The sequence below is a fragment of the Arachis ipaensis genome, chromosome B10, assembly GCF_059453495.1.
Source record: "Arachis ipaensis isolate K30076 ecotype BB chromosome B10, ASM5945349v1, whole genome shotgun sequence".
Taxonomy (NCBI): Eukaryota; Viridiplantae; Streptophyta; class Magnoliopsida; order Fabales; family Fabaceae; genus Arachis; species Arachis ipaensis.
The window spans coordinates 11,239,715-11,311,803 of record NC_142435.1 but is presented as its reverse complement, the minus strand read 5'-3'; the positions used below and the strand labels follow the sequence as shown (position 1 = coordinate 11,311,803).

Sequence of the window (72,089 nt, the reverse complement as noted above, 5' to 3'; positions counted from 1 at the left end):
CTTAAATCTTAATAGTATAAAAATAAATTGCCAAATAATCTTGATTAAAAATATTAATTTTCCAATGTTTTTCTTTGAAATGATCCGATGTATATTAAAATTAGCTACTAAATTAGTTAAAAATATTTTATAAATAATAAAATAGTAAATAATGAATATTAAAATTTTACATATGTTTTTATACCTTGCCTTTGATAAAAAACTAATTTCTAAATAAACAAAACCAAAATATTCAAATATAAATTTGACATATATAAAATAGTTTGATAAAGTCATACCTGAAAATATGAAATTGGCATTAATAGTTGGACTATGTTGCAAAATAATTGATCCTTGTAAAGAAGAAGAAAAAAGTTTAAATGTAAAATTAAAACCATGGGAAGATAAAAAATGAAACATGTAGATTAACAAATCCCACATACCAATATATTCGAACTCAAATGAAGAGAAACATTAGAAATAGGAAAAACATCAAATAATAAAAAGAACTTAGCTTTTTGTTATTATCTTTTGAACTTCTCTCATGTTATTATATTACATTTTAGTATGTTATCTTAAATTTAGCTTGCTAATCAAGATGATTACCAAAATTGGCTCCTATCCACATCTCACAACTTGGTAACAAAAAGCATAAACAAAAAAACTTAATAAGAATGAGATGCTGCACTCAACCAAGTATGAGACATGCCTTGTTTTGGAAATCAAATGTTTCTTTCTTTCAGTTTAAATTAGGATCTAAGGTTTCACTGAATGATACATGCATGTTCAAATATATGACGATATCTTATTTCACAATAAGATTTAGCATCATGTCAGGCCAACAGAAATACTACTTTTAGGAAGAAAATAATTAGAAACCATATTTAAACTTAGCACATTCACATAAGCTTATTAACTCAATATTTTCAGAACCCAAAACTTTACTTGATGAAATTAACGAAACGAAAGCTACCAAAAGTGAAAAGAAAAGCAAAAGAAAAAAGAGTGAACAAAAGATTGTGTTGGGAGTGCAACGATTAGGGCAAAAGCTAAACTTGTTCTTTGATTTTCAGACGATTTACCTCATCATCACGTCCCTTGTTAGTTGGACGAAGTATATAGTCTCGATCTATCAAGAGCTCAAGAAAAATGACTATCTGCTGAGAAACTGCCGGAGATTTGTCTGTTGGACAAATCGGAGGCGCCAAGAGCCACTGTAGATGACGACAGCTTTGTATGTTGTAGGAGGATATGGGGTTTAACCCTGGAAAAGTTGGGTGGTGGAGTTTCTTGGTTGAGTGAGGTGAGACGTCAGAGAGAGATGACGAAGGGTCACTAGGTTAGCTTTTGTGACGTTTTTTTCTTTTTGTGGGGGGAGAGCAGGGGGAAGTGGGTGATCTTTGATTTTTTATATTTTGTTGGTGATTGCTTCTCATGTTGTTAAAGATGGGGAAAAATTAATAGAAGATAAAAATAAAAATTATTTGGATATTTTTTTTAAGAAAAATTACACTAAAGGACCGTTATGAAAAATTAATTATTAAAAAAGACTTTTAATATCAAAATTGTTAAGAATGACTAAATTTTTTTTAATATTTATGATAGTTAAGAACAAGTTTTTTCAAATAGTTTTGTTGCCGTATTATCAAGGAGAATAAACAAAACAACACACCCGCCATCGTGAATTTTTACCCGAATCCCATATCTAACACAATTAACAACCAAGAATAACAACTAAAACCAAGAAATCTGCTTAACAACACAAAGAGTTGTGCATAATAAAGAACTAACAAAAATCCAAAAGATTGATACTTAATCTATTCCATAATAGAGTTATATATGAACCTTACTTGACCATAACATGTTCAACACATGAACCACAAGCATCACAAAAGTAGAGATCCTCATGCTCAACAACGGCATGACCATATAGACATGAGTAGTACCACCAATCTGGTTCATCTATAACTTCCTTAATTGTCCCAATAACAAAGTAATGACTATCCTGTAAAATTTTAAAAACAATGATATACTATAGAATAATGATTAACAAACCAGATTATGAAAACCGAGACACATGTTTAATAAATTCAAGTTTAAATATTAAATGGAGAGTTTGTCAATCTAAAATAGTACCCCGTTATCTGCATGAAGATCTTGAATACTACTGATCTCTTTGGGATTGAAATAATTACCATCAACTTTAGAAACTAAGTATCCAAGCTCATTGGTCATAAGTCTTGAGAATCCATAACTGGCAACACTAAATCTACATACAAGATACAATAACTAATCTTCATAATACATAACATATACATGAATACCAACAAAATAAGCATAGCAGATTGTAGCTTTACATTTTTTTTTATCACAACTAACCTGCTTAGGAACTCAATAGACTCAGGAATGTCGGGATTAATGAATAACCTAGAGACATTCATCACATTCTGTAGGCTTACCCGACCTGCATGCAAGAATCCTATTCTATTAACCTTAAACCATATTTAAATTAAAAGATAAAAAAACACAAAACTAACTATTAGAGTAAAAATTCACTGAATATGTCTGAAACTAACCTTCAATTGCTTTGATTTTAAAAGACTCAAGAACAATCACCGGAGATCTTGGATATTTTTGTAAGTTATGATATTCTAACAGATCACAAGCATTTCCAAACACATTGCATTGTAATTTTTTGTTGAACAAATAAGTTTCAAAAGAATCTAACTATATATTTATTGTTATAAACATAAAGGCTAGAACAAAAAGAATTTAGAATTAATAGAAGATAACTAATGATATGGGAGAAAGTGAGAGAGATAATACCCTTCAGAAAAAACTTCTAGCACAACTGCTTTGATCATCTTGCCATATGATGCTACATCTTTTTCTTTTCGAACACCAGTAATGATCCCAACAAAGTCTAATAATTAGATTGAAACATATATAAATTTGAATCAGAAACCACACTTTTTATTACATAATACTATGTTTCTAAGAGGGAAGAGCAAGAAACTTGTACGAACCAATAAGGAAATCGTCATCCTTTGTCCTTTGATCAATTTCATCTGTTGAGGTAAAACACAAACCCGAATGAGGTATCCTTATAGATACCACAGAAACAACAGAGGTCTTGTATTGGAACAAAAGTCTGAATCGATGTTTCGTCACTCTGTTCAAACCAGTGTTTGATAGAACTGTAAAATGGGTCATCAAGTACACATCTCCTTCAGTTAGAGACACAGCAAAATTTGGTATAAGCTGATCTCTAATGGTTACTTGGATCTTGTGTAACTGCAATTGAAAAAAAAAAACTGCTTCATATTTTGAGTTATTTAACTTATTTAGGTATCCAAACACCATAAAGACATTTGATTAAAAAAATAAAACAACAAAAAGATATCACTATGCATCAAAATAAAAAATTTTCTTATGGATATTAAAAAAAGAAAAGTTGCCACAACTTAAAGAAATGCTAACATCAAATAAACCTGACCTTCTCATCCATTAACACCATATGCAACAGATTTTGAGACCGATCCAAAGCAGGATTCTTGTGGTACCACAACTTCAAACTTTAACATGCACTTTCCATGATTCTCTCCACGGAGTGATTTTCTCCACCAGATCAACACAGTTATTCATTCCCAATATATATAGAATAAGAACACCAAAAGGAGAAAATATGGAGAGAAAAATTCAGAACTAAGATGAGAAGATAAAAAGATGAGTTGGAGTAATAAACTCTTAAAGTTAACAAACGCTAAAACTTACAATGTAAGCTTCACATATAGGACACTTGTATAGTTTTGGTGTACATGTTATCTCTCATATATAGATAGATAGATAGATAGATAGATAGGCGTATAGATAGAAGTATATATATGAATATACGTATAGATAGATTTACATATAATCACCTATACGTGTAACAGAGATAGACTAATAGGCATATATAGATTGATATGGCTACACACATCATTTAGGAAGATATCATAAGTAACCAAATTCTCATGGGAAAAGAGCAAAAACAATATGGGAAGAGGCCTCTTCCAAATTACTAAATACGTAACACATATAGTTGATTTGACAATTGACAATAAAGCAAAACAAAATTTTATCACTCAACTATACCTACGACTACAGTTAACTTCAGTCCAATAGGTTTGAATATTGGAAGAGAACACGATACAGAGAAAACACATCACACTGTACTCAATACTAGAAAAACCAAATTTCTTAAAAAATATATAACATACATAATACATAATTTATAATCAGCAAGCCCCCAACAGAAAAATTATTTCACACTAACATCAAGAGCACAAAGGTAGGAGAGAACCATTGATTTACAAAAAACAAGTAACAATAACGATGATTAAATTAGAAACCAAACAATTCAAAATTAAAGGATGAATCCAAAAAAAGTTACAATTAACACAAAAAAATGAAACTGGAGAAGGAATCAAGGAAGGGATTGAAAAGCAGCAGAACGGAATGATAGCCCACATATACCTCTTGAACGACGGTGGCAACGTGTTCTATCCAAGACGGAGAAATCGAGATGGAGAATGGGGGTATGATGGAGATAGAGAGAGGCACGTTGAGGAGAAGGAACAGACGCGACGAATAAACAGGACCCTCATGGTGGGATCAAATAGAATCGCAGAGGTACCCATAGCTTCTGTGCATGTGGCCAACGCCAAGGAGAGAAGCGGAAGGCTCAGCTGAGGCTCAAACTGGGGTGGCGCATATTGCACTGGATGGAGATTAGGTTAGGGATGGAGGAGATGGGGGTGAGCTAATAACGTGGTTTACCGATCCCTAATCAAGTGAAACTCATGAGTTTTATAAAAAAATTTAGAATTAGAACCTGGAAATTGTATCTTATATGGGTTTGACACAAACTCATATTATCTCACTTTAATTATATTTATGGTTGAATTGAGATCATTATATTAAAAATAAAAATACTACCACCAAGTATTTTTAGACTGATAGGAGAAAAAATTATCAATACCTTTAGATATTTAATTTTTTAAGTTTATACGAATTCAATGAATTAAAAGAAACAATTTGAATTGATTTTTTAACAAACAAAAATTTTGTTCATCTGTTTAAAGAGATACGTGTTAAGTAAAAAAGGAAAAGAACAAAATCCATTGAGATCTGGATAAATTCACAAAAACTAAATTTAAAATATTAAAAATATATTTTCTTTATGTTTTTTTGGAAAAAACAATGTTAGATTTAAAAAATCAAATAATCAAGTTTTTTAATAAAATTAAAATTTTCCAAAAAGACATATTTAGATAGGTTTTTGATATTGGATAAAATAACTCTGTTTAAAAAATGGCTTTTTAAACGAAAAAAAGCAATCCAACAAACACCAACAATAAAGTTGGATTTCCTTCCCAAGTAGAGCTAGTTCTTAGCGATCTGGTGGCAAAAATCGTGATTTCTCCACACCCTAAACCCTACAATCGGATATTGTTTCTCCTCGCATTGCGAGATAACTGGTTGAACTCAAGCGAAGTGGGTGAGTTACTTGCTGTCCACTCTCTTCCTTTCTATGTTCCCCTTGCCTTCTTACCCTTCATGTAAAGTAGAATCAAATTTTAACTTTAGCTGGTTGGTCGTTAAACGAAAATATGAACCATCAATTCTATCTACTAAAGAAGATGTCCCTCTCTAAATAAAACATAGACCAAAACAAAATTATAAATTACACAGATACGATTGGAAAGTATAAAAAAAAAGTACATTATATCTTATAAAAACTTTCTTAAATACAATGTTTTCAATCCTGGTAGGATCGATTAATCCTTCATCACAAAGCAAAATCTTAAGACCATTTCTATTCTTAACTCAGGAAAGAGCTACATAAAGTTGACCATGACAAAACACAGGACGACACAAGAACAAACTGACTGTTGATAATGTCTGACCCTGGCTTTTATTAATTGTCATCGCAAATGACAAAGAAACCGAGAATTGTCTGCATTGGAATTTAAATGGTATAACCATATCACTGGGAATCAAATTTATTCTGGTGATAAAAACTGTATCCCCAACATTGCTACCAGAAACAACATCTGCACCGATCACATTTGTCCCTAGATCTCGCACAACAAGTCGAGTCCCATTACACAAACCACCAGCTGGATCAATATTCCTCAACAAAATAATAGGCACGCCTATTTTCAACTTCAACGAATGATTAGGTAGACCAGAACACCTAATTTGATTCAAGAATTCAACATTTATCCAATCAACATCAACATTAGAATAGGCATCAGTACCACATATCGAATCAGCATTGAGATAATTTTTCTCCTCACCAGGCAACAAGTCAACTATATAATTGTTTATCTCTTCAACATTCTCGACAGTCGGAGCCAATATTGCCTTATCCTGGAAAAAACTTGGATCACGAAAATTCTGAACCAAATTCGGATAAGTTGTATTTATAATATCTTCAACTGGATTTTCCAAAACAGGAATTATTAGATCAGAAGGAATATCAACAAAAATTTTATCATTGACCACAGTTCCACATTGACCTTCACCGATTTGAAGTATCCAATCTGAAAATGACCTTAACTCCTGTACAGTTGATTGTTCCAATCCACTTGCTAACCTCATATTTTTTGTTAATCGCAAAACTTCGCAATATTTCCAGAGAACAGAAGAATTTATGGAAGCCATCACAATCTCAGCACGAAAACCCTTTGGAATAACTGGTAAGACCTGCTTGAAATCACCACCAAGTACGACCACCTTCCCACCAAAAGGTAAATCTTTGTTCCTATCAGAAACAGAAACCATTATATCATGTAACGTCCTATCAAGCGCTTCAAATACTAATTTGTTAGTCATTGGTGCTTTATCCCAAATAATCAAATCAACCAATCGGATTACCTCAGCTTTCGGACTATCCTTCTTAATTCGACAAATAGTTTCTCAGTTAGTTCAACAGGAATATTGAACATGGAATGTGTTGTCTTACCACCAGGTAATAACAGAGAAGCAATACCACTAGAAGCAATGTTTATAACAATCTTTTTCTTAGATCGCAATCTAGCTGACAAAACTCTGTATAAAAATGTTTTTCCAGTGCCACCAAACCCGTACACAAAAAAGAATCCGTGCCTCTTATTCGAAACACAATCAATAATTTTATCATAGACCACCATCTATTCTTTATTTAACTTTAAGATATTTGCATCAGGCTCATGAGTCAAAGAAACAGTATCATACTTCAACTCACGCAACAGCATCAAATTGCTAAATTGAGAGAATAAAGAGGTATAAGGGACCGGCATACCAGCATAATTTCTCAATGATTTCCCATTATTCTGCAATAATTTCTCAATCTCCAACAAACAAAATGTTTTCAACTCTTTCTGACTCATTGTTAGATCTACGTTTAATGATAATTAATAAATATTAGCACCTGAACATCATATGTGTCCAATGTGTGTGTGTGCATGTGTACATGCATGTCATACAATAAATTCATCATGAAAAGTAAAATCTTACCGGGATATTGCAACTCATGTCTTATGCGATAAAGAATATCATCAAACAAATAAGCCCAAGTTTGTTCCCAGACTGACAAAGGTCTTCCCATGGATCCAGAAAGCAACAACATCATAAAAAGCCTCCCTAGATGTGAAGCTGACGCTAACTCAGTGACTTCCTTAATAGCAGAAACTAACTCGTTATCATTGATCAAGAATCCCATAGTGGAACATGCCTCTTGAAATGTATCATAAGCAACACCATTCACGGTCCTTATACTTCGGAAACTGGTACATCCTCTCTGCACATTCAAAAGCATCCGCATATAGAAAAGTTCACCAGATAAGGGATGAGCGAAACTCAATCTTCCAATTGAGAATCCCCTCTGTCTTCGCTTCCACACCCTACTATTCGAATAATAGACAAATTTTCCTGCATATTCCACATATGTTAAAGCCCGCCCCTCCGGGAATCGCCTGTTGGCTATCATCCAACCCGTAAACATTGTCACCAAATCTTTGTTACGCAGATAAACATGAGTAATGATATCAGCATCATCGAATACCCAAATAGTGAAGAAAATACTATTTAGCACCATGTCAGGCCAACAGAAATACTACTTTTAGGAAGAAAATAATCAGAAAGCATATTTGAACTTAGCACATTCACATAAACTTATTAACTCAATTTTTTCAGAACCCAAAACTTCACTTGATAAAATTAACGATATGAAAGCTACCAAAAGTGAAAAGAAAAGCAAAAGAAAAAAGAGTGAACAAAAGATTGTGTTGGGAGTGCAACGATTAGGGCAAAAGCTAAACTTGTTCTTCGGTTTTCAGACAATTTACCTCATCATCATGTCCCTTGTTAGTTGGACGAAGTATATAGTCCCGATCTGTCAAGAGCCCAAGGAAAAGGACTATCCGCCAAGAAACTGCCGGAGATTTGTCTGTTGGACGAATCGGAGGCGCCGAGAGCCACTGTAGATGACGACAGCTTCATATGTTGTAGGAGGATATGGGGTTTAACCCTGCAAAAGTTGAATGGTGGGTTTCTTGGTTGAGTGAGGTGAGACGTCAGAGAGAGATAACGAAGGGTCACTAGGTTAGCTTTTGTGACTTTTTTTTTGTAGGGGGAGAGGAGGGAGAAGTGGGTGACCTTTGATTTTTTATATTTTGTTGGTGATTGCTTCTCATGTTGTTAAAGATGGGAAAAAATTAAAAGAAAATAAAAATAAAAATTATTTGAATAATTTTTTTTAAGAAAAATTACACTAAAGGACCGTTATGAAAAATTAATTATTAAAAAAGACTTTTAATATCAAAATTGTTAAGAAGGACTAAATTTTTTAATATTTATGATAGTTAAGAACAAGTTTTTTCAAATAGTTTTGTTGCCGTATTATCAAGGAGAATAAACAAAACAACACACCCACCATCGTGAATCTTTACCCGAATCCCATATCTAACACAATTAACAACCAAGAATAACAACTAAAACCAAGAAATCTGCTTAACAACACAAAGAGTTGTGCATAATAAAGAACTAACAAAAATCCAAAAGATTGATACTTAATCTATTCCATAATAGAGTTATATATGAACCTTACTTGACCATAACATGTTCAACACATGAACCACAAGCATCACAAAGGTAGAGATCCTCATGCTCAACAACGGCATGACCATATAGACATGAGTAGTACCACCAATCTGGTTCATCTATAACTTCCTTAATTGTCCCAATAACGAAGTAATGACTATCCTGTAAAATTTTAAAAACAATGATATACTATAGAATAATGATTAACAAACCAGATTATGAAAACCGACACACATGTTTAATAAATTCAAATTTGAATATTAAATGGAGAGTTTGTCAATCTAAAATAGTACCCCGTTATCTGCATGAAGATCTTGAATACTACTGATCTCTTTGGGATTGAAATAATCACCATCAACTTTAGAAACTAAGTATCCAAGCTCATTGGTCATAAGTCTTGAGAATCCATAACTGGCAACACTAAATCTACATACAAGATACAATAACTAATCTTCATAATACAAAACATATACATGAATACCAACAAAATAAGCATAGCAGATTGTAGCTTTATATTTTTTTTTATCACAACTAACCTGCTTAGGAACTCAATAGACTCAGGAATGTCGGGATTAATGAATAACCTAGAGACATTCATCACATTCTGTAGGCTTACCCGACCTGCATGCAAGAATCCTATTCTATTAACCTTAAACCATATTTAAATTAAAAGGTCAAAAAACACAAAACTAACTATTAGAGTAAACATTCACTGAATATGTTTGAAACTAACCTTCAATTGCTTTGATTTTAAAAGACTCAAGAACAATCACCGGAGATCTTGGATATTTTTGTAAGTTATGATATTCCAATAGATCACAAGCATTTCCAAACACATTGCATTGTAATTTTTTGCTGAACAAATAAGTTTCAAAAGAATCTAACTATATATTTATTGTTATAAACATAAAGGCTGGAACAAAAAGAATTTAGAATTAATAGAAGATAACTAATGATATGGGAGAAAGTGAGAGAGATAATACCCATCAGAAAAAACTTATAGCACAACTTCTTTGATCATCTTGCCATATGATGCTACATTTTTTTCTTTTCGAACACCAGTAATGATCCCAACAAAGTCTAATAATTAGATTGAAACATTTATAAATTTGAATCAGAAACCACACGTTTTATTACATAATACTATGTTTCTAAGAGGGAAGATCAAGAAACTTGTACGAACCAATGAGGAAATCGTCATCCTTTGTCCTTTGATCAATTTCATTTATTGAGGTAAAACACAAACCCGAATGAGGTATCCTTACAGATATCACAGAAACAACAGAGGTCTTGTATTGAAACAAAAGTCAGAATCGATGTTTCGTCACTCTGTTCAAACCAGTGTTTGGTAGAACTGTAAAATGGGTCATCAAGTACACATCTCCTTCAGATAAACATGAGTAATGATATCAGCATCATCGAATACAACATGTTGCTGGTTCGGTAAATGAAAAGTCAACCTCTGTACTGATGGCCATCTATGATGAATATCATAAGCAAAAATTTTCCACATGGATTCAGACGGTGATAAATAACGACAATCGTAATATTGTTTGATCTCATCAATTACTTGAGAAGATTGACCAACCTGATACGTTTCTCCAATTGTTGCAATTACCCGATCCGGACCTTTATTGACATACTCAAAAAGATACTTAATGACGTTTGACTTGTTACAGAATTCAAGATTTATGTGAGCTTGATATTTCATCAATAGTAGTGGATTATAGGGCACGACAAATCTGTTGTCAATATCAACATAATTGATTTTTACTGTAACACCCATATTACGACGTTTATAAATTGGATAGCCATCTTCATCAAACCTCGTTTGGTCAACAAATCTTTTCGGATAAAATTTTGAGCACTTACCATCTTTCATGCAAGGAGAACTCGGTCTAAGTCGACTGCAGGGCCCATGGATCATGCACTTGGTGACGACATTATAAAGAGCTGGAAATTTATGGGGATTGGGTAGCTCGGCACAAATCAATTCATCAACAATTTCAATACTTTGTAAGTTGCTTTCCCCGTTAAGCCAAAGTAACATGTGTGCATGTGGTAGACCTCTCTTTTGGAACTCAATACTATACATACATAAAAAATACAAAAATATCCTAAAGAAGCCAAACAAATATATGTCTCAAGACAACAGACAGAAATTGAAATGCTAAGTGAGAAATAACAAACCTGCATTAAGTGGTCTAAAAAACACACCTTCCTTAAGATCACTTAGGAGGCGTTTCAACTTAGCATGAAAGACACGACAAGAGATATTAGGACGATCAGCGATAGAAATTTGCTCTCGCTCTGTGAATCGCTGAAATTCAGGCCAATTTGGATTACACGTAATAGTGAGGAATAAATCTGGATAGCCAAAATGTTTACAAATTGCCATGGCATCCTGACAATGGTTAAACATATAACGTCGACCACCAGTGAAGGAAGACGGCAAAATGACTCGTGTCCCAATTGAAGAAGCTTCGTCATCACCGCGACGTATAGCCTCCTCTATTCCTTGAAGGACTTCTCCTCTAATTGTACTTTGCTTGTTTCTAATCTCATACAACCTTTGGGACTCAATCATTGTGAAACAATCAACAACAAATTGTTGAAATAATCGCATACACTTGTGAATAATTCCATCTTCGTGCTGCTTAATCTGCAGACGAAAACAGATAAATTCCCTGAGAGAAACCCATTGTTCTCCTTCCGGGAACATATCCATGTTGTTAACCTTGATAAGGAATATTCAATTGGTAACCATCCTCGCCATATGGAAACAACAACGGATACTGTAAAGGCCAATACAGAGTATGAGTTTCATAGATACATTGCAACTGACCAGCAGTAGATCGAACAATAATGTCACGACCATGATCCGACGAATCAAAATCTCCAACAACCAAAGCAGCAACTTCATCACAAGAGGGAGCACTGTAAGTTCTTCGATCAACTGTCATTTGCGAATACAACTTCAAAGAGAAAATCTCAGATGGATGACATTCATAGAATTCTCTGACTCTTTGAAATGATTGTGCTATAACATTATGAGTATCGATCATTTGCAACAACTCAGTTATCAATTCTTTATATATCTCAGATGTTTGCCTAAAACAAACATGTATTAAACACAAAAATATATTTAAGAACCACACAGAATACAATTATCATATCATTTGATACATCATCATTAGTTAAAAATGATTAATAACACATTATAAGGGGAATAAAACATGGAATAACTATGCAATGCCAGCTATAAACATTTTCTTCAATACAGAAAATATTAAAATATTAGGAAAAATACAATAAAAAAACTCGACAACAAAATTTCAGACACACATACCCAAAAATTCCCTGCCTATACGTTATCTCATGCTGAGTGTCGTATATATATAATTGCGCAAATTTAGGCTTCTGACCAGCATCTGGGAGCAAACTTCCAATCCGATGATAATTTTGACCAGTTATTATAAACTGCGGTGGACCACTCCCATCATTGATTGAATCCAATACCTTACCACCAAGAGACGTGAAAGCAAACATATTGTTATAAGATTGAATATTCTTTTGGAAGTATAAACTCTTGCTATCATGTCCGTTAATCAAATTATATAACAGATCTGGGGGCTTTCGGAGATAAGGTAAATGAATTTTCCCTTTTGAGCAACAAACAGTAAACACAAGATGGTTAATTGTAGATTCTCTTTCAACACGTTCTAATAACCAGAAACACGCTCCACAGATTGAACATTCATAGTTAGGATCACCAACATCAAGACAACCTGGTAAAAATAAAGGAAAAAAATATGCATAACAATAAAAAAATTTCATCTCAATTATATGACATGAAATAGATTCGACATAAAATGAATAAACCATTAGCATACAAATGTAATATATATAAATACTTTACTCCTTTAAACTGTGTCCAAAAAATATATGCCAAAATAGTACTTCTGTTTTACTCTGACGAAATAATACCTTATCACAGAAGCACAATGAATTTTTTTAGCATTAACTAAATAAGAATTCTATTTGACTATGCTTGAATAATAGATGATTTAAGAAAGAGAGCGTACCTTGTATCTCACTTTGCAAGAAGAGAGGATGATCAATAACGGAACCAACTTGACTGAATGAATTTATTGAAGGATCATATATTTCTGATTGGTCTAGATCATCCATTTTGATTTAAAATAAGACAAATTTATATAAATATATATATTTGACAACCAAAAATAAAAAATGATCAAATAAGAAATCAATTAATGAATTATTTAATAATCAGCATGCAAATTGAACATTAAAAATATAATAAACTATAAAAGCCAATGTGAATTAACTGTTGATTTAAATATAAATAAAGGATAATGCACATTCAGGAACATTTTGATATTTTTTAATGTTAGAATAGGCTTTGTTTCATTATTTTAATCACTCATAGTAATTGTCTAGGTTCGAATTAAATCATCTAAATGACTATTAGAATCATTTTCTATTTTTTTAGGCTTTAACGACTCTATTGGTCCATAGAATTTTACAAAATTTTTAAATACGTGCCTATATATTTTTTTATTTTAATTGAGTCCTTGAACCTTTTTTTTTAATTGGGTCCTGGGCTTTGTTTTTCTTTTAATTAAATCCCTCCACCAAATTTTTTTGTTGTAATTAGCTCCCTATATAGTTAAGCGAATCACTGTCAAGAGGGGCCTAATTGAAAAATAAAAAAAAAAATCGTTCAGGGATAGAATTGAAAGAAAAAAAGATGTGGACCTAATAGAAAATTTTGGAAAATTATAGAGACCGACAGAGTAATTAAATTTTTTTTAATATACAAATATTGATTAGGAAATCAAATTTAAAAAGTTTCAACAAATACCCCTCCTGTATTATTTAGCTAGAAAAGTTAATTAATTAACTAATTACCTGGATCCAACCACATAACTAAGAAACTTTTCATATTCTCCACGACAAGAATAAACGCTAATTAAACAGTTTAATAACCTCTGGTACTTGTGTACGTTTGAAATAAGTATATAAGTTAAACCCGTGTAGTGATCTAAATGATTTTCTAAACAAATTTATCATGGGATTAATTATTTCAGCCACATGCAGCAACTAGTCAGGCCTAAGCTAGCTAATTTAATTACATTTAGTAATTATTTGGGTTGAATTAATTATTAACTATATTAATCACTTTTAGGCATGTAAAAAGCAAGAACTAAACAATTTCAAGATTATGCTAGCTAAGTTAGTAACTTTTTGTCACTATTTAGAATTATTATAATTATTTTAAATGACATTTAGAATTATTATATCATTTTTTGTCTTACAAATATTAATTTAGGTATCAAATTAAAAAGAGACCAAAACAGAAGTCTTGGTGATATGTTTAATTAGGAATTCTCTATGTTAGTAATAGTTAAAGTAAACCTTTTAAGTATATCAATGTAAAAAAATAATAATAAATCAATAAACGAATGTGTTATTAGATATAAATCAAAAGAACTTAAAATATAATATAACAAAAACAAAATTGGACAGGAATAAAAATATACATAAACATTGAAAAAATATAAAATAAACACATAAATTTTCGAAACATAAAGATTAACTACAAAAATATAGCTAGAGGAATAAACTTAATTAAAAGAGAGAGCAAGCATCGAAGAATCGAGGACCTCTAAAACATTACCAAAAAAAATTACAAACACTCCCATAAGTATGAAATTATTGGAAGTTGGAGCAAAAAAACTTAAAATATCACGAAGGTCAATTCAGTACTGACCTCTTGCATTTCGATGGTGACTATGTGTTCGCTTTCTTTTTAAAAAATTCCTCCTATATTCTCTGGCACGAACAGAACTTTGAGACATATTTGTTACACGTGCTAAACAAAACAAGAGCTTGAAACATAAACCCCAAGAACTATCCCTAATTCATTGCCAAAAAGACATCTACATTCTGAAGTTCCTATAAGCAACAAGTAAAAAAAAAGGGGGGGGGGGAGGGGGCTGGGAAAAATAATTGTTAACCACAGCAACAAACACCTTATATAACCATCCACATGTTTGGTAAGGCACAAAAGTGAAAAGATAGGGTTGTACAACAATAAACAAATAATAATAATAACTGCTGCATTTTATTAATATATTGATATTAATATAGACAATTAGATATGGCTATCTCTCCTATGATAAGGAGGATTCTAACATCTGACTACATATCCTAGTATGTAACCTATATAGGCTACAGCATTAAAAATGTGTCCAATCCCTAGCAAAGTCACTATTACAAAAGAAGGGGTTGACAATAGACCTAGTTGACACGTGACCTAAGCCAACACACAAGAAAAATCCCTATATCTGACAATCCTATTTGTTGGACACAATCCAAAAAAGGCAAATTAAAATAGTATCCAGCCAGCATGATTACATTTAGATCCACTTGGAATCATAAGCCTTCTAAACAGTTATAGATATACTATATAAAATACCCACACCTACACACAGCAGCTCAATTCCACAACTTAAATCAAGCTCCATCAACCTTGAAAATCTTGGACCCACGCCTATCTGCATCATTAGCCGCCTCGTCAAATTGGGGATTCAAATTCCTCTTGCCCTTGGAAGTGACAACATGATCTTCATGATTAACCCTTTCTCCATATTCGGAAGATGCATCAAGAACTTGGGAGAACACCTCCTATGACATACAAATTAACAAAAGGTATGAAAATCACTCAACAATGCAAAATACATTTAGAAATAGCACACATACGAAGGAGAAAAAAATATTATATGATAACACCTGAGTTTCTTTCACTGGTGAGCTAAGCAATATATCCAGTTTAGCAGAAAGATCATCACTAAGGATATCATTCTTGGGTGTTTTCTCAGTTTTTCCACTTTCATGATTAATTAAGGCAGCAACCTCAGTCCATTCGAAAACATCAGGCTATTTTTCAGCCAAAAAATCTATAAGAACTGGGGATTTACATAAAATCCTAGAAGACTCAGCATCAACTTTTTCACTTTTGGTAAAAGTCCTTGATGACTCCTTCTTAATACCAATATCCCCATTTCCACAGGGAACAGATTTGATCAATTCAGGCTCCTATTGATATAGCATAAAAGTTAAAAAATAGATAAGAACATAAGAAAAGTTGACCACAGCACAATACAAAAAAAAAAAGGAATTTACACAATATAAAAATACTTATATGTATATGTAACCTTTTTTTGGAGTAGACTCATCATCAACATCATAATCAGGAAGTTCAAACATAGCTATAATGGTGGGAACATCACATACTCTCCTAACTCGGAAAGTGCCATAAAATTTATCAAGTCCAACACCTTTGGTATCAACCTTCAGCAGCAACTTTTTTCCAATAAACCCTTGGAATATGGGAGGATAAGTATTCCCACATATAAGCTATTTTCAAGGTAATAGATAAGAGTTACACAGTTTGAATAACACATATGAACCAAAATAAAGAATATGGGTATAAAAAAAATGAACCACATAAAGTGAACAACACACAAAAGAAAACTAAGCACATACACTTGCATCTTTTTTAACCTCAGTAAACAAGTCAGCGCATGATTTCTTAAACAAATAAGATGCTTCACGATCAAAGAGAATGAAAATACCCTCCCCACTATGATCTTCAAGTGTTATTTTAATTTTAAATTTGCAGAATGAAGAAAAAAAGAACATAATGATTAGAGATAAAAAAAACCTGAAACATTATTCTTATAAACAATCCACAACAAAAAATGAAAAAATATTTTGAACAAAATTTCTGACCTCGGAGTGACATTAGTTATATGCTTCACACAGAAATCACAGTAGTATGCACCATTTTGAGGATAGATACCCTTTCCACATACACAAGTAGAATACCACCAACTTCCATCCTCAACAAATACCTCTGATTGTACCAAAAATGATAAAAGAACCCTCCTACGCAAGGGACATTTTAAAATTTGTTAACAATATGCATGAAAGAACAGATATGAAAATTGTTCCATTTTTTTTCTGTTCATTGGTGTATAAAATAAACACAAATAACTCAAAAAAATGTCAACCTCATTGTTATCCTGGAGCTCTTCAATAGTGCATCTTCTAGTTAAACGCATGAAATCATCTTCCAAGGAGACAACTTTACCCTCATTTGTGATAAACAGTGGCTGGGTACCATTGACACCTTGCTCAATCATACTAACAAAAAAAATGATGCAAGTACATGTACTTGTTACTCCAGATTAATTATAACTAAGGAACAGAAAGAAAAACACCAAAATAAACCATGCTAACCTCTGCCTGAATTCAACAACTTCAGGAATATCAGGATTAAATAACATTTGAGTGGCATACATCACATTTTGGAGACCTACTTGACCTACACAGCAATACCGAAAGAGTCTAGCAAAGTTCATGGGAGACAACTGGTGCAAAATTTATAACCCACAAACTAACCGACAAGTGCACCGGGTCGTACCAAGTAGTACCTCAAGTGAATGAGGGTCGATCCCACGAGGATTGATGGACTAAGCAACAATGGTTGATTAATTTACTTAGTTAGACAAATAGAAAAGAGTGTTTGGTATTCAAAAGCATTAAACAGTAATTCAGAAATTAAAACAGCAAGCAGTAAATTGATGAGAATAATATATGAAGAACAGTTAAGGTTTCAGAGATATCTATTTTCCAGATTAACTTTTCTTACTAACTATTTTAATCATGCAAGATTCAATTCATGGCAAACTATATATGACTAAGCCCTAATTCCTTAGACCTTCTTAGTCTACTCTAACTTTCATCAACTGCCAATTCTTTGGTCACTTAATTCCAATTAGAGGATCAAGTTCAATTCTAGTTTATGTGCCACAAAAATCCTAATTACCCAAATATAAGAGGATTATATGTCACGTATCTCCTTAAGTCCAGATAATTAGAAATTTAGGAGAATTTGTTTTCAAACTGTTGTTCAAGTAAAGAGCTTTTCCAAGTTATAAAAGAACTCAATTAGAAAAAGGGTCATACTTCCGTTTCACCCAAATTCATAAAATAAAGAACGAAAATAATTCTTGAAATATAAATTAGTACATGAATTAAAATAGAAAAATAATAGTATCAATCCATACAATAGACAGAGCTCCTAACCTTAACAATGGAGGTTTAGCTGCTCATGGTTCAGAGAGAAAACTAGGATTCTGTAAAATTGTAAATTGCGGAATAAGGTCCAAGAGAAGAAGAGAAGAGCCCGAAGGGCTGATTCTTTTCCCTTTTATATCTAATCCTAATTAATGTAAAATATATTTTCTAAAATTAAAATAATATATTTTCCTATTTTAAAATAAAATACAAATTTAATCAAAATTACTTAATCATTCGTGCAAGCTCTTGGGCATATCTGGGGACCACTTGAGATGTTGAGGTCCACGCTGAACTTGACTTTCCCCAAGTTCAGCGTGGAGAAGGCAGTGTGGTTTTATGTGCATCCCTTTGAGTCCACGTTGAACTTGGCTTTTCCCAAGTTCAACATGGGATGTGGCGTGTGCTTTCCTAGGAGTTTTCAAGTCCACGCTGAACTTGGCAGGGGCCAAGTTCAACGTGGAGTGGGCAGAGTTTGCTGTAAAAGAAGTGTGCACTATTATACATCGTTGGAAAGCTCTGAAAGTTAGCTTTCCAATGTCACTAAAACCACGCCAATTGGACCTTTGTAGCTCAAGTTATTTTTGGTTAAGTGCAAGAAGGTCGGGGTTGACAGCATCATCCGCTTTCTTCCCTTTCTGCTACAAAACTCCGTCAAATCTATCCAAATGCTACCTGAAATCAATAGAATTGTACACAACTCAAAGTAGCATCCATAGTGGCTAAAAGGTATTTAAATTTTGATTAAAATCAATATTTTGAATGCAAATTCACTAGGAAAATATAGAGAAGATGCTCACGCATCACAACACCAAACTTGAATTGTTGCTTGTCCTCAAGCAACCAAAATAAGTGCATAATTAAGATGTGAATTTGCATGAGAAGTGAGAGTTTAGTCATGCTCAAGTCTATTCTTAAAGTGGGGTTTATTCATTGTAACTCTAAACAGTTTTGGCATCTCACTCTCCTTTGAATCAAAGGAATGTCAGTGTTATTTGAAATTAGAATTCGGATCATATTATGAATTCTCTGAGCTTTATACTCCACTTTAATCCTTAAATACAGCAAAATTTAGTTTAAATCTCTTTTCTTTGGTGCTTTGCACCTTGAGCATAGCCGTGACTTCAAATGTTTTGTCTCAAGCTTTACTTGACACAGAAACACCACAAGCACTTGATTGGGGAACTCTTTCTAAGTTATGATTGCTCTTTCAGTTTTTTCGAGACAGTGGTGCTCAAAGCCTTTGGCATACTCTGCTGAATGCATTTGGTCATGACCCTAAATATTAAGTCTCAAGGGTTACTTGAAACAAGAATACCACAAGCATATGACTAGGAAAACAACTCTTTGAGCTTTTAATTATTTCAGACTCCCTGGTCATTGATGCTCAGAGTCTTGGACTTGCTTTTATGCTTATTTTGTTGTCTCTTTTGCTTTAAGGATTAAATTTTTTGTTTATTTCAGAGAAGTCATAATAATTCTCTAAATTCCTGTTTCTCATACATCAACATCTCTTGATTCAAATTCAAACATGCACTATTCATGTCATTCATTCAGAATTACAATTAATACCACCACATTTAAGTAAATAAGATTAATCTTAAATATAAACCCACTCTTTTCATGCATTATATCACTTCTTTCTTTTCTTTTGATTTCAAGCTTAGTGAGCAATACATGAGACATTCTTTCAGAATAAAAAAATCAAATAACAAAATAAACAGTAAATTAAACTAGAACCTAGGAATTGAAATAAAAACTGATCATGCAATCACAAAAAAAACAAAAAAACAGGAACCTAACATAATAAGAACGAAAGAAAATATAGAACGAAAGGAACTCAACCACCTCAATTATTCTAGTGGCCGTCTCATTCTTTAGGCTGTGCTCCTCTGTGAAGATGATTCATCTCCCTTTGGTGCCATTGAAATAAACAGAAAAGCTATGAGCGAAGCGACAACACCAAACTTAAAAGTTTATTTGTCCTCAAGCAAAGAAAATTTGAAAACAGGGAGGGACATAAAAAGTGCACGGAGGAGTAAAAATAAAAATTATTACAAAAAAAGAGGATAAAAGGATAAAAAAAGGTTAAAATATTGAAAATATATATTATTTTTTTTATTTTGTATTGTTTTATGTTTTAATTTTATATGTTTTAATTTTTTTTGTTTATATATATATATATATATATATATATATATATATATATATATATATATATAATAGGGGATTAATATGAGGTTGGGGAATGGGAATAGGGTTACGGGATGGATATGGGGGAAAGACAAAAGTACAAAAGAGAAAGAATCTTGTAAAAGAAAAGGCTCCCACCTGAACTTGCAACAGATCAAGTTCGGCGTTAACTTTGCTTGGTTTTGATGCGTTCCCTTTGTACGTCGTTCACAACGCTGAATTTAGGATTTCTCAAGTTCAGTGTGGGCTCTTAACTCAACTACATGCCATTTACGTCATTCACCACGCTGAATTTGGAAAATTCCAAGTTCAACGTGGACCTGGCAGAGATTAACCTTTTCTAGAGTGGGCATAAATTTTTTTAAATGTCCGGTTCCAGTTCTAAAATTTTTATATGATCAAACACATGTAAAACAAAGAAAAAACAGTAAAAACTCAATAAAAAAATCAAATAAATAATATAATCAACGCAACAGAAAAATAACTAAGGATACGAAATTATCGGGTTGCCTCCCGACAAGAGCTTCTTTACCATCACTAGCTTGACGGTCAGCTCCTCTAAGGAGGAGGATCATAAGGGCTTAGCTCTTCGCCCCTCACTGTGAATCTTCTCCCTGTGTCCCCATAACGTAGCTCAACAAGCTCCAGAGAGAGGATTCTGTTTACTATATAAGTCCACACTAGATTGTTAGTCAACACTACCTTCATCCCTAGGGAGAAATCTTTAGTGAGGATCTTTTTGTTTCTTCATCCTCTGGGTACTTTCTTCTTTTTAGGAACCTTCTCCTTGGTGGATGATGCATTCCCGACACCAAACTTAGGTTTGATGTCAGGAGAAATTTTATTGATTGTCACCAAAGGAGGTTTGAGCTGCAGATTCTGCTGTGCATCATCAGGGGGTTCTTGAAGGTTTGGATTAATAAGCTCAGTCTGCATGCACCTCTCTTCTTCACCTGCTGAATGTATATCTTTGAAGACATGAAAGACCAGTTGCTCGTTATGCACTCTAAGCACTAATTCACCTGCTTCTACATCAATTAGAGCTCTCCCAGTGGCTAGGAATGGTCTTCCTAGAATTATAGAGACATTCTCATCCTCCCCTGTGTCAAGAATCACAAAATCTGCTGGAAGGAAAAACTTACCCACTTTGACCAGGATATTCTCCACTAATCTATATGCCGGCTTTATAGATTTGTCTGCCATCTGTAATGCTATCCTTGTGGGTTGTGCCTCTTGGATTTGCAGCTTCTTCATCACAGACAGGGGCATTAAATTGATGCTTGCTCCCATATCACATAACGCTTTTTTAAAGGTTGTGCTCCCAATGGTGCATGGAATTTGAAAGCTCCCTGGATCTGGCATCTTCCTTGGCAAATTATTCTAAATTATGGCACTACATTTCTTAGTCAAGACCACTGTCTCATCTCCCTTTAAAGGCTTCTTCTTTGACAACAACTCCTTCATGAATTTGACATAGAGAGGCATTTGCTCCAAAACCTCAACAAAAGAAATATTGATTTGCAACTTTCTGAAGACTTCCAAGAACTTTGAAAACTGCTTGTCCTTGCTCTTCTTTTGAAGTCTCTGAGGATATGGCATTTTAGGCTTGTACTCACGAGCCTTTGGCAATGTAGGATAAGTGTCAAGAGAGTCTGGGAATGGGTTGTTCGCACGCTTTGGAGGGACGTGCTCTACTTCTTCCTTCTTCTCCTCTGGAGCTTCTTTTTCAACTGGCTCCTCATTAACTTGTGCTTCCATACTTGCCACTTGTCCACTTATCAAGGTGATAACCTTACATTCCTCTCTTGGATTTGGAATTGTGTTGCCAGGAAGGCTATTAGTAGTCCTCTGATCAATTTTATTAACTTTTGTGGCTAATTGACCCATCTGAATCTCCAAGTTCTTGATTGATGCTCTGGTTTCCTGCCTAAAACTTGCCAATATTGCTTCCAAATCATTGTTCTGCTGGGGCTGAAAGTTGCTTGCTGAGATGACTGAAACTGGTGGTTACTAAAATTATTCTGTTGAAAACTACCCTGAAAATTATTATTAAAATTCTGTGGCCTCTGAGGTTGCTCTCTCTACCCAAAATTTGGGTGATTTCTCCACCCCTGATTGTAGGTCTTAGAGTATGAATCATTATTGGGGTTTCTAGGAGCATTCCCCATAAAATTGACCTGTTCAGTGAAAGATTGAGCATAAACATAATTCTCATTTTGCATAGATTTACCTGTCATGTCATAAGGGACCTCTTGATGTGCATTCTGAGTGTTGACAGCTGAAACTTGCATTCCACTCAACTGTTGAGTAAGGAGATTTATTTGCTGAGACATAAGTTTGTTCTGAGCAAGAAGAGTATTAACAGCTTCCACTTCTAACACGCCTCTCTTCTGAGAGGTTTCAGAGTGCAAAGGATTCCTGTTAGAAGAATATAAGTATTGGTTGTTAGCAACCAACTCAATAAGCTCAATAGTAATTTGGGTGATTTCTCCACCCCTGATTGTAGGTCTTAGAGTATGAATCATTATTGGGGTTTCTAGGAGCATTCCCCATAAAATTGACCTGTTCAGTGAAAGATTGAGCATAAACATAATTCTCATTTTGCATAGATTTACCTGTCATGTCATAAGGGACCTCTTGATGTGCATTCTGAGTGTTGACAGCTGAAACTTGCATTCCACTCAACTGTTGAGTAAGGAGATTTATTTGCTGAGACATAAGTTTGTTCTGAGCAAGAAGAGTATTAACAGCTTCCACTTCCAACACGCCTCTCTTCTGAGAGGTTTCAGAGTGCAAAGGATTCCTGTTAGAAGAATATAAGTATTGGTTGTTAGCAACCAACTCAATAAGCTCAATAGTCTCCTCTGGTGTCTTCTTCATGTGCAAAGAACCACCTGCGGAATTATCTAAGCGCATCTTGGACATTTCACATAAGCCCTCATAAAAGATATCCAGTTGAGTCCATCTAGAGAACATGTCTGGAGAGCATTGCCTAGTCAGTAGCTTGAATATCTCCCAAGCTTCATAAAAGGTCTCACCATCTTTCTGTTTGAAAGTCTGAACCTCCACCCTTAACTTAGTCAGCTTTTGAGGTGGGAAAAATTTAGTCAGAAATCCAGTGACAACCTTGTCCTAAATATCCAAACTCTTCTTGGGTTGGGAATCTAACCATAGTTTTGCTCTATCCTTCACAGCAAACGAGAAGAGCATGAGTTTGTATACCTCAGGATTCACTCCATTGGTCTTCACTGTATTACAAATTTGCAGAAAATCAGAGATAAATTGATTTGGGTCTTCCTGAGGGAGCCCATGATATTGGCAATTTTGTTGCACAAGAGTAACTAGTTGTGGCTTCAACTCAAAGTTGTTTGCAGCTATAGGAGGCACCACAATACTTTTGCCATAAAGATCTACATTAGGAGCAGTGTAAGAGTCAAACACTCTTCTAGGTTGCTCATTCCCAGCTGAATTTGCCACATTGGCATTAACAGCATTATTATGATCCATAGTGGACTCTGCAGCCTTGTACAGTCTTGCTTGTTGCAAACGCCGCCTAAAAGTCATTTCAGGTTCAGGATCAAGGTCTAAAAGAGGTTCCTTGTCTCTGTTCCTGCTCATAAACAGACAGAAAACAAAGAAAAGTGGAAATCTCTACGTCAAAGTGCAGAGAATTCCCAATGAGATAACCTGTGTAAAAGAAATAAAATAAAGCAACTAAATAAAAAAAATTAAAACCTTCGAAATAGTTTTATTTTTTTTATTTTTTTATAAAAAATATAAATAGGTAAATTAAAATAAAATTATTAGGCGACACCAAACTTAATTTCAGAAAATAAAAAAAATAATTGAGCAAAAATTCAAGAGTTAAAGCTAAAATTTAAATAAGACTAAAAAATAGAAAAATAAAAATAAAAAAATGAATATATAAAGAAAGAAAATAAAAATGAAATAAAAAAAAAGTAAATAAAAAAAAGAACGAAAGAAAATTTGAAAAGAAATAAAAAATGGATTAAATAAAACTAATAAAATAAAAACAAATAAGGAAAGAAACAATACGGAAGTGAAATAAAAAATAAAAAAAAAAAGAAACGAAAGTAAAAGAAAATAAAAAGAAAACGGGGTGGGGGAAGGGGTGAACGAGAATAAAGAAAGAAAAAAGAACAATTAAAAATTGAAAATGAATAATGCTAAAAAAAAATTTAACTAAAGTAAAAATTATCTAATCTAAGTAATCAAACAATTAATAGTTGTTAATTACAGTCAATTCTCAGCAATGGCGACAAAAAATTGGTGCAAAATTTATAACCCATAAACTAATCGGCAAGTACACCGGGTCGTATCAAGTAGTACCTCAAGTGAATGAGGGTCGATCCCACGAGAATTGATGGATTAAGCAACAATGGTTGATTAATTTACTTAGTTAGACAAACAAAAAAGAGTGTTTGGTATTCAAAAGTATTAAATAGTAATTCAGAAATTAAAACAGCAAGCAGTAAATTGATGAGAATAATATATGGAGAACAGTTAAGGCTTCAGAGATATCTATTTTTCGGATTGACTTTTCTTATTGACTATTTTAATCATGCAAGATTCAATTCATGGCAAACTATATATAACTAAGCCCTAATTCCTTAGACCTTCTTAGTCTACTCTAACTTTCATCAACCGCCAATTCTTTGGTCACTTAATTCCAATTAGAGGATGAAGTTCAATTCTTGTTTATGTGCCACAAAAATCCTAATTACCCAGATATAAGAGGATTATATGTCACGTATCCCGTTAATTCCAGATAATTAGAAATTTAGAAGAATTTGTTTTCAAACTGTTGTTCAAGTAAAGAGCTTTTTCAAGTTATACAAGAACTCAATTAGAAAAAGGGTCATACTTCCGTTCCACCCAAATTCATAAAATAAAGAACGAAAACAATTCTTGAAATATAAATCAGTACATGAATTAAAGTAGAAAAATAGTAGTATCAATCCATACAATAGACAGAGCTCCTAACCTTAATAATGTGATTAAGTGTAATTTATTTATATGTAATTAAAAAATAATTGAATACTATGTACAGTAAAAAATTAATATTATTGAAAGATAAAATTAAATTAAAATTTATTTTTATGTATCGTTTTTGTCCCTAACTTTTTCGTCTTATTTAAGTCCCTAACGTTTCAAAATTGTCTCAATTTTGTCCCGCCGTCAATTCTGTTAATGGATCCCTAACGGCAGGACAACATTGAATCAATTTTGAAACGTTAGGGACTTAAATAGAACGATTGAAATGTTAGGGACAATTTTGGGATTTACTCCAAACATTGGAGACAAAAACAATACTTTACTCCTTTTATATCTAATCATAATTAATGTAAAATATATTTCCTAAAACTAAAATAATATCTTTTCCTATTTTAAAATAAAATACAAATTTAATCAAAATTACTTAATCATTCGTGCAAGCTCTTGGGCGTATACGGAGACCACTTGAGATGTTGAGGTCCACACTGAACTTGGCTTTTCCCAAGTTCAACGTGGAGAAGGCAGTGTGGTTTTGTGCGCATCCCTTTGAGTCCACGCTGAACTTGGCTTTTCCCAAGTTCAGCGTGGGATGTGGCGTGTGCTTCCCTGGGAGTTTTCAAGTCCACGCTGAACTTGGCACCGTGGAGTGGGTAGAGTTTGCTGGAGAAGAAATGTGCACTATTATACATTGTTAGAAAGCTCTGGAAGTTAGCTTTCCAATGTCGCTAAAACCATGCCAATTGGACCTCTGTAACTCAAGTTATTTCTGGTTAAGTACAAGGAGGTCAGGGTTGACAGCATCATCCGCTTTCTTCCCTTTCTGCTACAAAACTTCGTCAAATCCATCCAAATGCTACCTGAAATAAATAGAATTGTACACAACTCAAAGTAGCATCCATAATGGCTAAAAGGTATTTAAATTTTGATTAAACTCAACAATTTGAATGTAAATTCACTAGGAAAATATAGAGAAGATACTCACGCATCAACAACACATAGAGTAGTAATAAGAAAATGTAGAGAAATTAAACAATGTACCCCTAAAGAACTTGACTTTTGCAAGTTGAATGACAACAACAGACTGCTCCACATAGCCAGAGACTAGGAAATAATTTACTTGATTAACATAGTCCCCAAACACTGCACAACGTACTGTAAGACTGAAACTCAAAACATGAGAAAGAATGAAACAGAAAATAAGAAAAAAAGATGATTAAAAGATAAAGAGAAACCACCATAAATGACTGAATCAACATATTCTTTTGAAGTTAATTCGAGCACAATCATTTTCACAATTTTTTCCTCTTTTGCATATTCTTTCTCTTCACCCACTGAAGTTAAAAGACCAATGACATCTATTTCAAATAAACACAACCTATTAAATATTCAAACAATTCGTTAAAAAAGCTTGAATAAAAGAATAGCACAATGATGATATACATACCAACAAAAAAATCATAATCTTGGGTCATGTTTAGCAGGTCAGAAAAAGGAAACATGTTGAAACAAGTCTTTGGGATAACATCTTCATCAACAGGTACAACAGTGATTCGATGAAGGAAAACCAATTTGAATTCATGAGAAGTTGCTCTATAGCTACCATGATTTGACACAAGAGTAAAGTATGCCATTCTATAAACTTGACCTTCAACTATATGATTCCTAAGCCTATTAAGAAGCTGTTTCTTAACTGTAGCTTGAATTTTTTCACACTGGAATGCAACAAAAAAAATCAGATTAGTGAAAAACATAATTTTAAGTTGAAAACTGAAAAACAACAACTAACACCATATTTAAAACAATAGCTTATAGAGGCTAACATGCTCATCAAGGAGAATCATCTCCATTGAGTTAGGAACCTCATGGTTATCAAAAGAGGGTACAACCCAAAGCCTTAGAATCCTAACTTTCAGCCTCCAAGCCTCTCTAGGAGGATGCATCTTAGAAATCATATCAAATAGAGGAGGCATTGCAGAAAAAAAAAAAAAGAAAAGAAAGGACGAAAACAGAATTGATGAAATAGATGAAGATATAAACACAGAAAATCTAAAATAAACAGAGCTTAGGAGGAAATAGAAGACAGCAGAATGTTTGTGCATTGAATGTGGTTCACCAACCATCCTTTTATAGAAAAATTTCAGGGCACAAGACTCACCTTTTTAAATTCAAATTGAACATGGAAATGGAGGAAAAGGAAAATCTCAGTCCACATGCCTCTCTATTCAATGGCATAGGAAAAACTAATCACACGAGCAAAACCTGAACAAAAAAATGAAAAAAACAAGTGAAAGTTTGAAGAATTCAAGGAATAGAGACCAAAGAAAGAAGATATCACAGAATACCTAATACAGTGCACCTACATATCATTAGACCATAGGGAAGGCAGTCATCAACCACCCCAAATAACGATTCTACTCATGGCAATGAGAGTTGGTAAATGTATTAGGTAGGCAAAGGTTCGAAACAGCAAATGAATGTGAACAAAATTATAGACACACATCAATAAAATTCCGTCAATCACATCGACAATCATGAAATTGATTAGATAGAAACCCCATACCTTCATAATGATTCCCAAAATTTCAATGAAGAATGTATGGCACAACATGATTATGTGTGCAGAAGATATTTTCAAGGGAAGATAAACCTGCTGGATAGATTTCTCTTTGGATGAAGAAGTTTGCTAGTTAGACAAATAGTACCGTGAAGCCATTTTAGTGGCACAAGCCCATTCCTTTCTCAATGAAGCACACAAATTCATGACAAACAGCTCTAGTTCTATGCAAGAGGTGAAATATACAACAGTTTTTACATAACCAATAAAAAATTGAAATGCAATTGAGTTGACTAACCAAAAGTTTCATCAAAATGAAAATAAATGACCAAGAAGCTATCAATCAATTCCTATCAATCACATCACCACTCACTAAATAGATTAGATAGAATCCCCATACCTTGCTGGGGATTCCCACATTTTCAATGAAGAAACATAGCAAAACATCATCATGTGTGCAGAAGACATTTTCAAGAGAAGATAACCTACTCCACGTATTGATCTTTGAAGGAGGGAATTCTCTAGTTAGATAAACAGTACAGTGATGCCATCTTATTGTCACAAAGCCCATTCCTTTCTCAATGAACCTCTTAAATTCAGGGCAAAGACTTGCATATCTTTTCATCAGCTGAAATATAAAATAATTTTTATATGCACAATAAAAAAAATAAAAATTCAATTGAGTTGAATAACCAAAGATTTCATCAAAATATAAATAAATGACCAAGAAGCTATCAATCACATCACTACTCACCAAATAGATTAGATAAAAATCTCATACCTTGATAGGAATTCCCACATTTTCAGTGAAGAATATATGGCAGAACATCATTATGTATGCAGAAGACATTTTCAAGGGAAGATAACCTACTCCACGTATTTCTCTTTGAATGAGGGAATTTCCTAGTTAGACAAAAAGTACCGTGATGCCATCTTAGTGTAACAAAGGCCATTCTTTTCTCAATGAACCTCTTAAATTCAGAGTAAAGAGCTGCATGTCTATGCAACAGTTGAAATATAAAATAATTTTTACATAAACAATAAAAAAATGGAATGCAATTGAGTTGAAATCAAAATAAAAATAAATGACCAAAAAGCTATACATCAATTTCTGTTAATCACATCACCACTCATAGAATATATTAGATAAAAAATCCATTCCTTGATAATGATTCACACAACCCACATACAACCAGCAATTTACTTTATGTAAACTTAATGGATTTGTTGAATATACACAAAATAAAAAAAATAGATTCATCAGTTTTTAATATTGGAATGAATGGGTCTACTTTGGATATAATTATTTGAGTGCTTCATAAAATTTGACATCAAGCATATATAGCAGAGCATGATTTTGAATACAAAAAACATTATAAATTCCTAAATTCAACTCAAACAATTCAAAAGGATTATTGAATGAGAATGAAAATGGGAATGCAAAACTTGAATAGGAGAGAATGAAATTGGGAATACAAAACTTGAATCGGAGAAGTTGTGTTTATAAACTCACTTTACTGGAGAAACTCTGTCAATCACATCACCACAGAGAAAATAGATTAAGTAGAAATCCCATACCTAGACAATGATTCACAAAACCAAACCGATGATCCATAAATATAAGAAAATATAAGTACGAAGATAATCTTTATAATCATTATAAAATCCAAAAAACAAATTGATGAAATACACAAAGCACATGCAACAAACAATTTAACAGCTAGCAAAAGGAGAAATGATAATCAGATTAACAACTCACTTTGTTTTAGAAACTCTGTCAATCACATCACCACAAAAGAAGTAGATTAGGTAGAAACCCCATACCTACACAATGATTCACAAAACCAAACCCATGATCCATAAATATAAAAAAACATAAGTAAGAAGACAATCTTTATAATCATTATAAAATCCAAAAAATTGATGAAATACACAAATCACATGCAACAAATAATTCAACAGCTAGCAAAAGGAGAAATGATAATCAGATTAACATCAAATTCTAAACAATGAAATGAAAAAGATGAACCAGATTCATAGACCATACTCAAATTAATAGCAACTTCCAAAGAATGTAACCAAGAACATGAACCCAAAACACACTAAGTCAGATAGACAATTTGCAAATTAGGAAATTCACAAACCCTAGACAATAAAATTTGGGTTAACTATCTAAGAGATACCAAAATTGATCACAAAGATGTACACAATGAAAGAAAAAAATGATGAAGAGGAAAATAGGTTTGGAACTAAAGGCACCAAAAGAGTGCACCTGATTGATTGATTGGAGATCTTAAATTTGAGACTGTAACGAGAAATCCCTAACCTGGATGAACGGCGGGGAAGCAAAGTCCCAAGAAACAGAGCTTCCACACAACGTTTCGTAGGGCAGAGGAAAGAAAATTAGGAGAAGAAGGTAAAGGTCCTAGGGTTCGAAGTAATGATTACCTGTTCAACCAAATCCGTGAAGAAGGAAGGTTGCGTGAGCGAATCGGTAAAAAGGACAGCTGACAGAGGAATCACAGAGGAGCACATGCACCCTTGAAGAGGAGATGCCACGCTGGAAGAGAGCATCCACCTAAGAATAGAGCCGGCCTGGAACGCGGGGAGCTCTCCACATCGGAGATGAATCCACGCGAATTCTATGTTTAATAGATTTAAAAAAAGACTAAAATAACGCAAAATGTTTAGGATATTAGATATTAGAAATTAATTTAATTTGCAGTTTTAGTGTTTTATACACATATTTAATCATGTATTGTTAATGATTGATTGTGTATAACTATTTAAACTATCAATGCATAAAAATTAAATAATAAATAATCATATTATCAAAATGTTAACTAAAGGTGGTGTTTCCCTTGCCTTCAATTTTTTTTTTGGATGTTCCCTGCCCTTCTTTTATCAAGTTTTGTTATGATTCCATTGCCGTTCTATCGAGCCCGCTTTCTCTTTGGGCTATTCGGTTTAGCCTCTTCCTCTCCATTTCCCTCTTTAAAATTGGCTTTAATGTCCAAAAATATATGTAACTTTCATCATAACCCACAAGAAAATAAACACCCAATAACAAAACAGAAAAAATTGTGATAGACCGTTATAAAACGTGGGAGGCCCAATAACAAAATTTGAAATGAAACGTGAAATTGCGGTGTCCATTGGCGCCTTTGGAATTAAGCTCGCACTTTCATTCTTCTCCCAAACAGCGACCACCCTCTCTGCTTCCATTCCCTTTGAACTTCGCACAACACTTCTTCTTCTTCTTCTTCAAATTGTTCCGTTCACCGATTATGGCTTCCGTAACTGAATCTTCTTTGATATCGAAGCTCCAATCCGCCGATTCCGCCGGAATTTTCACACAAGTCTACGATTACCTCCGTCCCCTCGCCGATCTCAGCAAAAACAACAAGTCCTCCAAGTCCAAACCCGATCAAACCCTAATCCGCTCCCTCGCTAAGCGTTTTCTTCCATTCCTCAACAGCTCTCTGTCCGTTCTCCCCAAACACCTCACTAACATTTCCAAATCAGGTTCCTCCGACGGCGCCGTTGTGCTCGAGCTCTTCCAGGTTTTCAAGCTCTGCTTGGATTGCTTGGAATCCGTGGCTTCTCAATTGGAATCCAAGCCCTTTTCAGTTGAGTTCCTGAGAGTTCGAATGGTACAATGTCTCGAAGCTTGTGGTAGGGTTGACGACGCAGAAGCTGAAGGTTTACGGATTTTGGAGAATCTTCAGCCTACTTCGAAATCGACAAAGAGGAAGGCGAAGATTCTTCCCGAGGTAGATAAGGGCGGCGTTGCTGACAAAGATAAGGAGTTGTCTTTGTTGGTGGTTCAGATTGTTGTGGCACTAGTGAGGTGTGCGGCGGTGGGGACTAGTAAAGAGTATGCGCGCTTCAGGAGGGTGCTTGATTTGGTGGAGGAAGTAAGGCCATGGCTCAGGTATGTCAGTGTTTGTCGTTCCGGCATTTTTCTGGCAAGGTTGTGTTGTTAATAGTAATTTCATATTGCTTATTGACAAATAGAGCACGGTTTTTTGTATAATTGTATGAAAAAGAAAAAAAAAATGAGAAGCTTCTGAAGTAGTTTCAGCTTCCATTTGTATTAAAACATCAACTTGTATTTTCCAATGCTTGCTCAGAGGGCCTTATTTTGGACACATTGCAGCTTTGTATGCTCTGAACTGATATTAGCTATTAAATTTTCTTGTTTATTCAACTTATTGTTTTAGGGGGTTAGGTGCCAGTTCTTATGATAAACACCAAGCGTTAGTGATTAATCTGGGCAAATGCGCTTTGAGTTTACTGGGGAAGACATGTTCTGATAAAGATCTGGTAGTCTCGTTCTGCCGCATGACATTGACTGAGTATGTCAAATCTCCGGTCAACGATCAAGTCTACAAGGTAACACGCTTCTTATGTTTTGGATATAAACTTTGATAAATCTTGTACTTGTTGCCCTAATAAAATTTTAAACGCAGATTGCCCGAAGGATGTGCTCTTCACTGTTAGCTCTGCAGGGGGATGAATCCTTGTATATTATTGATATATTCGATTGTGTTGCTTCTGAGTGCAAGGTATTGTATAGGAGATCTCTGCTTACAATTTAATGATTCTGCATGTTAATGCTTGCAAGAAAGTAACCATGCAAAGTTACTTACCATAGCCTATTACCATTTAAATTATATTTAGACTAGACATAGGTAGAAGATTTGCAATTTTATTTAGCTAATTAATTAATTAGAATTTAGTATGGTGTTATCTTCATGGAATGGTTTCCCCTATTTATCAACTATACTTTTCCTTTCAGCTTGAAGAAGGCAATGCTGGAATAGAATTTATTGAACTTGTAAATTATTGTGCCAACAAATGTCAGCCTGCAAATGCAAGTTTTTGTAATACATTTGCAGCATATTTGAACAAAATAGCAGAGCGTTTTCAAAAGGTATGTTTCTGGTGCTTGTTTTGTTTGTATAATTGATAAATTTTTGTATTCTACTTTGATTGGGGTAGTTTGGCAGGTTTTGACACCTATCAACTCAGTACTCAGGCTATATGCTGCTGGATTGCTCCTTGTTAGCTGCAGTTTGAGGTCCAAGGTTGGAGATCTTGCAGCCTCTGAAAGTGCAAAATTTGAATGTCTACTTGGCACTTTAATGGAAAATCAGAAAATGATACAGACTTCGCCACCTTTGCTTGGTCAAGCATTTGCCTGGTTAGATTCTGGCTGTGAGTCTTATATGACTTACCTGCCATCTTACTCAGAGGCATTGAAGTTTCTATGCAAACCACTTGCTAAATCAGTTAATTCAGAAAGGAAGCAGTTAGTTACTGAGGAGGATGATGCTTCTGCCATAACAATGCTGTCCACAGTCCAAGATGCATTCTATATCCTTTGTCAAATTCTTCTTTCTAGCCTAAGGTACATCCAGTTAAATATCTGAAAATTAATTCTACTTTATGTCCTTTGTGTATATTATCAATCTATTCTTGTTTGTTTTCATTGTATACAGCACAGTTTATTTAGAATCTTCACCTGTCATGTTAATGCTGAAGAGCAGTTTCCAAGAGTTTACCAATATACATCTTTTTCATATATAAGACAATTCAAAAAAATATAAAGATTATACACTTTGTTCATTCCCCCTGCAGCTTTACATCTGAAAAGAACACAGATGAATTTGATGAAAACAGCAGAACATTGCTTAATGTAGCTCTAGCAACCTTCACTCTTTCTATCAGAACTAATCTTAAACTCCAGGTCCGCCTATTATTTCTAATTTTTTTCAACTTAAAAATGGCTTCCTGAGTTTCTAAATACATTGTTATTAGATCTAGTGTTTTGACAATTTATTTATTTGTTTCCAACATATCAGGAGAGCACAAGATTAGTTAAGCAGATGATGGCGAGTAAATGGATTGATACTGAAGGGATGAAATACATAATTGCTTCTCTCTACAATATTGCTGTAGCTTTGTACAGAAACAAGCAGCCAAATGAGGTATTGATATACTATTTTCCATTACCATCTTTTATATAATGTCATATATTTACTTATGAAATTTTCAGAGTATCCCAACCTATGTTTACATAGCCAATCCTAAACTTGGAAAAAACAAGCAGGGTTGTGTTAAAGCTTGCAATAGCTCCTGTTGTACTTTGTTGCATCCCAATGCATTCCCACGACCCAATAACATCTTTGAATCCATGTGGGGTTGTGTTAGGGCCGCGACAACCCATGTAAAACCTTTCTTTATCCCAATACATGACCAAGACGCAATGACGTCTTTGGATCCATGTAAGGTTGTGTTAGGTCTGTGACAATTCATGTCAAACTTTGTCGCATCCTGAGTCATGTCCATGACGCAATGTCGAAATTTGGATCCATGTTGAATTGTGTTAAACATGTGCCAGCCAACGTAAAACTTTGTCCCATCTCAATGCATGGACACGACACAATCCATGTAGCTCACCTAGTAGGAAAAGGCTTTGTTAAGTTAACTTTTAACAAACAGGATGTGAGAAGCATGGATGGCATACAGTATTTTCACTTAATATAAACCAGTAGCTGCTGGTAGTAGTATTGCTCACTTTAAATCTGAAGTATATATATTGGAACACACATTAAATGTACTCAAGGATTACACAAGTTTGTCTCAAGTTTATAGTCCTAAAAGAATAGAAATGACGTGATAACTGATAAGTTACTTATCTAGTTCTCTATATTCAAATTAATATATATGGATATTTATTTCATGTGTTAAATGCGTGTACCATTAGGCTTATTATGCGATAATATATGAAAAAGGGGTAATTTACTCTCTAATTTCCAGAGGTTACACGAGTAATTGTCTATATTAAGTAACGGTTTTTGAATGGACTTTTTTTTAACTCCACCATGCATTCCATGAAACCCAAACTGGGTTGAAAACTTGAAAATTGTAGTTACTTCCTTGTATTGGAGGTACACAATGTCCTTGAGCTCAATTGAAATATAAGAATGGTTAGAAAGAATCAAATTCCTCATCATTTATTTGCTTTATCAACTAAGCTTTGGCAATGCATCGACAAACTATTTAGTAAGACACCTGGTTCTTTTTGTAGGTTCAAAAACTCTATTAGTAATTAATTAAATACTTAAAAGTTTGTGTTTGCAAGTAAATCACACATAAACTGCTTAAAAGCTCCTCGAATAATGTAGGGCTGCCATATTCTACCACTGACGTTGATTTTGTGAAAAAAAGTGCAAATAGGTAGATCATGGGAGAAATGAAAATGTGGAAAAGATGTATCTTAAAGTTGCTCAAATACAATGTATGACATTTTGATGCAGGCTTCTAAGGTTCTAAACCTGTGTTGCAAAGCATCCTGGATCTGTATTAAATGTTATTGTGCTAATTTCACGGAAGGGGCTCCGAAAGAGTTTGTAATAGAGGCTTACAAAAGAAGTGCTCTACTCTTAGATATTCTTTATGACATCAGCAGTCCTAAGATACGAAAGAAAGTGATTAAGATCCTTACAAACTGGTCCACTGCCAACAATCTGTTTCAGGATCTGCCAACTCCTATTCCTGTATTGAAGCAGTGGGTGAAGGTGTTGTTTCAAAGCATTTAATTTCAAGTATTTATCAGTTTTCTGTTTATGTTTACTTCTTTTGACTTATTGTTTTAATATGGTCATGCAGATAGAATGTAAACAAGCTAAGCAGGTAGATGAGGGAGTTGATTCTCTTACCTTGTACTCTCTCCTGTCATCTTCCACTGAGTTTTCCAAGAGGAACATTAGCATCATCCTGGAGCAGGTTCACTATCATAGCAGATATTTCCTTTGCATATAATTTCATCATTTTTTGCTGCTATGTATGTAATGATTTTGCACCTTTTGTGAATGTTTGCTGTAGGAACTTCAAGCATATGAGGAAATTAATCTTAAATATGCAGAATTCTGTCAGAAAATGCAAACGAAAATTATAAATATCCTCCTGAAAGATATATACATCACACCAGATACTTGTTTTCAAAAGGCACAAACTCTGGTTAGAAAGGGAAAGGCACTAAGGATGTGTGGTACTGGCGATCTTAGGGACTGCATTCAATGTTTCTCAGAAGCAATAACTATCATGGTAACCTTTATTATTTGTAAACTATTGTTTACTATTGTATAAATTACTTATTCGAGGCAATTCCTCTTAAATAGAAGGAGATATTTGGTGAGACGGGTGCTGATAAAAATGCCATTGAGCATCAGTTGTCGGTGGCCTATTGCATGCGTGCACTTTGTACCCAAGAAGCTGAACCAAGTTCAAAGGTACTAGAACATAAACTATTATTTATTTCTCTCCTTTTAATTTTTGGAAGGGGCTGACACAGGAATTTCATTGGTGAATGTTGTCCTCAGTTATGGTCTTAGAATCAATTATATACTTTGTCTTATTGAATTTCTTATTTTGCTAAGCTAGTAAGCTTTCTTTGTTTTGTATATTAACCAGCAAATCTTTGAAGATGTCAAAGCTACATTGGATCTATGGTTGGGTATTTCTCCTCTTGGTTGCTTTGAGGATGGAGACTGTTATCTGCCTGACAGTATAATGATTCTACTCTGCAATATAATAGATTTAATACAACTGAAGGTTCACTTTACTTCTTTTGTCATATTGGTTGCTGGAGTTGTTGCATAATATGTTCAGTAACAAGATTTAGGTTTTTGTTGGCATATCCCCAGGGTTTCATGGAACTCTCCAGTAATGCATACAAGCTGCTGAGTAGAATGTTTAAATGGAAGAATGTCTCAATTGAGAAGTGGTTGACTTTTCTTTGGGAAAGTAGAAGGCTAAGTCATGCTCTATGTGTTTCACCTATCTGTGAGGCATTCCAGAATTCATTAGAGCACTTTAATGAACTTTCAAATATTGAATCTTGGACACGTTATCTTCAAGGAAACCATTCATCATTAATAGGGTTTCAGCAGATTTTCTCATTTTTACTTTCTAGCTCTCATAAAAATTCTTGCTGTAGTGGAGACTCTTTTCAAAATGACATTACAGCTGATGATGTTCAAAAGGCTGCTCTGGAACTGATTTCAAATGTAAGGTTCGTTTTTAGGAAGACTTTATCATACTCTTTTATCCAAAATCATCACTCTGTTCTCTTTTAATCTCCTAGGTTTCTGTTCCAAATCATTCCACTTTTCTTGCTGGTTATCTTTACTATGATTTGTGCCCAAGGCTTGTTGCAAATGGACGGTTAATAGAGGTAAGTATCACTAATTTTGATTCAATCTAAATTCTTGTGTTACCCATTGGCTGCCTTAATTTTTTTTAAGTAATAGATAAGTGCTATTTGAAACATGTGTCATACTTGTCTTCATTGTTCTATTTTAATAAGAGATTGCGAAACTGGTGTATATTTTATCTCCAACTTGGTTGAATAGGTAAATAGTGGAAACATACATGAACTTGAAAATGGATTTGGACATGATATGGTCTAAAAAGGGCAGTCCAGTGCACAAACTTCCTGTGTTACACAGGATTTCGGGAATGGCTGTAGTCACTGGGTAATGTAAGAGATCTAACCTATGGCAAGCACCACACTTGTGACCGGGAGGTCAAATGGAGAAAACTAAACAGTTGCTCCAGGGGTCCCTTTCATGATATGGTCTAAATCAAAGTTAAAAATTCAAAAATTTTAATACATCTCTATATAGGTCCAAATGCATTTTTACTTTCCTCCTTCTAGCTTCTACCTTTTCATTCAAGCATGTCTTAATTATCTTAAAACACGGTTTTTTTATCAACTTAAAAATTCTTTGTCTATTAGCTGTAGATCTATGGAGATGTGTCTTATCTTCTTTCAATTCAAATTGACTTCTTGAAAGAATATATATCAAGTTAATTTCATTCCATATGTGCTGGTTTGCAATAGGTTGAATTTTCTTATTAACTTGTTAGAAATAAAGATATCTTTCACTCTAACATAGTATAAGGCATAATTAATTTTTTTACTGATGAAGAAAAAACTATATAGGGGGGGGGGGGGTAGGTTGCCCCATTTTTCAAGGTTAGGGCCATGCATAAATTGTAACAAGAGCTAACAATGTTACTTATAGTCGACCTAATCAATGGAGGACATGTTGTATTCTTCTTTTTGAGTTTATATAGCATTGGCTTACATTATTCCCCAGCTCACAGTATCTCTTTTTCTGTTTTATTTGCTAGGCTCTTTCATTTGCAAAGGAAGCCCACAAATTACATTCTAAACTCTTCCATCTTAAATTTACGCACGTTGTTAAGCAGATGAATGAAGAGCACAATGTAATAGTTGATTTCTCTAAGAATCTTAGGGATGGAGTTGATAGAATTGAAGTGAGCAAATCAGTTGCTAGGGAAACTTTGCTATTTGATTCTATATCATGGAACTTGGAAGAATTTTATCTTAGTCCATGGAAAATATTGCAGTGTTATCTAGAGAGCACTCTTCAGGTTTGACTTTGTGACATCATCTATCTTGTACTTTGAATCAAATCTATTTGGTGAATTGGTGGTATCCTGTTATGCACTACAATTCAATTTCATCCATCTATGCAGGTAGGAATTATCCTTGAAATGATCGGAGATGCAACTGAATCTGAAACTTATCTCCAGTGGGGGAAAGCCATATCTGATTCACTGCAGCTGCCTTTGTTTACCGTTGCTTTCTCTTCTCTCTTAGGTATTAAAATCATTTGTAGAATTTCTCCCTTTGATTTATAACTTTTCATTCTCAGTGGTATAAAGTTGTTTTGTCGTTTTTGTGATGTAATTTGCTAGGAAAGCTCTATGTTAAGAAAAGACACTGGGATTTAGCAGAAAAGGAACTTCAAAGTGCTCAGGAAATTTTGAAGAAAAGCGACACAATGTTGTGTTGCTCAAAGTGTAAACTGATTCTTGAGGTGACACTTAATCACTTTTTTGGAGATTTGTGTCAAAGTAAATTTGACAGTTGTGAAGGGACTACTAATGGAAAGACCGCAAAATATTGGTTCACATCAGCTCTAGATAAATTAAATCTTTCTGTGTGGAAAAACTCTCTTAGCTGTCCTGACAATGGCAGTGATGAAACTGCAATGGATGTTAAATGTGGTTCTGCTAAAACTTGTACTTGCTCTACAATGAATGAAATGGGTGAAAAAGTGAGGAAATCCATGAAAGCAGGGCCAGCATCCAAGATTGGAGAAAAGAAAAATAAAAAGCTAAAGAATGCAGCAAAGGTTTTAACAAAGGATACAAATTTGTCTATTGAGAATAAACCAAGGATAACCCGTTCTAAATATCGAGCTTCACAAAATCAAGATATAAGCATTTCCAGCAAGTCAGAAGTTGTACAAAGTGTGGATGGAAATTTTATTTCCAATCCATCTTGTATGCTAAACAGGAAGGAGTCAGATTTGAATACTGCTGCAACATGCATTTTCTCAAAAATGAGGTGTTGGCACTGTCTTCCTTCAGAAGTCTTGGAATCTGGTTTACTAACTGATTTTATTAATCTGAAATGGGAGTTTGTCCGGAGAAAAATGTCAATGAAGTTGCTTACTCGATTAGGTACGGATGCTGTTTCATATCTTCTGTTTTTGCTCTGCTCTTGTGTGAATTTGTGCATTTTCAATGGTCATCTATTGGCGGTGGTTATCAATCCTTTCAAGATATTTTGCCTTTCACAATGATAATGTGCTTTTGCTTACTTTGGTAGCTGCCAGTCAAGAGCTATAGTTGCATCGCTTTTACTTGTAGTTGTTATTTTTGTGGACTCTTCTTTCTTCATAGTTGATGGGATAGGATGCTTCAGTTGAGAGCACTTCTGCTATTCTGCATGCAAGATCTTGATTTTCCAGGAATGTGAAATTGCAGACTAGTTGACTCATAACTTGCTTTGCTTTATACTTGATAAATTTCTGTTCTTTGATGTCTAAGTCATGTAGTATTTATTTGTGGCATACAGTTGTTTAGTTCTTCCTTCTGATGTGATTGTTGAACTTGAACCACAGTGAAATGCTTTGCATATCCCAATCAAATTGATGAAGTTCATAAAGTTCTTCTAAGAAGTGTATCAGTTCTAGCCAGCAGAAATCCATTCTACCAAACATTCTCCTCTATTCCTTTAGATTATTTTGTGCTCATGGTCCCAAAGGAGATCCCAGGAGATGTATTTACAATTGAACGTGCAGAAATACTTTATGAAATATGTTGGTATTCTTTGAAATGCTATCACTCCAAGGCTGCAAGGTATGTGTACTGATTATTATTGTTCAGATTTTGAGGTCTGAATATATTAAATTTTAAAGTAGGGTAGCCCCTACTTAGTTATGGTTGCTGCTCCAGGAACATATTTATGAATAACTAACTCTAGAAGTTTTACATTTTGATTTTACCTTACAGGAACATTTTCCGTAATGTAAATTCCATCAGGTTTGAAGACCTGGCTTCTTGGCTGATGGTAGCCTTCATACTCTCTCGTGAGGTTTCTGTTATTTTTCAGAAGGTCATACTTCTCCATTTTCATGTTGTTATTACTCATTACAATCTTTCACTAAATTAATTTAATATTTTTATTGGTTGTTATAAACTGGATACTTTTCCTTGATAGTAATTAGTAAATTTGTGGAAGTGCTGATTGCTTTTTGGAGGATTCAAGGAATCAAACAAAATTTGAATATGATTATATGAAGAATATATATTTTAAAGAATATACATATCTACTAATCTATTATAGATAATGGGGATTGGGAGAAGTTTGGTGCACACTTTTTTTTCTAAAATGTCCTTTGTCATGTATATTCACAAAAATATTTTTAATTTCTGACTTAACCCAAGACCTCTTAGAGTGCAAAGTACTATACACTAGTTTTTATTGCAAACATTTGATAAATAATGGTGGATTAATATGCACTATACACTAGTATTGTAATATGTATAATATAGATTAAAATTATATAAGAGCCTTAATTATATATACATTGCATTGCATCTATCTCTGACAAAAAGTCAGTGTAATATTTAGGTTTTTGGTTAATTTTTGGGGAAACTATAACTATCTCTAAATGCAGATTGCACAACAGGTCTATATGGTTAGATAATCGTTGATGCTTCGTATTTTGTAGCTGAATATTTAGTTGCTTAATCCTCTTTCTGAGCTTTATAGTTTCTTACTATGTTTCCTTTTTGACATTTGGATTGGTCATGACCTTATGATGATAATGATGCTGCAACAGGTGTCTAAATTACTTGCTGTAATACATGTTTCCACCTTGAGGGAGCAAATTTCTATGTCATCTCTTAGCCAAACTTTGAGTGAAAATTATTGGGCTTCGTATTTCCACCAAGCTTCAATTGGAACTCATTATACTCACCAATTTCTTTCAAATCTAACTGGGAGATGCAAGGTACAGTCCCTTGTCAAGACTCGTTTCTCTGTGACTATCAAATATTATGGAATTTTATCTAGGCTTCAGCTTTAAATGTTGACATGTGGAACAAAACACTAGTTGGTTCAGAAAATGGGAATTTCTCTTGTAAATTTGTGCTCTGATTTGGGCATCATCATGTGTATTTCTCAGTATACTAATTCCTATAGAATTGTGTTTATTTTGTCCTCTAAGTCTCTAAGTAATCCTTTGACTGAGTTACAGCTTGCTTACAGGCATGAGTTGTGCATTGTAGCACTTACATCTAAGCTATACACATGCAATGGTTAGTTTGTGTGCAATCTAGATGACACAAATTTATTTAAAAATTTAGACATTGTCAGTAATTTAGTAACCCAAGAGTGATTCATGCTATCAGTGAAACATTGATGAATTCTTGTTACTAGGTGCTCTGAAGTGACATTTGTAATTATGGTATGTGACAATTACATCCCATCAAGTATTAATCACATGTTCAATTTCAGGGTTCATATATATCTAAATCTTGCAAGCAAGAAGGCTCATTCAACTTACTCAGGTAACAGTTGTTCTTGTTGCATAAGAAATGAAGCTCCAGTTGACATAACCTGAAGCAAATGCAATTCTCTCTGTACATGTTACTTCCTGCAGGCTTGTACCTGATACCTCTGCAGATCTTGCAGAATATGTGAAAAAGTTTCTAGCTAGTCTGCCATCTACAACAATAATCTGCATAAGTTTTCTTGGACATGATTATGCTAGTTTACTTCAGGAATTGTTGCTTTATCCTACAAGTGTTAAAGTATGGATGCAGGTCTCACGACTGAGTTTTAAGAGTGAACCCATTGTAATGTTACTGCCTCTAGATTCTATTTTGCAAGGTACCTAATTTCTTTAGACATAGTCTGCATCTCATGTAAGTATTAAGCTTATCTTTGTCTAACAGATAATTTATAACTTCTATTTGCCAGATTCAAATGAGGATGATCTTATAACTGGTACACTTCTTGAAAAACCTAGTGAAAATTGGCATTGTCCGTGGGGTTTCACAGCAGTTGATGATGTTGCTCCAGCATTCAGAACAATCTTGGAAGAGAATTACTTGTCATCACTATCTCCTTTTGAAGATACACCACAGAATAGAATTTTATGGTGGAAGAGAAGAAAAAACCTTGACCACCGTCTTGATGAATTGTTGAGGTGTGCTACTGCTTATGATTTTTATGAGCTGATTTGCATTAGCTTTGCTTAAATTGGGCTTTTGCTACCATGCATATTGTTAAGCACCTGAGTAAAGTTAAGAACCACACCTTAAAAGCTAGCTATTAAGGAAGAAGAACCATGCTCTTTAAATACAATATCAAGCATCATATACTACTTGTTGTGGAACTTTGGGTACTCCAAAATACCCAAGTCCCAAACACATCTATTGCTCCATTTCACCATAGTAGTGCTGCTTGTATTCAATGCAATAGCCACTTTTTCTACTCTTTTCAAGGGATATACAAAAGGTTAAATATGCCACTATGCACATTAACATCTTGGATATGACTAGTAGTAATTTAAAATTATAGCAAAGTAATTTTCAAATCTTCTTAAAATTGGCATACCTTACCAGGAACATTGAAGACTTGTGGTTTGGCCCATGGAAATGCTTGCTTCTTGGAGAATGGTTGAATTGCAAGAACTTTGACTTGGTGCTCAAGAATCTTGTGAATGATCTAAGATCGAAGTGCAAAATAGATGTAAATGAGAGTCTTCTTAAGGTTATTCTTGGAGGCTCTAAATATGTTAGTGAAGGGAAAACAATTGTTTCACAACTATGCTCAAGGAAAGACTGTTACGTTTCTAAAGTAGGTTATTGTGATGAAGCAAGGAGTGGGATATTGTTAAATGCTGCCAATGAGTTTAGAGTATCATCTGAGGTCGCTTTTCAGCTGTTAAATGACGCATTAGAAGTGCTGGAAGTTGATGACACTGTTAATAGAGAGCCAGTAATTCTTGTGTTGGATTATGAGGTGCAGGTAAGTTAAGTTCTTTCTGACCTAATGGTAGTTAGGAATTAGTTTCAAGTTCTACTTTCTGGATGTTTTGGAATTTATCATTTAGTAATATGGTACCTTTTATTATTAATATAATGCCTCCTCATGTTTAAGTTGTAGTTCATGCTTCTATCTAAAAATGTTTCATTTTCTATGTTTCCAAAATTAATATAATTGATCTATGTGCTCCCTAGCTGGCATTCAAAGTAGCAGCATTTTCAACAAACCTAATCAGATTGCTTATTTCCACCACTGACAGATGCTTCCTTGGGAAAGTTTGCCCATATTAAGAAACCTGGAAGTTTATCGGATGCCTTCAGTTAGCAGCATCTCTGCTGTCCTTGATATCAGTGGCATCCATCAGGAACAGGAGGGAAGAAACCTAGTATCTTTTCCTTCTATAGATCCATTGGATGCCTTCTATTTATTGAATCCGGATGGTGATCTCTCTCGCACTCAAATTGAATTTGAGAACTGGTTTAGAGATCAAAATCTTGAGGTATTTTAGTAGTTTGTACTTTCACCAAAGTAAATTGTTAATAGACTTTTGTATTGCTGATTGTTTTGTCTGTGATCCAATGAATAATCATGTCTTCTCATTGTTACTTTTCAGGGAAAGGCAGGTTCCAAACCTACCGTCAAAGAACTAGCTTCAGCATTAACAAGTCATGACCTTTTCATATACTTTGGGCATGGCAGTGGTAAAGCTTTATTAAATGTCTTAAAATTTATAGATATGATACATTATAGTTTCCGGTTGTAAATATATTTAAGGTGTTTGAATGCATCTTCACAGGAGCACAATACATTCCGCGGCACGAGATTCAGAAACTAGAGAAATGTGCTGCTACGCTACTAATGGGGTGCAGCAGTGGTTCATTGACCTTGCAGGGGAACTATGTGCCACAAGGTGTTCCCTTGTCATATCTGTTGGCTGGTTCTCCGGTTATTGTTGCCAATTTGTGGGAAGTGACAGACAAGGATATAGATAGATTTGGTAAGGCTATGCTTGATGCGTGGTTGAAACAGAGGTCTGATCTTCCAAAGGAATGCTTCCAGTGTAACTTATTATCAGAGGAATTTGAGGCGATGAACTTAAAGGGTAAAGCAAAGAGGAAAGGTGCAAGGAAGAAAGTACAAGAATCGACAGAAACTGATTCACCTAGGATCAACTGTGGTCACCGACCTAAAATTGGAGCTTTCATGGGCCAAGCACGTGAAGTCTGCACCCTTCCTTTTCTGACAGGGGCATCTCCAATATGTTATGGTGTTCCTACTGGGATTTGGAGGAAGAAGAATATTTAGCCTCAAACAAAGCTCTTACACAACCACCCTTGTTTGATATGCTGTCAAGAAGTTCATCTATGTATCATGCTTAATCCCAAGAAAATAGGAATTTGATCCTACATTACCGGAAAGAAATACAAATCCCAATTCACCAAGCCAACTAACCAAACCTAATCCTACAGCACTAACTTCTAACCATCCATTTAATTTGTATTTTTATTGTACAATTTGTCATTGTACACCAACAGCTAGATCAGAGCACCGTTAATGTAGAGAATAAATCATGATTATGTAATGCCTTACTCATATATTGGAATCATTTAAAAGCTCTAATAGTTGGATCGTCACCCGCTGATTGGAAAATTCTAGTGGAAAATCTTTCAATTCCTTTGCATCTAAACAATCTATTAATAATATATTAAAACAGAGCTCAAGATAGTTTCTAGACGTATTATTAGCTTTCTACTATTATATTACGTCAGCTTAGATGATTAATTCCCACAACTTGAGAGCACAATTTTATATCTTTGCATTATGTCGCATTAATTTAAGTGGCTAATTCACACATTTTTTTTTATCAGCTCTCACATAATTTCATACTTCTTTCACTTTTTTTTTTCTATTGTTGCTAATTTTTTGCACAACTAGAATTTGATTAATGATCATAGTTTTTTTTCTAAATTTTCTAAATGTATGTATTAGGTGATTGTGTAATTGTATTCAATATTCATTAATATTTTTATTTTTTTTATGTAATTGTATTTATAAATTATCTAATTTCTTTGTCGTCTATATATCATTTTTTTTTCTTTCAACAATTTATATTTTTTTAATATTATTTAGTTATAACAATATTGTTGAAAATACATATTGTCATGATTTATGAAAATTAATTAGAAAATTGAATGTCGTTTTTAATTATCAAAACATTAATAATATTCATATTTGTATTTTATCTAATAGTTTCATCACTATATCATAATATTTAAATATAACCTAAAAAAGAAAAAAAATAAAAGTAACTATTTAAAAAAAATAAATAATTATATAAAATTAGGTAAATAAACTTCAATTGAATATTTTTATTACTTATAGTTTAATTTATGCTTAATTTTATTTTTTATAATTATTAAATTTTGAATTAATTTTTATTTTAAATTATCATTTATCATCAACCGTTATAAAATTTAAATTAATTTTGATATGCTACTAGACAAAATTTTGAACTTCTTAATCAATTAAATATAATTCATATTATTATTCAATTGAATTACAAAATAACGGTTGAGCACAATTATTATCTATATTAAAATAGTATATTTTTTCTTTATATATCTTTTTTGTTGAATAATAATATTATATATAAATTGTCAAATTAAATAAATATATTGGACAATACTTTTTACAAATTAACTTCTAAATTTAATATTAATTTACATATTATCTAATATATCCCTAAGCAATATATATAGCATTTTCAATTTATACTATATAATATAATTAATTTAGCTCTCCACGCATTGCGTGAATATTATTCTAGTATCAATTAGTTATGGAAATGCCAATCAAATCCAAGTGTGATCAGACTAAGAACATGAACTCCTGGAACTAGAACTAAATTTTATTAGCTATTTTTCCAAGTTATCTACATGTTATCAAACTGGTACGATTTTCTTTAAAGATAAAGTAAAATTCTTTGAAAACTAAGAGTATGAATTTTTAAATTTTTGAAGTAAATATATTTGTAAACTTATATCACTTTTTGTGCTTCAAAGTTCTAAGGGATCTCAACTTAAAAATGTCCACATTCCAATGAAATTAGGTATCATGATTAATTCCTCCAATTTCTTTTAATGTGTAACTTTTTACTATAATGTTGCATCAAAAGCAAAATCATCGAACTTTAGATTTTGTAATTTGCTGAAACTGCTTGTTACCAATCGTTTGCATGAATATTAGTTTGAGATTAAAGACCTCAATCAAACCTTTACACGAGTAAATTTCATAATGAAATGTGTATAATAGAAAGAATGTAGGAATGTACAAGTAAAAGAAATTACCCCGTAACATAAATGCCCAATTTCTGATTTCTAAGATCCTTGCAAAGAATACCTGCGATTGTTATTAAAACTACCTAGCTTTTCTTTTGGATCTGGAAACTACCCAATTTATGATGCTAAAGATTCAAATCATATATATGCCTACCAAACTTCTCCTTTTCCAATATCCTGCTTCCAGCATCATCTTCAGCTACCCTGAGCTGCATGTCCTTCTCTCTGTCTGTGTCTCCGGCCTGAGCGATGGAGTAGAACTCTGCCAGTGCCATGGTGATGGAGGTGGTTAACCAGTGATTCATCATGATGATTAACTTCACTATTTCTAGCATCTTCATTGGCAAATTCCATCCCACCAATAGAAGTGGAATGCTGTGCCCCATTCTGACTTGATCCCGGTCTAAACTGTAAATTTAAGTTGTCAAGGTTCCTATTCCCTTGCCGAGCTGAATGTAGCCGGAGGAATAAATTCATGGCTTCTATGCTCATCTGAACTCTACCATTTCTATCAGCACCATCTACATCAACAGAAGCATCCTCTTCATCTTCATCTGTATCAATGTTGTTTTGGCGTCCTTCTATGACATAGTCTCCCAAAACCATTGCCCCAGGCATGGTTGATGTTACTGTACTGATCACATCGTCACGTTCACGCTCCCACTCAAGCCATCTCCATTTCTGCTCGTGAGCGGGATCAACCGCACGGGGACGTGCCAGGGGATGCTCCGCCCTCACATGCTTCCTCAACTCTTTGTAATTCCCAGAAAACAAGCAATTATCTTGCATGCAACTTCTTTTCTTTGCATTCAAATAGTCCCGAGCAGGTTCAACAACAGTCCAACCTTTCACCTGTCCCCTGCATAGTGGGCATGCAAGCTTTAAGACTTCTTTCTCCCCAGCAAGGGAGTTTGAATCTTGTAATGCACCTTGATTATTTGTTGATATAATGTTAGTGTATGCTTTTTTGTACTGATCGAGGCAGTTGGAATGACGAAAGCTAGTCCCACACATATAGGGACGGCAACCTTTGTCATGTGAAGAACAAAGGAGAAGAACAGCATTGTGAGGGTACTCCATGCACACAGAACATGTGACATCTTTCCACTCCCTCTTATCCAAGGCTTCAGAGCATTTCTTTGGGCACATATCCTCACAAATATTCTTCTTGCAAGTAGGCAGCAGGTATGGGATAGATCTATACCTATGCGAAGCATTCCTACGCTGTCCCCTGCTTCCTTTTGCCATTTTTTTATTTCCCAACAGAGCCTGGGATTCAAAATGCAAAATATGAAAGGGAAAAAAAATAAGACATTCTGACTTTGTAATTCAAAAGACAACACGGTCAAACTACATTAAAGGAAATCAGTACTGTATTGAAGAATTATAATAATAACACTACTTAACCCATAATCTAAGGAAATTAGAGTAAGTGGCACAAAGCTTGAATGTGATATCAAAGGTTCAATGATGGTAAATCATAAATTCAGTTTCACAAACAAATCCAGAAGGACATGAGAGAGAAAGCAATCGATGTTACCCAAATATCTAAACAGGAATGAAGAGAAGAAGTGAAAAACTGAAAAAACACCAATTTTCCGCTCTTGCAATAAAAAACACATTCATCAAGTTTCTGTGATCAAATCCAAATTTACACAACTTGCAACATGGCATAAAACGTCTTAACTTATTCCATTCACTACCAAAGGTTTCTCCAAGTTTTTCATGAGAAACCAATTCCCTATATATGGAGAGACCTAAATTCCTGATGACATCAAAATACCAACATCTGAGTTATGAGCACCCTTTCTTTTCCCCAAAACATAATTTATATACGCATGAAGTAATTGCAATAGCTAAAGGAACTTAAAACTGTTCATACTGAAAACATTTTCTGGACTATTGTCCCAATTAAGACAAAAAGAGCTCGGCCCATCTAGTTACTGAGTCAAAATCATTGGTCTTGATATTGATATAATATACATAGGTCAATTATCTAGGAACTAAGAAATAATAACCCAATGAAAATTCGAAATCAGTTATCTAAGAAAGAAAATTCCTGGAAATGGCCCAGTTCTTCTAACCAATATACTTAACATCCAGGCAGCTGAAAACACAAGTGAAATGCAAAGGATAACCTTTAATGCACCAAACTAACCAAGAGGATGAGAAACTCACTAGATTGCTATTTGAGTATATTTGAGTCCTTAGCAGATCAGTTTGAGGCCCAATTGCAACTGGTAGTACCGTAGTAAAAGTAGAAGTAATACATTAGCCAAACAAGAAAGAAAACAAAGTCAGAGATTCATATAACTCATCTAAAAGAAAACAACGTGGCAGTAAGCAAGAGCAGCAAGCAAAGACAAGTTAGAGTAATATAATATTAAGCAGAACATGCAGCCAAGAAAAGAAGCACATGTTCCTAACTTGATCCACTCATCTTCAGATCCAATCATACACAATAATACTTTAAAATAAATGAAAAAAAAAACGCATATTTTAATGGGAAGAAGGAGAAGAATATATCCAAAAAAAAAATGTGACCAAACTAAAAATGCCCATCTGCACGGAAACCAATGAAAAATGGAAGAAAAATTGAAAATTGAGCTTGAAGCTACAAAATAGAGCCAACTGGGTATATCTGTTTTTCTCAAATTTGTTATGAAAATAACGAAGAGAAATGAGTCATCGAAATCTACGAAAGTTTCGTTACTCACACACATGAATCTAGAGAAAAATGTAAGAATGACCCAAAAAGGAAAAGAAAAATTTAGAGGAATGAGAAATGGTCATACCAGGCAGACATTGAATATGAAAACGGTTTCAAATTGAAGAGACAGAGAGGGAAATAGGATTCTGTAGCATGGGCACGATCGAACGCTAAGGCGATCGAATCGGAAGAGAGAGAAAGAGAGAGAAACGAGGTTGGCGGGGTTAGAGAGAGAGAGTGTGTTGAGTTTACGCCACTCCGTCTCCCTCTCCTTCTCGCTCCTTCTCTTTCTCTCCCTCCATTTTTTTTCCATCACAGTGGCGTAAAGGAAGAAGAAACACAACTCCGCACAGAATATTCCTCTTACGCGCTTCGTTCAGCGACTGAAACTACGCTCTTTGTCCACAACCGTGATTATGTAATTATTAACGTAAAACTTTCGATTCTTAAACAGGCTGCCTTTGTTGCATAAAAATGTTTATTCAATGCTTTCAAAATAAAAAGAGAATAAAATAAGCTTATATTAATAATATTTTAGTTATGCTTTCTTTAACAATTTGTACCTTTTAGGATCTTGTTGGTATTATAATGTTAATTCTTAGTTATTGTTTTTTTTGGGGGTCTTATTCTTAGTTATTGTTTGAATTAATGAACATGTCACGTCACAGATGAGATAGCAATATATAATTATGCTTTTTCTTGACCATGTAACATATTTTTGGTATATTTAAAGGTGAGTGTAGCTAACTTTATATAAAATTAATAGTTGAACAGTTAAATAAATTGACTACTTTTATTATATTTTTATTTTACAGTTCTTACAGTTATCAATTTTACGTATTGTACCTAAGTTTTTACCATATTTAAAATATGTTTTAGACATATTTCAATTTTTTGGACCATAAACAAATTTTTTTTTAAGTATTTTTGTAATTAAATTTAATTAAGTTGACAAAAATTTAACAAAAAAAATTGTATATATATCATTATTTTTAATTTTTTTTTTCGTGTTTCCATAGCATATAAGTCTTTTATAGAGAAATGCAAAAATTTATTGATATAATACAAAAAATTTTGTATATAATATAAATTTATTGATATAGTATAAAAATTTTTATACATAGCATATAAATATTTGTATATAATACAAAAAAAAAAAAATTTCATAATACATAAAATTTTGACTGCAAATATAGTTTATTAGTTGGGTTACTCAAAAATTTAGGTATATAATCTTTCAAATTTTATTTACTCCATATCAAATTTTATGTGCTATGTATATAGATTTATGTATTTTACACCAAAATTTATGTGATGTGCGTATTTTATTAGTTCGGTGTCAATGTTTGACATATGGTCCTTCAAAAATTTATATGCTGAGCACCAAATTTTTATGCTGAATACCAAATTTTTGTATTGTGAACTAAAATTTTGCATCGAAAATTTTATACTGTACTTATTTTGTTGATTTTGTGTCAATACTCTATATTCTAGACGTGTAGTCCTTTAAATTTTTGTGTGCTATATATTAAATTTTGTATGTTGTGCATAAAAACTTATGTATTGTACATCAAAAATTTTGTGCTCCAATTTTCTGAATATATATAAAAGAAAAAATGAAGATGACAAGGACGATGATAATAATAAAGGAAGATGATGACAAAATAAAGAAAAGAAATTAAACAACAACAACAAAGAGAAGACAACGGTAGTGGCAACGACGACAATAACAAAAGAAGGAGAAGAGAAGGAAGAATAGAAAGAGACAGAAGAGGAAGAAGAAAAATAAACAACAATAGCAAGAAGAAGAAGAAGCAGTCGTTGGCATAAGTACGAAAGAGAAAAAACACGCAGTGATTTGGTTAAAAACTTGATTTAAAAAATAGGGTAAAATACTAAATTGGTCCCTATGTTTGGGCGTAATTCTGTTTTGATCCTTAAGATTTAAAGTGTCCTATTTAAATCCAAAAAAGTTTCATTTAGCATCAATTTAGTCCCACAGTGAGGTCAAAGTTAAATAATTTACGGAATGTCCTATATAACAATAGTACAAGAACAAAATCGATAATCTGGAGAACAAGTACAAGCTCCAGAGGCACAAAATCAATCGTTGATGTATCAATACATTTATTTATCATTCTCTTTAGTTCTACAGAAAATATTTTATTTATATTATAAGAAAAATAATAAATAAATGTATTGATGCATCCACGGTTGATTTTGTACCTCTGAAGCTTGTACTTGTTCTCCAAATTATCAATTTTGTTCTTGTACTGTTGTTATGTAGGACATTCTATTAATTATTTAACTTTGACTTCACTGTGGGACTAAATTGATGCTAAATGAAACTTTTTTGGATTCAAATAGGACACTTTAAACCTTAAAGACTAAAAACAGAGAAGACCAATTTAATACCCTAAAAAATATTTGTGTGCATAGCTTTATTGTTTTTTCTAGACATGATCTATACACAAATTTTACTAAAATATCTTAATACTAAATATTAAATACTAGTAAAAGATATCTTTATAAAAATATAAAAAAAAAAACTATCATATTTCATCTAATTTATACATAATTTTTGTTTGAACATTAATTAGATTATAATATATTCAGCATATTCTCAAAAAAAATGTTAATGAATCGCTCACATTATTAATTATAACTTAGGAGTTTCATTTGTTGTGATAAGCATGGGTGGATGCCCATTTAATGAATTGTGACTTTCTTCACAATCTTGGGCGGCCAACCTTTTCGATACAGAATTTGGTTTTATCAAATGAAAATCATATTTAATTACATTTGAAAGTACAATTTTTATGTGCCTTTAAATAAGAATATGATACGAAGCAAATTACACTAAGCAATAAAAAGCAAATACTTTCTCTCTCTTTCTTATATAAAGCACTTCTTTACTTTCTTCGTATACTACTAATATAATATTAATATATTATTATTATAGTAGTATAATAGTGTTGGTAAATACTAATAGTAGTATTTTCTATTTATACTTTTATTTTATTTCTTCTTCCTTATTTATTTTACAACACGTTATCAGCACGAAACTCTAACGAAATTTTAGGAAGACTTCAGGTAATAAATTTTTATTATGTCGAATCTCTTTCATCTTGAATATAATGCTTTTGATATATCTGAAAATAATTATTTATCATGGATACTGGATGTTGAAATCCATCTCGATTCAATGGATTTTGGAGATACCATTAAGGTTAAAAATAATGCATCACAGAAGGATAAAGCCAAGGCCATGATTTTCCTTCATCGTCATCTTGACGTATGATTGAAAAATGAATATCCTACATTAAAAGATCCTGCAGATCTGTGGAAAGACCTTGAAGAAATGTACAATCATCAAAAGACGGTGATACTTCCTTAAGCCCGATGTGTTAGAGAAAACTTTCTCGACCTTCCATGCCTCGAATGTGCTCCTGCAGCAGCAGTATCGAGAAAAAGGATTTAAAAATTTTTTTGAGCTAATTTCTTGCTTTCTTGTTGCTGAACACAACAATGAGTTGCTCTTAAGAAATCATGAAGCGCGCCCAGCTGGCGCCGCCCCATTTCCTGAAGCAAATGCGACAAATTATAACCCCAGAAGAGGTAAATGGCAAGATTTTGATAACAAGAAAAATTATGGAAGGAAAAGAAATTATATTCACAAGAAAAGATCTCACCAGAAGTGGGATAAAGAAAGAAACAATGGGCAAAATATATCAATTGAGGATAAATACTTCCGTTATGGTGGAAAGGGCCATTGGTCACGTACCTGTCGTACCCTAAAGCACCTAGTTGATCTTTATCAAGCATCCTTGAAAAAGGATGACAAAGGAAAGGAAACAAATTTTGTTTCAAATTATGAAAATTCCACCACTCATTATAATGTATCTAATTTCTTTGAGGATCCTAAAGGAAATATTGGCTATTTGATCAATGATGGAATAGTTTAATATGTGTATGTGTTTGTTAAGTATTCATGTGAATAATTTTACTGTGCATGTACTTCTACTCATTTTATTTTTATTATCATTTGTCTTTGAAGAAAAATGGCAAGGACATATTCTGAAGATATTTGCCTTGCGGATAGTGCAAGTTCACACACTATTCTTAAAAGTGATATATATTTTACCAATCTTATGCCAAAAGAAGAGTATGTTAATACTATTATTAGCTCGGGCAATGTGATAGAAGGCTCCGGAAGAGCTATAATTTTGTTTCTTGGAGGAACAAAATTTGTAATAAATAATGCACTATTATCTACCAAGTCTCTGAGGAACTTGTTGAGTTTCAAAGATATTCGCCGAAATGGATATCATATTGAAACAATGAATGAGGAAAATCATGAGTATTTATGTATCACAACTCATGATTTAAATAAAAATGTTATATTAGAAAAGTTACCCTCACTTTCATCTGGGTTGTATTATACCAAGATTAGTGTAATTGAATCACATGCCATTGTAAACCAGAAGTTTACTAGCCCAAATGAATTCATAACTTGGCACGACTGATTGGGTCATACGGGAACAACCATAATGCGGAGAATTATTGAAAACTCCCATGGACATTCACTAAAGAACCAGAAGATTCTTAAAACTAGTGAATTTTGTTGTGCTGCATGTTCTCAACGGAAGTTAATTTTAAGGCCATCACCAATAAAGATTGGATTTGAGTCTCCTGAATTCCTAGAAAGGATTCAAGGTGATATATGTGGACCTATTCATCCACCATGTGGATCTTTTAGATATTTTATGGTCCTGATAGACGCATCTTCGAGATGGTCACATGTGTGCTTATTGTTTTCTCGCAACCTGGCGTTTGTGAGATTACTAGCTCAAATTATTCGATTAAAATCACAATTTCCAGAAAATCCAATCAAAGCAATTCGTCTTGATAATGCTGGTGAATTTGCTTTCCAAGTTTTTTATGCTTATTGTATGACTAATGGAATAAGTATTGAACATCCAGTAGCTTATGTTCATATACAAAATGGGTTAGCAGAATCACTTATTAAACGCCTCCAATTAATTGCTAGACCCTTACTTATGAGAACAAATCTCCCAACCTCGGTTTGAGGGCATGCTATTTTACATGCCGCAGCACTTATTTGTTTGAGGCCAGCAAGTTACCATCAGTTCTCTCATATGCAATTAGCCTTTGGCCAGCAGCCAAATGTTTTCCATTTAAGAATATTTTGGTGTGCGATATATGTTCCCATTGCACCACTTAATCGCACCAAAATGGGACCCCAAAGAAAATTGGGGATATATGTTGGATATGATTCTCCCTCTATAGTGAGGTATCTTGAGATACAAACCGGAGATGTATTTAAAGCCTGGTTTGCGGATTGTCATTTTGATGAATCAAAATTTCCAACATTAGGGGGAGAGAATAAGCTTCCTGAAAAGGAACTTAATTGGAATGCATCATCCTTGATGCATTTAGATCCTCGATAAGGGCAATGTGAACTAGAAGTTCAAAAGATTATACATTTGCAAAGAATAGCAAATGAATTGCCTGATGCATTTTTTGATACAAAGAGGATAACCAAATCTTATATACCAGTGAAAAATGCCCCAATTCGAATTGATGTCCCAGTAGGACAAGTAGCCACTGAAGCAAATTCACGCCAGAAACGTGGCAGGGCAAAAAATGTCCCAATTCAAATTGATGTCCCAGTAGGACAAATAGCCACTGAAGCAAATACACGCCATAAGCGTGGCAGGCCTATCGGTTCCAAAGATAAAAATCCTCGAAAGAGAAAAGAGGTAAATACTATTCCTGTTGACAAAGACACATTAAAGACACCTGCAGTTGTCCAAAATTCTGATATAATTTTAACGCCAGAAGACGTTCAGGTACCTGAAAATTGTGAAAATGACGAGATCTCGATAAATTATGTCTTTATAGGAAAGAAATGGGACTGAAATAAGACAATTGTTAATGAAATATTTGCATATAATGTGGCATTAAATATCATACATGAAAGTAAGGAACTTGAGCCAATATCAGTCGAAGAATGTCGACAAATGAATGATTGGCTAAAATGGAAAGAAGCCATGAAGGCTGAATTAGACTCACTTGCAAAACGTGAAGTCTTCAGACCTGTAGTCTGTACACCAGAAGATGTAAAACATGTTGGATACCGATGGGTATTTGTGAGAAAATGAAATGAGAAAAATGAAGTTGTGCGCTATAAAGCCCAACTTGTGGCACAAGATTTTTCACAAAGGCCTGGTATAGATTATGAAGAAACGTATTCCCCTGTAGTGGATGCGATAACATTGCGTTATTTGGTCAGTTTATGTGCATATCATAAACTGCATATGCATTTAATGGATGTGGTAACAGCCTATTTATACGGCTCATTAGATCGGGATATCTATATGAAAATCCCTGAAGGACTAAAGACATCTAAACCATCTAATGAATATTCACAGGGGTTATACTCAATTAAATTGCAAAGATCTTTATACGGTCTAAAGCAATCTGGACAAATGTGGTATAATCGTCTTACTGAGTATTTGGCCAAAAACAGATTCAAGAATGATGATATCTGCCCGTGCGTTTTCATAAAGAAAATGTATCTGGATTCATTATAATTACTGTGTATGTTGATGATTTAAATATCATTGGAACTCCTGAAGAGATTCCAACAATTATAAAAACTCTAAAAGAAGAGTTTGAGATGAAAGATCTTGGAAAGACTAAATTTTGTCTTGGCCTACAGATCGAGCATACAAAAAATGGAATCTTTATTCATCAAACAACATACACAGAAAAGATCTTAAAAATATTTTATATGGATAAATCGCATCCCTTGAGTACCCCAATGATCGTAAGATCTTTAGATATGGAAATAGATCAATTCCGTCCTAAAGAAGAGAATGAAGATATCCGTGGTCCTGAAGTACCATATCTTAGTGCCATTGGAGCGCTAATGTATCTTGCTAATAATACGCGACTTGACATATCATTCGTGGTGAATTTACTAGCAAGATATAATTCATCTCCAACCAGAAGACATTAGAGTGGAATCAAACAAATTTTTCGATATCTTCATGAAACGGTTGATATGAGATTGTTTTATCCCTATGGATCCAAGTCACAACTAGTTGGCTATGCAGATGCCGGATACTTGTCTGATCCACATAAAGGGAGATCTCAAACAAGATACCTGTTCACATATGGTGGTACAGCTATATCATGGAGGTCCACGAAACAGACGATAGCAGCAACCTTCTCTAATCATGCTGAAATATTGACGATTCATGAAGCTAGTCGCGAGTGTTTTTGGCTGAGGAGTCTGATTCAATATATTCTGTCATCATGTGGACTAATTGATCATAAGATAGCTCCAACTGTCCTGTTTGAAGATAATACATCATGCATTGCTCGACTTAAAGGCGGATACATCAATGGTGATAGAACAAAGCATATTTCTCCCAAATTTTCCTTCACTCATGATCTTCAAAATCAAGGGACAATTGATATCCAACAGATCTGCTCAAGTGACAATCTGGCAGATTTATTTACAAAGTCACTCCCAAAATCCTCCTTTGAAAGATTGGTACATGAGTTTGGGATGCGCCGATTTCGAGACATCAACTGATGTCGACAAGAGGGGGAGACTGTACTCTTTTTTTCTTGGTCAGGTTTTTTCCATTGGATTTTTCTTGACAAGGTTTTTAATGAGGCAGTCCCTATCACTAAAGGATATTGTACTCTTTTTCCTCCACTAAGGTTTTTTTTTCCAACTGGGTTTTTCTTTAGTAAGATTTTAACGAGGCAATAATCCTAAATGGTCATCCAATGGGGAGTGTTGTGATAAGCATGGGTGGATGCCCATTTAATGAATTGTGACTTCCTTCACAATCTTGGGCGGCCAACCTTTTCGATACAGAATTTGGTTTTATCAAAGGAAGACCATATTTAATTACATTTGAAAGCACAACTTTTATGTGCCTATAAATAGGAATATGATATGAAGCAAATTACACTCAGCAATAAAAAGCAAATACTTTCTCTCTCTCTTTCTTATATAAAGCACTTCTTTACTTTCTTCATATACTACTAATATAATATTAATATATTATTATTATAGTAGTATAATAGTATTGGTAAATACTAATAGTAGTATTTTTTATTTATACTTTTATCTTATTACTTCTTCCTTATTTATTTTAAAACATCATTCAGATTATATTTTTATCAGATTGGTATATTTTTAATAAGGTTGTTCATGAATTGCCCTTCAATATTAAATGTAGTTTGAAATTTTGATTTAGATTATATTTTTATTGTATCGATATATTTTTAAAAAGGATGCTCATGAATTGTCACAACATTGAATACAATTTGAAAATTTGATTCAGATTATATTTTTATTGGATCGATGATTTTTCATAAAAGATGAGTTAATAGTCAAATTTGTCCCTGAAAGATATCTCGATCTTCATTTTAGTCTCCGAAAAATAAACTTAATCAACAGAGTCCTCTAAAGATACCCGACTTAATCAGGTTCATTCTTCTGTCAACTCTCTTGATGACTTGGCTAACGTCTGCTGACGTGTGACGTTAATTGCCACCGTGGCAGACAACGAAAACGACGCTGTTTTGATTGAATGCCCTGCTAGCCATGATTCGGTGTCATTTTGTGGCCAGAGTAGATTCAAAACGTTGCAGACTCTCACCACATTCCATAACAACTATCTCTATGTTTGGCTCCAAAATGTTTCGTCTCCCTCAAGCCATGCCCTAAGCCTTTCACCTTGCATTCGAACGACACCATCCACGTTTGTCAGTGTTGGTTGACGATCAAAGTAGAGAAGGTATTGCTACTGAGAATAAAGTTCGTCATCTCTTGGAGCAACATTGATTGTGGAAGAAGCAATCGTGACAGTTAGAGGTAAAAATGAAAGCTTTTTCATGTTTTTGAGTCATTTTGTTGCCTGATGTCTTCGTAGTGGTGTGCTGTATGTTTTCGTCTGAATTAGGGTAGGGGTTTGAGGAGGCTAAGGGTTTGTGTGACTGTTGTTGAAGATTTTGAGTGTGTCAGAATGCATTACTTTGACTACCGTTGTGATGATATTTAGTTATGGGTCTTTCATTTTAATGATGGTTCTTTTTCGTTGTTGCATGTTCATTTTGGGGTTAGGGTTTGTTTTGTTATGATTGAGAAAAGTTAGTGGCGATCTGTGGGCTAAGGGTGTTTTCTTTTTTGTTATTGTAGATGGAAGGTCCTCCAATGATTTTTGTGTTTCACCATGGTGGATTGTTTAAAAAGAATGTGGAAGGGGATATGGTATATGAACCTGATAATACAGAAGTGTTGATGGGGGTTGAAGGAGACACGCTTGACGTCTTCTTTGTAAGGGGTTACTATAGGGAGTTGGGTTACATTGAAGCTGGAAACTGATGGTGGAAAGATCTTGGAGTTCCCCTTTCATCCGGGTTGAGAAGGTTAGTCACAGACGCAGACTTGCTTGCCATGTGCAAGGATTGTAGGAGAAACCAACATGTAATCAATATCTACCTGGAGAATTGTATTTCATAGCCTTGTATAGTAGACAACATGGAGGAGGAAGTAGTGAATGTGGAAGCAGAAAGCTTGAAATAGAGGAAGTATTTCGAAGCTAAGAAGTGCAGTTCTCAACCTGCCAAGATACCCACAACAATGGTTCCTCAGTCCAAGAAGCAAACCTCTCAGCCCAACATACCAACCTTACAGCCCAAGTCACAGCCCAACAAACCAACAATGAAGCCCAATTCTGAGCCCAACAAACCAAAGATGAAGCCCATTTCTCAGCCCAATAAACCAATCCATATGCCCATGAAGACAACATCTCAGCCCAAGAAGACAACATCTCAGCCCATGAAGCCTGGCCCTTAGGCCAAGAAGACCTGCTATCAGGCTAAATCAGTCCCACCTCAATCAAATGCATCATCACAAGAAGCCAAGAACTCACAAGGGAATAAAAATAAACAAAGTAGAAGTGGTTGCAAACTCACAAAATCTGGAAGACAAGTCAAAGAAGCTCCCCTCCAGAAAGATGATAGTGACTCTCATGACTCTTATGAGAGTGCTGAAGATGAACTGTATAGGCCGCCCAAAGTTGTAGGAGACAATCTGTATAGCAGTGACAGTGATAGTGACTCTGGTAACAGAAAAAGAAGTGAAAAAAGGGACAGCAAGTCTGAAATCAGAGAGAAGCACAAGCCCCCTAAGGCAAGATTAGGTGATAAAGAAATAGACACTGATGACTCTAACTATGAGGGTTCTGAAGATAAACAAAGCTCTGAGTCTGGTATGTTAATTTCCTTAGGGTTACTTGTTTTTTGAACTATTTGGCAAATGTTAGGGTAGCTTATGTTTTGAATTTTTTGTTAGCGGATTTAGATGACAGTGATGGTGCCTTAGATGCTGACTCATGGCATTCAGAGGATTCTGATAAAGTGTTGGAGTCTGATGAAGAATCACCAGCTGTATACCCTCAGTTCAATGAGAAAACAAAGTTTTGACTGTTGAAATTTGAGGTGAGTATGGTATCTAAGTCAAAATCTAAATTTATGCAAGCAACAAGGGATTATACAATCCAGTGGGGTAGAAATATTTTGTTTTAAAAAAATGACAAGGTTAGAGTTAGAACTGTTTGCAAGTTTGAAGATTGTCCATGGGTAGTATATTGTGCATGTAACAAACAAGACAGATCTAGTAGATACTCACACTTGTCCAAGAAGGAGGAAAAACAGAGCTGCAACCCAAACCTGGACCCTTAGTAAACTAGTACCCAAGCTTAGAAAACACCCTACGATGAAGCATCGAGAGGTTTATGACTGATTTGTTAGAAAGTACAACGTGTATCTCAATAGCACATGCATTACAAGAGCTTTGAAAGCTGCTAGGAAAGTAGTGGAGGGTGATGAGATAGCTTAATATGGGTTGGTGTGGGACTATGCTAATGAGTTGCTGACTAGCAACCCCGGGTCCACAATACAAGTAGCTGTTATCCCCATGCCTCAGAGTCCTCCCCTGTTTGATCGTTTCTATGTTTGTCTTGATGCCTGCAAGAGGGGGTTTAAGGCAGGTTGTAGACCCTTAATTGGTCTTGATGGAGCGTTTTTGAAGACACTATATGGGGTCAAATTTTAACAATCACATCTTTGTGATTGCTTATCCGATTGTCAACGTCGAAAACAAAGACAATTGGAAGTGGTTCCTTGAGTTACTGCACAGGGACCTGGGAGACTACAGGGAGAATAAATGGTGCTTCATTTCAGACATGTAGAAGGTAAGAATGTTATTAACTCACGATAACAAAATGTTAGGACGTATTTGATTTAATGAATAACATTTAAGGACCAATTTGATTTAATAAATATAGATGTGGGACTATATTGATTTAAAATCTTTTCGTGTGTTTGTTTCCTTGCAGGGTTTAATACCAGTTGTTCAGGAAGTGTTTTCTAGGGTACACCATCGATTCTGCGTGTGGCATTTGTGGCGCAATTTCTCAAAACAATGATCAAGCACTGAACTAAAAGATTTGGTATCGGAATGTGCTCGGTCAAGGACAACAAATAATTCAACCGAAACATTAACAAAGTTAAGCTAATCAATCAGAAAGCTTGGGAATATCTCGACAAATGGCCTAAGGATGCATGGACAAAGGCGAATTTCAATGAAGTTCCAAAGGTGGATAACATATGCAACAATGCTTGTGAGTCTTTCAACGTAAAAATCAAGCATGAAAGGAGCAAGCCCATCCTGACATTAGCTGAAGAAGTTAGAAGAATCATCATGAAGAGTATTGTTGACAACAGGAAGAAGTTACAGAACTATCAAGGGATTCTCCCCCTTGTTCACCAGAGTAGAGTTGAAGCCATGACAACGTTGTCTAACTACTGGGCTCCTCAATGGTCCGTAGATGAAAAAGAAGAATTCTATGAAGTTCATGGCTGGCCAACCGATATGGTGGTTGACCTAGGAAAGCACACATGCAGCTGCCGCTTTTGGCAACTCACAGGTAACAAGGTCAACAGTTACTTATTTTCATCTACATTCATGCACGATTCTTAAATAATCATTTAATTGTCTTTGTAATGGATGCCGTGTATGCATGCAATATCGGCCATACAGGATAAGAATGACAAAAGGGCTGAAGAGTATTGTCATGACTAGTTGAAGATGGAAGCGTACAGGAAGACTTATTGTTTCAATGTCAATCCAGTGAAAGGACAGGATTTGTGGGAAAAACTCCATACCCAGCTCCAGTCCCACCACCATTTAAGGCCAAGCCTGGAAGACCAACGAAGAAAAGGAAAAGGGACAAAGATGAGCAACCAACTGGGTTAAAGACAAAGATGAAGAGAAAGTATAACCCTATCAGATGCATGTATTGTGGTGAGATAGGACACAACAAGAGAAGCTGTGCAAATAAGAAATCTACGGAAGCTGAGGAGCATGCCAGGCAGCTGAAGCTACAACTAGCTGTGGTTGCCCCTGCTGCAGATGGGGTTGAGCCTGAAGTAAACTCTGTCCCAGATGAACATAATCCAGCTCCAACAGTGATTGACATTAGCCAATCTGAAAGCATTCCACCAACCCAAGATACACAACAGGTTGTATAATGACTACTCAACTATTAAACATATGTGATTTCTTTTATAATCTAAATCTAACAACCCTATCTGCTATTAAATTATGTAGGAACAAGTCATAGCTAGGCCTCCCAAGTTACAGGTCATTAAAGGGAAAGCCAGACTTAGGTTCAGCCACTGCTAAAAAGCTGGCCAACTCTATGACCTTCGTTCCTACTCCAGGCTTCAAGCCCCCAAGAAAGACTGATAAATGACTTTGATTGGTGTTGAAATGTATTCTGCTTGAATTTTTTTTGTGTGAGGATACTTTATGTTTTTTGCGCAATTGAAGTTCCATTATCAACATTGTGGTTATCTATGTAATTGAAAGTTGTACTATGCCCTTTTATTTTGGTCTAGCCTACTTTTTAGGTTTGTATCCTCATGTAAAACCTTATGACTTTGCTGTGGTTTTTATCCTTAAGACAATGTGACATTTAGCCTTCTATGACAACTCAATGTTTAAGAGTACTTTGACTACTGATTATATTCATGCCTTAATACATCTTACTGTAACACTGATTCGAATTGGTTTGGAACATTTGATGGATTGTGTTGTCTTAATCTTAAAAAACCAAATGCAAACATCTATTCTCATTCAAGGCATTCATCTCATTACACCATGACATATCAACAGAATTTGGTTTATTTGGAACTACATAACAAACAACAAAGGATCACATTAATGACAACTACCACAAACATGAAAACTATTAACAGTTTCAATGCTTTAACTTCAGCTTCCAAGCTGCCCAGTCTCCATGCCACCTTCAATCTCCATTCATCATAGTCACTTTCAACCTGCAGCTCAGCCCCATAATCTTTCTTTGTTCCACCTTCGGCCACCCCTTCATAGTCATCATCGTCAACCCACTTAAAGTAATTACAGTGACTGCCCTTCTGCAAATTCAAAAACCAGAAAACAAAAAATTGAAAAAAATCCAACAACACAGAACAACATGGAAAACCTTTAACTTCTTCCACAACACTCACCCGGTACCTTGGACATGCACGGAATAATCTATCTGGGTTCTCTGCTGTCCCAGATTTTTTTATCGCAGCCTTCAACCAATAGAAACATGATTCCTCATGGGTTTCCTCCTGGTTCGCATTAAAGCGCTGGAACCATTATTGGCGTTCGATGGAAACGACACACCACCGCCACGGCCTCCATTTGCTACCTCCATCGTCGCCCCAAACTAGCAATTTCAACACTTACCCAGGCATATGGCCTTCTGATTGTTGAACGCGACGTATTTATTGTCGAAATTAGGATTAGGTTTCAAACACTGAGGGACTGATTTGAACTGTTTTTTCAAAGTTACCTTGTCAGCAATAGCTTATGACACGTTGGTCTCTGCCACGGTGGCAGCTAACGTCACACGTCAGCAGACATGAGCCAAGTCATCAAGGAAGCTGACAGAAGGACGAACGTGAGGCTTGGTTTGGTAAAGCTTTTTGGAGAGGTGCTTGTGCTTCTAAAAAGTACAAGCACCTTATTTTGCGTTTGGTAAATTAAAAAACTCAAGTGCTTGTGCTTGCATCTTTTAAAAGTTACGGGTGCTTTTGAAAGCACCTAACAAGAAGCTTTTCAAAGTTGGCTTGTGCTTTTTAAAATTTAAAAGTCTAACATAACCTCATATGTTAACTAATTTTCAAATTTAATGCTTGCATTTATATCTATTATAGTATTTTTAAATTTTAAAAGCTATTTTACCAAACGCAATTGTTGTTACTTGTGTTTATTGAAAGCTATTTTTAATTTAATTTACCAAACATAAATGCTACAACTTTTATAAAGCTATCTTTTAAAAGTTAGCTTTTATAAGCTACTTTTAAAAAGTAAAAGCTTTACTAAACTCGAGTATCTTTGGGAGACTCTTTTGATTAAGTTTATCATTTGGGGACTAAAATGGAGATTGAAATATCTTTCACGAACGATCTTAAATATTAACTCCATAAAAGATGCTCATCATATTAAATAATAACATTATAATTTATATTGTATAGTTAAAACTCTTTATATTATAAATTGATGAAACCTTAAAAAGAAAAGAGAGACAAAATTTAAAATTATTCAACCAAACCTAAATCAAACAACAAAATAAAAAATATTTTTAAATCTGATGATTTTATTTTAAATAATTTGTTTATAAATAACCAAAATATTAAAAAATAAATATAATATTTAAAAATTGATTTTATTTTGCATAAATTTTATAAATATTTTGCAAATATTTTCAAAAAAAATCGAATCGAAACATACAAATCGTTTAACATTTATAAAATATTGTTTTTGTTTGTTATTTTTATTGTATTTAAAAAATTATTAAATATATTTTACTGTTTTGATATATTTTTATTTATAGAATTAAACGCAGGGGCCCATGTACACCCTTTTCTCCAGAAAACATAATATGATGGCCACTTTGAGCGGGAACTCCCCAAAAAATTGGGAAAAGTAACCTCTCACCCTCACACGGATTTCTTTTCAAAATTAAAGTGTTCTCCGATTACAACTACGGTTAACAGTAGATATGAGACCCCCCGCCGGATCCCGCCGACAACCCGATGACTCATTCATTCCGCCGCCGCCGCCAACTCCGCTGGATTTCCATCAGCGCAATCAGTTCCCCCGCGACTCCGACGCCAGTTTCGCAAGCAGCCGCCCTTCTTCCGCCGGAGGCGGCGCGGGGCGCACGAGGTTCGAGGACTACAAGGAGCGCCACTTTCAGCAATCAGTGATTTCCGCCATCAACTCGTTCCTAAAGTCGCGGGAGTCTACCATCAGGTTCAAATCCGGCGGCACCACACCTTCCGCGAAGGACATCATCGAAACCCTAAAGTTGCTTCTGAGAGAGATCGAGTACCCTGTGTCGAAACTCGAAGAGGATCTTCCCCCTCTCCTGAAGCGCCTCAATTACCCGTTCAAGCTCAACAAGTCCATCCTCAAATCCCCCGCTGCCCCTCACCAGTGGCCTTACTTGCTCGCACTCATTCACTGGCTCCTTCAGATCGCCTCCTTCGGCTCTCACCTCTCCCAATCCACCTCCAATACCGTCTCTTCCCTCCTCCAGGTCAACCTTGTCCACCAGTACACCCTCAATTCCTATCTTAACTACATTAAGGGCCATGATGATGTGGTTGAAGAACTCGAACTCGACATCATCGACAAGCTCAACCACCAGAAGGCCCTCGCCCAGGAGAAGCTCGAGGCTGCCAACAATGAGCTCAAGAGTTTGAGGGATGACTTGGAGAGGCTGAGGTTGCATCCCGTAAAGAAGGAGGAGCTGGAGAAGACTAAGGTAGTTAGATGACTTAGAATTCCTCTATTTTTAATTCAGTTTGGTTTGACTGCTCAATTGTTGTTTGTTTTGATTACAAGGGCATGCTAGAGGACGATGTGAAGAAATTTAATCTTCTGATTGAGGATGTTGGGAGAAAGATTGAGGAGATGGAGAAGGTGCTGGCAGAGAAGGAGAAGGTTCTGGAGGCGAAGGAGCGGGAGAACCATAGGGTTTGCGAGGAGAACAAGGAACTCAGGAGGACGGTAGAGGCACAGCCTGTGAATGCGAGGGATGTGGAGAGGATGAAGAGGGAGTTGCAGGCTTTGGAGAGGGAGATCCAGGAGGGCGAGCTTGCCCGGAATGTTTGGGAGGACAAGTTCTGGGAAATGGAGAATAATCTTTCTCACAAGTTCAAGGAGCTTGAGGCGCTTGCTTTGGATTGCAACCAAGAGCTGAGGAGGTTGAATTCTGCTCTATTAATAATATCTATAGATTATTGACTGTTTTGTCAAAATGAAGCAAATTCTATTGATCTTATTTCTATTAGATAGATGTTGTGTTTGTTGTCTATCTTTACAGTCAAGTCTAGGCACCCTAAACCTCCTTGCTGGTGTTTCTAGGTTGAAGATCGGTGATGATATTCAGTATCAGTTGAATGCCAAGGGAACTACGCCTGCTGATATTATGGGTTTTGACCATAAATTGAGTCTGAAGCCTGCACTTAACTCATACGCTGAGGACATTAAGAAGATTTCTATGGGGAGATGGGAAGAGTTAATTTCCTATCAGCAAATGTCCAATGAAAATGCTGCTAGGCTTGAGGAAAAAAGAAATAATGTTGCAACATTGCAGTCACAGATTGATAAAGTAAGTGCATTATCATGCTCAGAACTTTATTAATGTTGATTCTATACTTTTATCCTGTCACAGATAACCAGTGTGTACTATTCTGTGTCACTTTAAGTTTCAACCTTCAAGGGGGAGATTTTGATTTTCATCTGTGTAGATTATCCAAAGATAATTGTGAACTTGATGTTCTTCTACTGGAAAGTTTTGCTATTAACAAAATGGAATAATGAATAGGTGTAAATTTAATTTAAGTGATGGTGGCAGCATGCTGCACTGCTTTTGGAATGTAGGAGTTGGTCCAGGGTCTTTACTGTAGCTTATACATTTTACCTATGTTTCCAACGCAATGACTTATCATACTTGAGTCGTCTTTATGGTTTTGTTGTTTTTCTGTTCTTGTGCAATATAGTTGCGTATGATGGCTTTATCTCTCACGGGAAGCGCAGGGTCAAAAATGTAATACTCAGAATTAGAAACATATACAAGCACCTAATTTAGATCTCAAATACCCACTAACCTCGTAGTATCGCAGTGGTGCCCAAGGAAAGACACGCTTCTACTTGGGCTCGTCCGTCAGTGAACGAGTGGCGCTTGGTGGCAACAGCGAATCCAGAAAGCCACAGGATTTCTAGCGAACCCACACAGCCCTACAAATTCAGCCGCGGCTTGTGGAGAGTCTGTGCTAGGTTGCTGCATCTTGTACAAGGCCAGACAGTCTGATGCGTCTTCGAGGCACCTCCGATGAGCACATGCAACAGACCAAGCGACTTCACGACAACTATCGGACCATACTCTCGATGTTGTGGTTTGGTGGTCTGCCGGCGTTGACTTTCCCTTGACGGCGGAGACCGGCAGAGACGGCAACAAAGGATTTTATTTGGCGTTGGATGCGGATAAGGGGGGTTGGGAGAGATGGTCCACCGTCAGTCAATTTGGGGGAATGGTAATTTAGGTTAACGTGGTAAATTAGGTTTAAACCATGGTTAACTTAGATGTGGCTTTGGTGAGTGGATGGACTTGATGTCCAGCCCAACTAAAGTTGGCAGATCTTGGCAAATAGAAAGTTGGTAATGTAGCATGATTGTTTTTTTAATGAACATGTCACGTCACAGATGAGATAGCAATATATAATTGGCCTATATAATTATGCTTTTTCTCAATAAGTGTTTTTTTAATTAAATATAATTAAGTTAACAAAAATTCAACAAAAAAAATTTGTCTGGATATATCATTACTTTTTTTTTCGTGATTCTATAGCATATAAGTATTCAGTTATGTTACACATACAAGTCTTTTTGACTTATAAGTCTTACAAGTTGGGCCAAATCCAACAAAAGCTACACTCACCCACAAAAGCGTGTTAACATGCGCATCACGTTTCCAAAGTGCTCAGTCACCATTATGAACGACTCTTCCTCTTCTTCCTCAATGAAAACCACAACTGTTATTTTTTCTTCGTGTTTCTCCTCCTCCTCCTCTTCTTCCTTCTTCTTCTCATTCTTCTTTGTGTTTTTCCTCCTTTTTCTTTGCGTGTTTCATCTTCATTGTCGTGTTTTTTCTCATTCTTCTTTTGATTTTGCAACATTATGTATTTTTTTCTTCTTTGTTTGATTTTTTCCTCCCAAAAAGAATTATGAGAATATGAAATAAGATGAAGAAGAAGAAACAGCAAAAGATGAGAAGGAGGAAGAGGAAGAGTTCTGAATTATGCAGAACTTATCAGAATAACAATACACTCAAATATCTTCGTTTTATACTCAAATATATTCGTGTTACACCCAAATTTACTGCAAATACAGAAATGAGTTATGCTACGTGTACACTAAAATCAACCACCAAAGTCAGCCACCAGTATAAAATACATACTGGAATACAAATATACATTGAAAATAAATTAAACCACACATGTATTTATACACAAATACATTGGTGGATGATTTTAGTGGCTAATTTTACTGTACAAATAGCATTTTTGTACAGAAAAATGTTTCCTCTAAAGCTGCATTTTTTTTCTTCTTCTTTTCCTTATTTCTTTCTTTCTTTTAGTTAAATAAATGTGAGTTCATCATCTTCCAAGTAATTTTGCAACATTATGTGTTTCTTCTTCTTCTTTGTTTGATTTTTTTGTTTTTATTCTTGTTAAGAGAGTAAAAAAAGAAGAAACTTGAGAAGGTAAAACAAAAAGGAAAAGATAAATAAGAAAAAAAAGAAGATGGTGATAATGATAAAAAAAAAGAACCAGCACAGATGAAAAAGAGGAAGAAGAAGTGTTCTAAATTATGCAGAACTTATCAGAATAAAAATACACCTAAAATTCTTTAAAATACACTCAAATATCTTCGTGTTACACCCAAATATCTTTGTTTTACACCCAAATTTATTGCAAATACAAAAATGAGTTATGCTACGTGTACACTAGAATCAGCCACCAAAGTCAGCCACCAGTATAAAATACATACTAGAATACAAATATACATTGAAAATAAATTAAACCACACATGTATTTATACACAAATAAATACATTGGTGGCTGATTTTAATGGTTAATTTTAGTGTACAAATAGTATTTTTATACAGAAAAATATTTCCTCTAATGCTGTATTTTTTTTCTTCTTCTTTTCCTTATTTCTTTCTTTCTTTTAGTTAAATGAATATAAAATTCATCATTTTTCAAGTAATTTTGGAGCATTATGTGTTTCTTCTTCTTCTTTGTTTAATTTTTTATTTTTATTCTTGTTAAGAGTAAAACAAGAAGAAACTTGAGAAGGTAAAATAAAAAGGAAAAGATGAATAAGAAAAAAAGAAGAAGAAGATGGTGATGATGATGAAAAAAACGAAGCAGTAAAAGATGAGGAGGAGGAAGAGAAAGAGTTCTAAATTATGCAGAACTTATCAAAATAAAAATACACCTAAAATTCCTTAAAATACACCCAAATATTTTCGTGTTACACCCAAATATCTTTGTTTTACACCAAAATTTGCTGCAAATACAGAAATAAGTTATGCTATGTGTACACTAAAATTAGCCACCAAAGTCAGCCACCAGTATAAAATACATATTGGAATACAAATATACATTGAAAATAAGGGTTAATACCCAAATTCGTCCCTGAAAGATCACGCGATCTTCATTTTCGTCCCCGAATGATTTTTTTAATCAAATTAGTCCCCTAAAGAATTATTTTAAACCACGTTCGTTCTTCCGTTAACTGAGTGACGTCGCCGTTAGAAATCTGCTGACGTGGATTGTGACTTGGCTGCCCACTCTAACACCTGGCATATGGTGTGTGTATTGATGACGAGATATGTTTAGGGTGTTGCGTCAATTTGGTCCCTAAGTGTCAAATAAATAAACCCTAATTCCCAATCTTCAAAGAACACGATTGCCTTGCTTGAGCGTTGTCGCAGACCTCGGTGCCATGATGGGAAGCGAAAGTGGAGGGTCCGGTGGTAGGTTTCCGTCGCACTCACACAGTAGTTATACGTCAAGCTCGTCCATGCGAAGAAGAAGACAAAACCATGAGGAAACCTGTTTCTGTGGTTTAAAAACTTTGATTAAGAAATCTGGGACATCAAAGAATTCGGATCGGTTGTTTCATACTTATGCAAGATATCGAGTGAGTTTAATTTTGTATGAATGATACCATCATGTTGGCTTTTACTCTTGTTCTGGGGTTTACACTGTTGTTCAATGTTTTTAGAAAGGGAACCATTGCAATTTTTTTAAATGGGTGGAAGAAAATGAAAATGTAGCTGTTGCAGAAGATTCCAGGGGTGTCCCAAAAATCGAAGGAGAACTGGACATTGATTATGAAGATTGGAAGGTTAAGTTAGCATGGAGAATAAGTAGTTTAGAAGCAGAAGTCAGAGTACATAGAATGTTAATGTGCTTCATGTTCACTAGTGTGATGCTAGTCATCTTAGTAGGAGCTTTACTTTGCATGTCATATATGTACAAGTAGGACTGAGTGAATGTGATATGGTGATGTGATTTAGGGAGCTGGTTTCGTTGTTTCTAGTACCCTGGCTAAAGTATTGTAATCTGAAACTAGAGGTTATAAATGGCAATTTGGATTTTGAATACACCTGTGATGAAAAGATAATATGTAAAGAAGCAAATGGCAAACCAAAGACATAACAAGATAATAAAGTTCCTTAAATTTCTTAATATAAAGTGTCAACACAAAAGGTAGTAGAGTTCCTAAAAGTGATTCAACAGAAACACTTCATACCAAGGCAAAACATGCACCCAAAATAGAGGCCTTACAAAACATTGATACTAGATAGTGTTTAACACAAACATATCTTTCCTAGTCTATAGCCTAAAACCAAAAAAAAAATTTGCATATGTTCCGATTAATGTGCTTCAGATGGCGTCGTCTTTCTTCCTTGGCCGTTTGAACCCTGGAGTCGGGACGAAGGTCATAAAACTTGCAAGCTTCTTGGTTGTCGCAGCACTAGATCCTTTGATTGTTCCAGCAGAAATTGGAGTTGTTGCTGTTGGTGGAGCAGGTTGGGGAGAGGCAGCTCTTTTCCCTTTTCCCTTACAAACTTGAAGCTTTGGTGGTCTTTCCCTCACCTTAGCCTGCATGACATGTGAAGTAAACACATGAATAGAGAAACTAGACAGATGGAGTAACATGAAATTGAAATTAAAGTAGTTAATCAAACCGATGTTGATTCAGTGGCTGCATTCGATCGCTGTGGTGGTGGGGAAACAGACAATGGGATAGGATTATCTGGAGTAGCATCAGTAGCATCAGTTGGGAGCTCATTTGGTGAATCTGTGTTAGGTTTCGTTAATGCCAGTTGCAGCTGCATTAAACGTGCTTCTTCTTCAGCTTCAGCCTGTTTTTTCATTTTGCATGTTCTCTTGTTGTGTCCAACCTCACCATAGAACATGCATCGGATGGGGTTATATTTTTTCTTTATTCTTGTCTTGGACCCAGACCTTCCCTCATCTTTGTCTTTTCTTCTATTCTTTGTGGGTCTACCTGGTTTGGGCTTAATTGGAGGGAAAACTGGTGCAGGACAACCTGTTTTTTCCCATAAATTTTGGCCCTTGACTGGGTTAACATGGAAAGCATACGTTTTTCGGTATGATTCCATGGTTAACCACTCATGGCAGTATTCCTCAGCCCTCTTATCATTTTTATCTTGTATACATGATATGGCATGCATACAAGGCATACCTGTGCATGCAGTTAATATTTCAGACATAGTTTTGCATTGTTCATTTATAGTACACTTCAGTTTCTGCATAAAGAGTGAGAATATATACCTGTCAATTGCCAGAATTTGCATGTGCAAGTTCGCTTTCCTAAGTCAACAACCATTGTCGTTGGCCAGCCGTGAACCTCGTATAACTCCTCATTCTGATCACCACTCCATTGTGGGCTCCAATGCTGGGAAAGCTTTGTCATTGCCTCAAGCCTGCTCTGTTGCACTGGAGGCAGAATACCATGGTAGTTTGCCAGTTTCTGCCTATTGTCGATCATGGACTTCATTATGATCCTCCTAATTTCCTTTGCCAATGTAAGGATAGGCTTAGCCCTATCATGCTTGGTCCTTGCATTAAACGATTCACAGGTATTGTTACAGATAGTGTCCATTTTAGGCCCTTCACGAAAATGAGATTTGGTCCATGATTCTTTCGGCCACTTATCCAGATAAGCCCATGCTCGTTCATTTAACACCTTCACCCTCTTCATGTTTCTTTCAAAGTCACTAACAGTCCTGGATCTAGCACATTCCCACACCAGCTCCT

The 72,089-nt window shown here is 34.6% G+C and overlaps 5 protein-coding genes and 1 non-coding gene across 6 annotated transcripts; 3 read left to right on the top strand and 3 right to left on the bottom strand.

The window, feature by feature from the left end:
* Positions 1-11,837: 11,837 nt before the first annotated feature.
* LOC148579146 (uncharacterized) lies at positions 11,838-13,296 on the bottom strand. The gene is made up of 3 exons (XM_088488915.1): positions 13,191-13,296; positions 12,455-12,893; positions 11,838-12,216 (listed from the first exon to the last, which is right to left on the bottom strand). The coding sequence occupies exons 1-3, from the start codon at positions 13,294-13,296 to the stop codon at positions 11,838-11,840; spliced, it is 924 nt and encodes a 307-aa protein (XP_088345041.1).
* Positions 13,297-15,645: 2,349 nt separating this feature from the next.
* LOC110267900 (uncharacterized) lies at positions 15,646-27,452 on the bottom strand. The gene is made up of 13 exons (XM_088488912.1): positions 27,303-27,452; positions 26,927-27,194; positions 26,715-26,837; positions 26,521-26,622; positions 23,854-23,930; positions 23,029-23,175; positions 22,697-22,790; positions 17,434-17,518; positions 17,205-17,337; positions 16,375-16,548; positions 16,138-16,227; positions 15,922-16,068; positions 15,646-15,816 (listed from the first exon to the last, which is right to left on the bottom strand). The coding sequence occupies exons 1-13, from the start codon at positions 27,450-27,452 to the stop codon at positions 15,646-15,648; spliced, it is 1,761 nt and encodes a 586-aa protein (XP_088345038.1).
* Positions 23,441-23,544, top strand: LOC148579145 (small nucleolar RNA R71). The gene has a single exon (XR_015896638.1). It is a non-coding gene; the product is annotated as a small nucleolar RNA R71 (small nucleolar RNA).
* A 3,771-nt stretch (positions 27,453-31,223) lies between the features above and the next one.
* On the top strand, positions 31,224-45,096 carry ESP (separase). Its single transcript, XM_016326285.3, has 27 exons — positions 31,224-31,970; positions 32,260-32,431; positions 32,509-32,604; positions 32,838-32,972; positions 33,049-33,449; positions 33,680-33,788; positions 33,904-34,029; positions 35,362-35,622; positions 35,714-35,830; positions 35,930-36,151; positions 36,226-36,336; positions 36,518-36,658; positions 36,751-37,113; positions 37,191-37,280; positions 38,243-38,506; positions 38,612-38,735; positions 38,834-39,604; positions 40,048-40,285; positions 40,439-40,541; positions 41,272-41,442; positions 41,949-42,001; positions 42,094-42,323; positions 42,414-42,642; positions 43,061-43,466; positions 43,744-43,983; positions 44,098-44,185; positions 44,281-45,096. Exons 1-27 carry the CDS (start codon positions 31,324-31,326, stop codon positions 44,787-44,789), a joined length of 6,417 nt encoding a protein of 2,138 aa, XP_016181771.1. The 5' UTR covers positions 31,224-31,323; the 3' UTR covers positions 44,790-45,096.
* A 1,591-nt stretch (positions 45,097-46,687) lies between these two features.
* On the bottom strand, positions 46,688-49,856 carry LOC107623651 (uncharacterized). The gene is made up of 3 exons (XM_088505830.1): positions 49,618-49,856; positions 49,001-49,059; positions 46,688-48,091 (listed from the first exon to the last, which is right to left on the bottom strand). Exon 3 carries the CDS (start codon positions 48,068-48,070, stop codon positions 47,018-47,020), a length of 1,053 nt encoding a protein of 350 aa, XP_088361956.1. The 5' UTR covers positions 48,071-48,091; positions 49,001-49,059; positions 49,618-49,856; the 3' UTR covers positions 46,688-47,017.
* A 14,759-nt stretch (positions 49,857-64,615) lies between these two features.
* Positions 64,616-67,466, top strand: LOC107624475 (kinetochore protein NDC80 homolog). The gene is made up of 4 exons (XM_016326965.3): positions 64,616-65,491; positions 65,572-65,933; positions 66,094-66,340; positions 66,855-67,466. The coding sequence occupies exons 1-4, from the start codon at positions 64,724-64,726 to the stop codon at positions 66,900-66,902; spliced, it is 1,425 nt and encodes a 474-aa protein (XP_016182451.1). The 5' UTR covers positions 64,616-64,723; the 3' UTR covers positions 66,903-67,466.
* Positions 67,467-72,089: the final 4,623 nt, after the last annotated feature.

Excerpts from the sequence above, each read along its gene's own strand:
- LOC110267900 (XM_088488912.1), bottom strand. The coding sequence starts at position 27,452 with ATGCCTCCTCTATTTGATATGATTTCTAAGATGCATCCTCCTAGAGAG. Across the intron at positions 26,623-26,714 it reads TGATTCAGTCATTTATGGTG|TGTTTGGGGACTATGTTAAT; the intron begins GTTTCTCTTTAT and ends TACGTTGTGCAG. Across the intron at positions 16,549-17,204 it reads AGCTCCAGGATAACAATGAG|CTTATATGTGGGAATACTTA; the intron begins GTTGACATTTTT and ends CCTTGAAAATAG.
- LOC107624475 (XM_016326965.3), top strand. The coding sequence starts at position 64,724 with ATGAGACCCCCCGCCGGATCCCGCCGACAACCCGATGACTCATTCATT. Across the intron at positions 65,492-65,571 it reads AGGAGCTGGAGAAGACTAAG|GGCATGCTAGAGGACGATGT; the intron begins GTAGTTAGATGA and ends TTTGATTACAAG. Across the intron at positions 66,341-66,854 it reads TGCAGTCACAGATTGATAAA|TGGTGCCCAAGGAAAGACAC; the intron begins GTAAGTGCATTA and ends GTAGTATCGCAG.
- LOC107623651 (XM_088505830.1), bottom strand. The coding sequence starts at position 48,070 with ATGGCAAAAGGAAGCAGGGGACAGCGTAGGAATGCTTCGCATAGGTAT.
- ESP (XM_016326285.3), top strand. The coding sequence starts at position 31,324 with ATGGCTTCCGTAACTGAATCTTCTTTGATATCGAAGCTCCAATCCGCC. Across the intron at positions 40,286-40,438 it reads TATCACTCCAAGGCTGCAAG|GAACATTTTCCGTAATGTAA; the intron begins GTATGTGTACTG and ends TTTACCTTACAG. Across the intron at positions 42,643-43,060 it reads CGTCTTGATGAATTGTTGAG|GAACATTGAAGACTTGTGGT; the intron begins GTGTGCTACTGC and ends ATACCTTACCAG.
- LOC148579146 (XM_088488915.1), bottom strand. The coding sequence starts at position 13,296 with ATGGATGATCTAGACCAATCAGAAATATATGATCCTTCAATAAATTCA. Across the intron at positions 12,894-13,190 it reads CTTGCAAAGTGAGATACAAG|GTTGTCTTGATGTTGGTGAT; the intron begins GTACGCTCTCTT and ends TATTTTTACCAG. Across the intron at positions 12,217-12,454 it reads TATAGGCAGGGAATTTTTGG|GCAAACATCTGAGATATATA; the intron begins GTATGTGTGTCT and ends TGTTTGTTTTAG.